Raw genomic sequence first — 64,216 nt, forward strand, 5'->3', positions numbered from 1 at the left:
TTAAAGGGATGAGAGACAGTTATTGCATGGAATTCAAAAGCGGTGATAGAGGGGTACAAGGCGATATCTCCAAGATGGAGATACTAGCAGGCCTGTGTCCCCTCCTCTGTCTGAAGACCGTGGTGTGTGTGTGAAAGAGTAGGATGAAGACAGAGCAGCAGGGGTAGCAGTGTTGGTAGGAGAAATCCAGGTCTCAGTGAGAGCTAGGAACTGAAGGGAGTTGATCTCAGTGTAGGCAGTGATGAAATCTGCTTTCTGGACCCATGACTGACAGTTCCAGAGTCCACCCACCACTGAGAGTACCTCCGAAGAGGACAGAGTGGGATGGACCAGGTTGGCCGGGTTGTGTCTGCGGTGGTTGTATTGCCTGGGAGGAGAAGAGAAGTGAACAGGGATAGGGAGAAAACACATGGGTTAGTGAGAGGTGACGATGAGGCTGCCGTACTGGCAGCCTCTGACTAGAGTTAAATACCTGCGAGTGCTAATTACCTAGTTCAAAGCAATAACGACTCACAGCTGGCTAAATTAACAAATTAACAAAAGATCAAAACTAGCTGGTTAACTAACTTGTTAGCTACAGCTAAACAACAACAACAACAACTACCTACAAGTACACTTATCCGTATCCTGGACTGATGCCGAACGCCAACTAGATGCACACTGCACCTCATACTCTTATGTTATACCCCACAAGCAAAGGCGTAGGAGAGAGTTTGATAATGGGGGGATGAATTTTATGTCTATATACATAATCCCGGTCCTTAAAGGAGCATATATATATATATATATATATATATATATATATATATATATATATGCAACAAGAATGTAGGGGTGTGGGGGTGGGTCAGTGGTGGGGGTTGATTTAAGCAATAAAGAACAAAACACTGAATGATTATTGAATTTGTCTCCGTGTCTGAACTCTCTACTGCATACTGAAAGTATATACCGCATCATACTGCATACTGATTAGAAGGCTGTCTACTATTTAATATGTAGTGTGTTTAATTAAGATTCTTTTTTTTTGGTTTGGTTTGGTTTAGTTTTCTTTTGTGTTGGCTTTTTTTCGGTTTGGATTTTGGTTATTGTTTTCGGCTGGGTTTTCCTTTCGGTTTGGGAATATTTTGGTTAAGTTTGGTTTTGTTTCGGTTGTGTTTTGGGGAGAGATCCCAGGAGGGGATCTCTTTTAATAGGTGCGGGAGTGAGGAGTGAGTGACAGCGGAGCGCTGCAGATCCGGCACCCCAGGCTGGGCAGGAGGCGAATCGGGGGAGTGCCCCTGTGCAGTAAGGAACGTGACTGGCAGTGTTGCCATTTGTGTGTGTGCCATCCTGATTGCAGTCTGCCCAGCCTAGCAGAGCGGGTGATGCATGCCGCTGTGTTCCTTTTCCCCCAGCGCGGCCATAACGCCTGCTCCGGAGCTGCGCAAGAAGGGCGAGTGGCGAACATCAGCATCAAGAGGGAGGGGTCTGGACCAAGGGCATCAGCAGCACTCCGTCTGGTTTTTTTTTTTGGTGTTGGTTTTGGGACGCAAGCGGAGCCTGGCATAGCGGCGCGGGCCGAGTTGCGTTCCACCTTTTGTGTTTATTCGCGTGTGTGTGCGCGTGTGTGTGAGGACCCACTCCTCCCTGGCGGGTGGTACCCCCCCCCCCCCTTGGGCGGCTGAGAGGGATCTCGTTTCTGCCACCAGGGCCGGCGCTGGAGACGAGTCTATGGGGTCATGGTGTGGAGTGTGTGTGCACGGGGTAGCGTGGAGTGTCTGAGATTGCTGTGCTGTGTGTGGGGGAGAGGGTAATCTCACTCTGGATGCCGGGCTGAGTGAGGAGAGAGCGGGACTAGGGAAGGACTGCCATAGAGAAGGGGGGGGGGGGGGGTTAGGAGGGGTGGGGTCAGCAGAGCGTGAGCCGTTCCTGCATGAATTGTGTTTTTTTTATTTATTTATAATAAAGCTTTTGTACCCATACCCCTGTGTCCTGGTTTTCCTTTCTTTCTCACTTCGTGTATGAAGGTACTCTTTATGTTTACATCTTGAGTGGCCTGCTAGATTTCACGAGTTCCTCAACTAGCACACAGCAGTGCGTCATACAACCACAGATTACACAGCTTTCATGTAAGCACATACGCTTGAAAATTAGGGATGGGACGCTGGATACTGACGTTTCAACGCTGTTTCGAGCTTCCGAAGTGCAGACGTATTGAAACACTGCTCCGAGATGTGGTTCAAAACGACCATGTTACGTGACCATGGCTACGCTTCGGTGCGGTTCACCCCTGTTTCGACAGGTTGCATACCCGCGGCTCCTACGTTTGATTATCATTGACAGTGTCTGAAACAAACCTGATCACACATCTGTCTCAACCGCGAACTCCCAGAATGCTTAAAAGTCACATCCCAACTTCGAGGGTTTTTGTGAGAGGAGAGAAATTTTGAGACATGTAACAATTGTCAGTGCGATTTAGAAGTGGACAGGAATAGTTTTGCGTTTGCGTTTAATTAAACCCGCCTGGAACCTGAAGCTCCTGTGGTCCGCAACAGATCGACAAAGACTGGGGTTTGATGTTCGTTGAGTCAAACCTTGCTGTGGTTGAGAAAACGATGTTGCTAGCCAAAGCATCTCCTTCAACAGACCGATGCAAACAATAATTTACTCAGCGCTCTTGCTCCTTTTGCCCCTTAACAATGTTATCTTCACTACACCTCCAGTTTGTGTGGCTCCTCATTCCTTTTAAGCGACCTGTAGCACCGTGCTTGTATTACAACACTACCGTCTACTACGTCAGACACTATATCAAAGAGAACATGCACGTAAGAAACATGAATGAACATGTGTCATGATAGTTTAATATTATGACAATGAACAATTGGATAATTTCATTACACAGCTTTATTGATGTGTATTTATAAGCTGCTAGGTGGCTTCATCTAACGTTAGCGATCTCTCCGTAGCTAGCTGACATTACCTTCATAATTAAAGATAAACTGTTCATGGAACAGTTTATATCCATGATCCAGTTTGGATCGTTTTGTTTTGCAATATATATCCACCGTTTCAGCAACCTGTGAGAGCCGGAATTTTAGCAGATTTGCCAAAGATCTGGAGAAAATCAGAGAGACACATACATCTTCATTGAAGGAAGCCATTGTTGACCGGAAGTAACTTTACCCCCTGTTGCTTTCCAATATGGCGGCGTGAAAAAGGCCCATTGAAAATGACTAAATCAACTAGCAAGCCATCCACCAGTAATACGGTCTAGTAGTACCACGAGAAAGTTCTTCTTTTCTGCGTGCGTGGGTAATGGAAGTGACATTGCTAATCGTCTCAAATTTTTTCCATTCCAGCCGTCGTCTTTGGGAGTTTTTTTTTCAATCTATGGTTCGCACCATGGCGTTTGCTTTGTATTTCTTTCAAGATAAGTCTGTGGAAGTGGGAAGAACTGATTTAGTACAGATAATAGGACTTGATGTTTCAATCCCTGTGGTAAGTCAGCACTCTTGATGTTGGCAGCGGGATTGGAGTGATGAAAAGGGAGGGTATGTCAGGAGTGACACAATGCCCAAACAGTTCGCCCTCCTAGGGATCCGCCCGCCACAAGAATGCCAGGACAAGGTGAGTAGGATAGCAACTCTTTATTTGTTTTCTAATTAAAAAAAAACACAAATTCAACAAAACAATTCATAAAATTTGAGACGCCGCTATCCCTCTCCCAGCGAAGCCCTTCCCCCTATCCTTCTGTCCACCCCTGTCTGCCCTCCCCGGCTACAAACAGGCGGGAACGCTACCCAACCGCACACACCAAAAAAAGGAAAAAAAAAAAAAAAAAAAAAAAAAGGAATCCCCACACACGCACACACTTAGCCTCACTGCAAACACCCCGTGATCTGGCGTCCCCGCCCACCTGGACACCGGGAGAGAGAGGACTACTCAATTTCACCACCGGGGGGGGAAGAGCTGCCGCTGCGGGGGAGGCTCCTCACACGCACGCACACCACACAAGACGTACATACGAAACGAAAGTATAAGGGGGGACGTAGCTCAGCCCGCGCCACACTGCCGGGCTTCGCCTACGTCCCAAAAAAACAAAAAAAAAAAATTAAATAAACTCCAGACAAGGCCCCCGCGTCACTCCTGCGGGGGCTGGCGGCTCCGGCGCCGACCCACGTCTTCTCCCCGGTAGTAACTCCGCCGGCTCCGTGGGATCACACTGAGGGAGACACAGAACAGCAGCCGGTCAGCCCTCCCTCTCCACCCCGTGCTGGTGACCCACGCACTCTCTTGAGGTTCCGCGGTGCCACCTCCCTTCCAGCTAGGGGATCCACCTCCCCAGCACACGCTTCCACAGGGTGGGGGCTCTCTTCGACCCCAGCTGCGTCCGGAACCAAGCGATGTTTTCCCCGCTCCCTCAGGGATTCACCGCTGGAGCCCCTTCGGTCGCCGCTCTTCTGAGGCCGCCTAAGACACACAAACACACTCGCACGTCCAACACACCAAAGCAAAAACAGAAAAAAAATTAAACAAAGCAAACTCAAAACCCGCTCTGGGTCGCGACTCCCAGAGCTCAAAGAAAAAAACAGCAAACCAAAATAACAAACCCTAAACTCGGCTGTGCCGGCACGTTCAAAAGGAAAAAAGAAACCAAAAAAACCTAGCTTCACGCTAAAACCCCGTGTGGCAACCTCCGTCAGCGTCTCTATCGTGCTACTCCCACTCACCTGCCTAAATAGTCCCGGCGAAATCACTTACAGACAGGCAACAGGTGCGGAGCACACACCAGGCAGCGAACACCGTCAATTGCCAATTATTCAATCCCGAGCCCCCTCGCTCTCCCAGGGAGTGCAGCGCGATCATGTCAGGAGGAACTCCTGACAGGTAGGTCCATCATTGGGGTAATCAGGTGGGCACCCTCCTTCTTTGACGTGTCGTTGATAAGCCCACGACATCTCAAGAGGGCTCAATGGTGATACCTGGCGTCCCAGGTGCACCCCCCTTGGTTCCATACCCTCCTTTCTTCATCTTGCAGCCCAGTTGTTGTCTTTCCTCTTAATCCAAAGCCAATTGCTGCTTTTTTCTGCTGGGATGAACCCCTCACCCCCATCTTCCTCAGATAGACTGGTTGTAGATATTGCAACAAATCCCCTGCATCCCACTTCTACTGGGAAAATCTTGGTCTTCCAGCCATTCTGGGCAGCTTCAGTTGCCAGTTCGGAGTACTTGGACTTTTCCCTCTCGTAAGCTTTTTCAATGCCATTTTCCCATGGTACTCTCAATTCCATGATGTATGCCAACTTGGCTGTTGTGGACCACAGGACCATGTCTAGGTGGAGTGTTGTAGCCACGACGTCTGGGGGAAACACGAGCTTTTTTCCAGGTCCACTTCCATTTTCCAATCCTGAGCAGCCTGCAGAATGCTTGCATTCTTTGATGTTATTTGGTGCTTTGGAGGTTAGCCTGCTGGTACGAATGGTGTGAAGTGGACATTACCAGCTGATGTTTGGGGGAGGGCATTTGTGGTGATCCGCCTCTGTTCCAAGATTTCTGCCAGTTGTCTGAGAACTTGGTTATGCCACCAAGTGTATCGCCCTTGGGTGAGGCTCATAGTGCATCCTGTTAATATGTGCTTCAGTGATGCAGGTGCTTTACAAAGGGAGCAAGCGGGGTCTTCTCCCAACCAGTGGGTCTGATGGCAAAAGTTAGTTGCGAACCCTCCATTTCCCAGATGTCACGCCAGCTGAGTTTCCTCTTTTCCAGGCTCTCCCAGTTAGTCCATTGGCCCTGCTTGTCCATTGAGACGGCCTTGGCGTGTCGCTCTGCCTCCTCCTGTCTTCTCACCTCCTCCACTACAAGCCGTCTCTTTTACGCTGATGTTGCTTTGAGCCACTGAGGAGCTTTTGGGATAAGCCCGAGACCAGCTCCCCACTTCTCTGAAATGAAGAGCAAACTTAGCACTCTGAACGGCTTCAGATGGGGTCCACTTCCTCCCCGCTGCCACCTGGGGGGCCGCTGTTCGTATGACGGAATCTTCATATTCAGTGACAGTAGCGGCTCCTGGGTTGAAAAATAGGTAGGGCAGATTGTCTGATGATTGCATTGAACTGGATTAAAATTTTTATATTTCTTTATATTTCTTCCACTGTGAGCGGACCGTTGAGGTTTTGTTCATGTTTAGGTTACAGGCGGAATCTAGCAAATTAGCCCCATCGTATGTTTGTACAATCAGTTGGCCTTTACCTGTTTCGCTCTCGGGTGAACAAACTATAACGAGCTGCTCCAAAAGCACTTTAGAGATCGACTCTGAATTTTTCTGTCCATCAATTGATTTAGAACAGAAAATCCTCTCTTGTAGAGTGTTGGCAGTGTCAATGTAGTGAAACACTACAACTAACTGGCAGTGCGTGGACACATCGGTAGTTTCATCTGCTTGCACAAAGAAGAACTCGGAATTTTTTAGATCATTTATGATGTGGCCCTGCATAACCTCAAACATACAGTCCAGCAGTTCATTTTGAATGGTTTTGGAGGTACCTCTGAACACGGTGGCATTTTCAAGGTGTTCCTGCATAACACCGTCTAAGGATGCAACCAGATCCACAAGACCTCTGAAAACACCCGGATTGCTTGATGATTCAGTCTCATCATGCCCCCTAAGTGCTAGCTCAAAAGCCACACAAAATCGTATGCAGTATATCAACTTGGACAGAATGTGCCTATTCCTGTCCACTTCTTTGTTGTGATTTCTTAAACTCACACTGTAGCCCTCATCGAGTTGTGCTGCAATGTTAGCATTCCCCAGCATGGCTAACTTCACAGCACAATTCAGCCTCATGTTTTTTCACCTTCTCTGAAAAATGTTTCATGTCACACACACCTACACTGCTCCAAACATCCCCTTGTCCCCCCGTAACAGAGGAACGGAAAGCAGGCACGGAAAACAGAACATTTTATTCCGTTTAGGACAACCAGAGAGCCAAGGTTTCTTGTCATACCACGAACGTGAAAACGTCCGATTGAATGACTGACCCTTGTCCTTTGTTTGTTGGACGATGTTAATGTCAGGTTTATCAGGTCCCAGTTCCTTCATAGCCAATTTAACTCCAATATCAAGTTTTTTCGAACAAGTTCTTTAAAAGAAACTCTGTTGCACGCATGCTACTCACTCGCCATCTTTGCAAACTGTCTGACCACGCGAAGTTCGTGCGGAGTAATACAGGTAATGTGTTACATTGAGCCCTGACGTTAACCATAGGGTGGGCAGTGTCATGATCTGCCCCTCCGACCCTTTATGAGCCATGCTCTTGCTGCAGTTCCACAATTTCGCCACAGATTTACATAGAAAAACAGCGGGGTGCTGTGCAATTTCGGCAGGGCAGTGAGGTCAGCTGCCCTACCTGAAATATTTAACGTTACTGTACAGCAACTACGGTGGAGGTGATCAGCGAGATCTCTGCGAGAGAAAAAAAAACTCTTTTTCAAAACTTCTTCACAAATTACAAAGAAACATGAAATATTGAGGTACTTTTCTCACTGATTACATCCACAAACAACATTTTATTTCAAATTTATATTATGGATATTATTTTTTTTAGTGGATAAATCTTTGGCAGGGCTCTGCCCCACCTGCCCAAGTGAACCAGCCGCACCTGTTCATTGAGGGTCATGACCAACCTTGCTTTCGTGCATTTGAATTCTTCCACAAGACTTGCAATTGGTAATTCCAATTTGCCATTCCCGTACAGTCCAACAGGACTTAAGCATCGTGGGAGTCCAAGCCACTGCTTCACGTGTGTGCTGATCACTCTTTCCAGTTTTTCCACCTTAATGATGGGGATTTCATACACTGTTGAAGGCCACATGAGTCTTGGGAGTATGCCATACTGGAAGCACCACAGCTTGAGTTTTCCTGGCAGCAAGGTCTTGTTGATGCAAGCTATGTACATGATGGTATCCTTTTTGAGTTGTTCAAATTGCTGGGTGTCCTTGAGCTTTACATCATACCATCGACCTAGGCTCTTCACTGGCATTTCTGAAACAGTTGGGACAGGTGTTCCGACAATATGAAATATTTGATCTGTGACTTGACCTTTGACTATGGAGATGCTTCTGCACTTGCTGGGCTTGATCTTCATCCTTGCTCATGTGATGTTTTGGTGAAGCTTTTCCAGAAGTCTCTTAGTGCAGAGGACAGTTGTCGTCAGTGTTGTTATATCGTCCATGTAGGCTCGTATCGGTGGCAACTGCTGACCAGTCTGTAGCTTTTTTCCTCCCACTACCCATTTTGAGGCTCTGATGATAAGCTCCATTGCCATAGTGAAGGCCAGTGGGGGATGGTGCACCCCGCCATGATGCCTGCTTCCAGTGGCTGCCAAACTGTCATGAAGTCTGATGTTGTGAGACAAAATTGCAGGTCTTGGAAGTAATATTTTACCAGATTTGTTATTGTTGCAGGCACTTGAAAAAATTCAAAAGCTGTCCACAGTAGGGAATGAGGAACTGATCCATAGGCATTGGCCAGGTCAAGGAACAAGACATGCAGGTACTTTCCTTCTTTCTTAGCAGTCTGGATTTGATGCCATATGACGCTGGTATGTTCAAGGCACCCTGAGAACCCTGCTATGCCGACCTTCTGGATTGACGAATCGATGAAATGGTTTTGTTTCAGATACTTTGTCAGTCGTTGTGCCAACATACTGAAAAAGATCTTGCCTTCTATGTTCAGAAGGTTTATTTGGCGAAACTGTTTGATGGTGGATGAATTCTTTTGTTTTGGGATCAGTACTCCCCCCGCTCTTCGCCAGGCTTTGGGGATAATTTGCTTTTCCCATGCAACCCTCATGTTTTTCCAAAGGAACTTCAGAACATCCGGGGCATTCTTGTAGACACAATACAGAACACCGTTAGGGCCTGGCGCAGATGCCGATCTTGCCTTCTTCACTGCCTCTTTCACCTCACTGAGCTTGGGAGGGCTGGTGTCAAATTGATGTTGTGGAGGTGAGATTGGTGGGATGTCAGCAGGGACAAGTATTGGTTTGTCTTTTAGCTCATCAGTGGAGATGGTTCTAAGATATCGTTCAACCTCCCCTTTTGACGCTTTCAGAGATCCACTTTTCTCTTTCATAAAGATGCTTTTCATAAATTTAAAGGGATCTTTGTAGAAGCCTGTTCTTGCTTTTTCATTCTTTTTGCATCGTTTTCTTAAATTCTCTGCTCTATGCAGCTTCGAGAGCCTCTGTTTTAAGTCTTCTTGAAGGAGGTTGATGCCCTCCTTTTCTTCTGCTGTTGCTTTTTACCACAACTTCCTCAGGCCTCTTCTTTCTTTGACAAGTTGTTGGATTTCCTGGAGATGACGGGATTTAGGGGGAGGAAGCATATTTTTCCTGCTGACTTGTTCCTTCACTCCAAATTTATCTTTTCCATAGCTGTATATTAGGTCGCTCATCTTCTCCAGCTTTTTTTTTCTGCTGGTCCCTTGGCGCCACCAAGGATCAGGCTCACGTCTGCATTGAAGGTTTCCCACTCCTTGCTGTTAGAATTTGGCCATTTCACCAACGGCTTATGTCCTTGTATGTTCTCCACTTTCTTCCTGCCGCTGAGTTTCATCCGACTGATTTGACCTTCCTCTTGACAGAATCTGGTCAATGCGGGGCCCTGGGTTGGAGATTTCCAAGCATTTCTTCCGTCCTAGATGAATTTTAAGACCACGAATTGATGTTACTTTAGTCCAGCCACACCTATAGGTCTGAAGAACATGTCCAGCTGCTGGTTTCTAAAGATTATTGCCACTTACTTGCTTCATTGTCGTATCCTTGCCAAGGTTCGTTACCGGGTGATCAGTCAGAGAGTCTTCTTGTGCCCTCGTTCTCGCAGACTCTGGGGGTATTTTCTTCTTTGAACTTTTTGTAGCCAATTGAGGGTGGCTCTTGTGCCCTGACGAGGTGACGGAGCCTGCTGTTATGGGTAGCTAGCTATTTAATGAATGATGAAGATCACACTGCAAAAACAGGTCTACTAGAAATAAGGCAAAAATTCTTAAAATTAAAAAAATTCTCTACTATTAAGCAAAAAATCTGCCAAGGGGTAAGAAAATTTTGCTTGGCAAGAATTCTTAAAACTAGCATAAATTTCTAGCCACTGAAAGACTGAAATTAGTCTTACAGTAAGAAAATAAGTCTAGATTTAAGCAAGTTATGCTCGTTATATTTCTACATTGAAATAAGTTGTGCTTATTACATGCCTAAATTAGGCAAATAATTATCATTACAAGACTAGATTTAAGAAAGCTTTGCTTATTACAAGGTTTGATTTTAGAAAACCTTGCTTATTAAAAGGTTAGATTTAAGCAAATTTTGCTTAAAACAAGATTAGATTCATGCAAACTTTGCTTACTGCAAGGTTATATTCAAGAGAATTGTGATTATCACAAGATGAGAATTAAGAAAACCATGCTTAATACAAGTTTTTAAAAATCACTAATTAAGGACAAAATTACTTAGACTGAGCTCAGTCTATCAAACCATATTCTAAATTTAAGAATGTATATTTTCATCTAACAGTAAAATTTTACCATAAATAACTTCAAAAAGGGACATTCTTACTTTTAGCATCATTTATTTAAACATGGAAAATGTATGAATACAACGCTGAGTCAACAATTTCTCAGAACATCATCACTTGTTACAAAGACCTAAGCAATCCTGATTGCAGACAGACAAGCGTATGTTTTAACTATTCTGGTAAAAAAATTATCCACTTATTCACAATCCACTTATTCAGGTAAACAACACAACTTCTGACAAGAAGGGTAAATTGTGAACTAACAAAAACCTATGCCAGACATTTAAACCAACAAAGCTATTTGAGTGAGTCTCTCTTGTTCTCATTTCAATGAAAGACTTCCACTCTGCAAGAGCTTTTTTGTAGATGGGGGTTGTGTCTTGGTTGTGGATGGAGTCTTGCAGAATTTCTGTTTGCAACACTGGCAGTGTGGAAATACACTTTGGGTAAGTGAGGTGCAGGACATAATAATAATAGGCCATAAGGTACAGCAGTCCCTCATGCAGTCTCCCACTGTCAAAGGTTGTCACTGGTGTGCATCCAATGGCAATCATGCAGTTCTCTTCAGTCACAAGCAAAACTGGACACAACAGAGGCCGCTGGCGTAGGTGTCCTTCAGGGTCTTTTGAAGTCTACAAAACAAAAATTTAGTGTATTAGATACATTTTGACCTAGACTGTGACACTATGTAGTACATCAAAATGTATCCAAATAATGTCCAATTTATGTTATGAGGAAATGTTTCGCAGTATGTTAAAGTAAAACTCACCAGGACATGGAAAAGGGCCTCACTGCTTGCACCCAACTTCTTAGGTGGTACAGTGCTGGATGGGAAGAGGAGTTCCGGAGGCTCCGAAGACAGCCAAGGCATGTTCCACTGGTTTGACATAAAAGAAAGAATATATTATAAATACGTATTTATCACAAAATCTCAGAATATGAACTATTATGACCTCACCTCCATTCAGAGTCTTTGGAGGCTTCATGACTTTTTTCATGACTCCATAAAACTCCTCTCCTTTGTCTCAGAGATGTACTTGGAATTGTTTGGCTGAATAATTCTGTGCAGCTCATCCAGGACCTGAAAAAAATCATGTACATTTTTTTTTTATTAAAAAAGCAAAGGTAACAGTTAAAAAGCTTCAAGTTTAATCCCACTAAATTGTCCATGTAGTAGAGTAGTAAAAAAGTAAAAAAAAAAATGTGAAAATGGAATTACATGTGATGGTGAAGGGCCACATTTACTTACATGCTCCAGGTCTTTGAAACATGGGTAAGCCTCCAGAATTTTTGTTGGTCTTTCTTGCTCCTTCAAAACATCAGAGGTAATAAACCGTCTTCTGGACTCAAACTCCAGGTTCAGTAGATGAGTCACAGCAGCTTTGTTTGGCTTCTTGGACTTGTACATTTCTTGAAGAGTCCTGTAGTGCCTTGCCTGGGCTTTTTGGCTGTCTATGAGGTCACCTGAACCAGCTGAAGTCATAAAAAATGAAGAGGTAGAATGATTAACAAGAAAGAAGAAGAACAAGAAAGACATCAGCTAGTCACACTTGTGTTCTTTAAAAGGGTTCTCTACCAAAGTTTAATAGCACGGAGAGTAATGAATGCAATACATACAAGCTTCATCACTGCTGTCCAGGATAATAGCTGATGCGCTGGAGTCTCCATCATAGTCACTAGTGGGAACATCTGTATCAACTTCCTGTCATGGTTTTTTCGAAGATGGATTCTTGGACTTCTTTGGACTTTTGACATTTGACAGTCTCTACATGAGCTTTTTAGATACATGCTCCTGCAAATTACAAACAGTTAAAGGGACATTTTGCAGTAAACATACAAATAAACAAACATAAGTGACAAAAAGCTACTTACCCAACCATTGTTGGATGAACTGTCTTTTATCATAGGGTAGTACTCCATCAATCGTTTCGCCATGGCATTGACTTCATGTTTGCTGGGGTATCTGGGGTCTTCCAAGGATCTTGCAATTGAAATCATGTTAGTCATGGTGTTTCTTATGAGTCGGCAGAAGAGCTCCTTGGATAGATCCGTGTGCTTGGTCCCCAGACGCTTCTCCTCAAAGCAGGAGTGTCATGCCTGTTCCAGCTCACTGTCTGTGTAGACTATGTACTCTGGGCTAGACATAGTCAAAAACTTTGTGGTGCAAGGCTCCTCTTCTGCAGGGCCACTGCTTACAGAGGTTGATTGCCTAGTTATTTCAACAGCATTCTCTCCCTAAAACACAAAAAATTGTATCATATGAAATCTCTATATTAAAATGTGTGTGTTATTAAATAAGCATACTTATCTTAAAACTACTTTAAATGTTGGCATAAATATTTGTAAGATGTTGCAAAATTGAAAAATGAAATTAAAATGAGTATTCAAGATTTTAGTGATACCATGGGACCAGTACTCGGTTTTGTTATGTAGGACTGACATTTTTATCATTATTCACAAGATGCCATAGAGCCCGTCACCTCAGGAAATGTTCAGGACCAGGAAACAGATCTTGGATGTCATCCCTGGAGAGTGATCGTAGCAGATCTTCTCCAATATTAGCAGCTGGAATATAGATACAGACATAAGTTACAACTAAGATACAGTTAGTGTCTAGAGAACAAGTGTTTACATTCAGCTTGTTGAAGATATTTCAATATATTATATCCTCTTGTATTATGATTACGAGTCAATTTAAATAAGCCCTTTTCATAATCCTGCTTTTGCAATTTTAAGAACTACAACCAACAGAGTCAGTCTTTGATATGTTACAAGTATAAGTTCACAGATGAATGAGAATAAACAGAATGAATCAGATATTCCTCAATCAAGAGGAGCTGTCAGAGTCCTGCACGAGTCCAATTTTGAAAACCCACGCCCGCAAAGCTCAGTACCAGACCTGACCCGACCCGTCACCCGTCATTATATCAAAGTCTGGACTGGGCAGAAGTTGATGCGCGTCCACAAGGCCAGCTTGTGCCCCAATCTCAATTAGGCCCTGTGTCAAAAAAATCCATCGCCGCACACAGTCTCAAAGGATCTAATGTCCCGGCACACAAATTTCACGGCTAAGTGTGTTATAGCCTCCTTGTCCTCCCCTTTTGGAGCCTTTGGAAAAGTACCTGTCAATTGCAGCACTGGCAACACTTGGGTTGCTGCAGATCTCAATGTGTTTCCTTAGAGAGGACGTGTTCAGCCTGCGACTATCAAACGCCAAAACATTTCTTTGCAGGTTTTACAAGCGGCAAAGCCGCTGACAATGTTATTTTCTTGGTCCCAAACTTTTTCCAAACCTCAGATAAAAATGTTTTCAACGATTTTATAAGTTCCGCTAGCCAACTTATCTTTTACTGCATGAACATTCATGTCTCCAAGTACGAGATAGCATCAAAGAAATCACTGTCGCATCGGTGACGTAAGGGTCAAAGGTTGCATCGTTGACTTTCACCATCAAACACATTGCGGCTTGATAATAGTGATTTAGACGTTGAAATACTGCACATCTTTGTCATTTCTGTTTTATTTTGGAATACTAAAATACTGTTTTTGTTCTCACCCACTACCCGCCCGCGTTTAGTTCATTTCCCGCTCGCGCCCGTACCCGTGAATTTAAATGAAAGAAAAATCCGCCCGTTTTAGCAACTTTTATGCGGGTACCCGACCCGGTGCAGGACTCTGAGCTGTATGCATTTACTGTAATTGAAAACTGAAGCTAAAATCCATCCCAATGACCCAAAGTGGCAACTTTGCAATGAACAGGTCTCACATGACTGACACATGAAAATCTAGTGTCAGTGATGTAGGATATTATATACAGGCATTCACTTCAACTCATATAGGCACACAATCCTTAAAATGCCTAGAGAGAAACTGACGAGAGAGAAATTGGCCGACACAAGGGCGTTGCCAGGCCTTGTGCCAGTGTGAGGCCTGCATATGACCAGGGTATAATAGGACCTTTTAAGCAAAAGTCACTTAAAATGTCAGAATAAATGAGATTAAATACTATACATTGTACAAACATGCACAAAATTAAACAAAATTATAATTGTAGTCATGCCCTATCCCCCTCTAATAAGCGAGGTTAGCTAGTGTTTAGCGAGGTTAGCTAGCGACATGGCTAACATCGCTAAATAAACATAATGTACCCCATATTTGTAATATACATCGGGCATATTACATACCTTTGAGTGTGGCAATAGTAACGTCATCCAGTTTATCCATAACTCAAATTTACTGTTAACTAATGCCAAAATTTGAATTAGGAAAAGCTACAGAGGGCTGACAGCAGCTGCGTCACTAACGGTAGCTAGATTGGCGCCTTACGTGGAATTGAAAAGAAGGGCGCCAAACATTGGAATGGCTGAAGATGCAATGATGGAGCCAGAATCCTCCACACCAGAACATTTTGGTGCTTTTGCAAGCAATGTCTCATTGTACTCTGGCTTCGAGCAAAGCTCATCTCCAGAGCACCATGCTCTCACAGCTGATGGATCCCTAAACACAGCTTCATATGTTGAGGACTGTCCGGTGTAGCCCACAGATAGACCCTCTGCCTCATGCCAATCCAAGGTAAGCCTATTAATGTTTGTATTTCACGTGCGTTTGCTGTTTTAACATGACTTTGACCATCTAGTATTAAATCCCTTATCACTTATAATTGCTTTTATGATACACGCTAATTAAACTTGCCACATTTACGCTTTGTAAACCTTACGGGCAGGATACAGGCATGTATTGGCCATTCCAGCTCAGTTAACCATAAAACGTCAAAGCTGTATTCTCGGCATGATGGTGTATGTTTAAACACCGGCGCTCTTTTCTGTTGCTATGGTAACGAATTGTCGCCGTTATTTGTACAGGGACTGACAAACAATCAGTAAAGCCTTCAGCCATATTCAATGGTACACTGGTACAGTGGTGTAATATTACTGCTGTAAACGTACCTGTGTAGCAATGTAAATGTCTCTGGTTCTGTATTGGAAATTGAAAGTGAATACATGTAAATCCATGAATCCAAATAAGGTAATCCTTGTTTGTTGTGCTGTTTTTCAACTCTAAGACATCTGACTTGTGTCCTTTCCTTTGTTGTCAGAAACCAAAATTGTTGAAAAGCATTGTTTATCTTTAAAGAGCAACTCTCAGGTTAAGAACCCCAGTGAATTATTTTGTAGGAAAATGAACTAGAAACATGATTATTAAAAAATATATATATCTATATATGCACTACAGCATTTAGAGTCGTTTTTGTATGGGAGTCTTATATCCACACACTTGGGTGTGATGTCACATAAGAGAGAGCAGCCAAGCTAGGTCAATGTTATCAAGTAAGCAACATGGATCCTAACAGCATTTCTGACACTGAAGAGGTCAAAAATGTAAATGCTTCGTCACATCTCCCTCTCTCTCTTTCTGTGTGTGTGTGCGTGCGTGCGTGTGTGTGTGTGTGTCTCACTCTCACTCTCACTCTGTTCCGTAGTGTTGCAATCTGGCACTGGTTTAGTTTTAATAAAACTGAGGCAGCTTTAATGTGAGGTTCTGATGTAGATTTTTTTTTCTTTTTTAAAGGATGACTCCAGCCATGATATTCTGACCAGACAAGCAACATCAGTTGTGTTGACTGCAAGAGAAAAACATCATCTTTCACAGGTTTGTCTTGTCTGCAAGCATATCAACAATACTTTGACCTCTAGCATCATGGAAATGAGTTAAAATAATTTTTACATTATGTTGTACTCTCTATTTTTCAGAGTGGTGTGAATGATGTAGTGGTAGCAATACAGCAGTACCAAGCTCTGTTGGTGACTAATCTGAGGAGTCAACTACATAAAGTATTCCAGCAACATCAAGGAGACGAACTTGAAAAGGAGGCTATGGCCATATTTGACGAGATGAGGATCCATTCGCCACTGTTACAACAACGTACAGACAGGACTGCGTGATTAAGAAGAATTTCAATTTCGTAGAGTCAGAGGACGTTATTGTTGGCTTTACTGCTTGCTTGCAAAGGAAAGGGAGAAAAAGAGTCCTCTCCAAACCCTAAGTTTTTATTATATACCTCTTATAAAAAGTTTTAGCAATGATAGATGAGCCAAAAAAAACAGAAATGGATATTTGTGTGACATTATAGATGGAGAGCTCATGAAATCACACTCTTTGTTCTCTGCCTATCCTTCTTTACAAATAATCCTTTATTCAGATGAAATTGAAATTTGCAACCCACTAGGGTCTCATAATTCCAAAAACAAGCTGATTATGTTCTACTATACACTGGGAAACATTCATCCTAACTATAGATTTAGATTAGCTTCAATTTCGGCTGCTCGCTATGGCAAAGAAAATTGCATGTGAATGTGGAGCTGAGACAAAATTTTGGAATGGTTGTGTGGCAAGTACAAAAGGGGGGGATTAAAAGTATGACCATGGAGGTACCAACTATGCCACCCTGGGACTACTACCCAGGGAAATATACACAGGGGTCAACACCAGTCCAATCAACCCTAGGAAGACATGCCAGACACACAGGTTCGCTCACTGAGAGAGGACAGAGATGTTGTTTCCAAAATGCAACACACTTATTTGTTTGTGCTACGGTACAAGTTAAAATTTTACTTTATTAAAAGAGTACATTAAAATGCCAATGTGGAGAGGGCCTCGGTCAGCCACGGGGAGGCAGACTACAGTAGTGTGTGTCCAGAAGTGAAATACTCACACAAGTGCTTCAAAGAAAAACACAGGTGTACCTTCTGTGAACTCCAGGGCAACCTATAAGCAAACCATGCAGTGACGGGACCTCACCACCGAGTGTCTAGCCTCCCCCCAGGAGAACCTCAGCACCTACTCAAAGGAAAGAAACAAAAACCAAATCAAAAACAGGTCCAACATAATACAACTCAAGCAGAAACTCCAAAAAAGACCAATCGGTTCACAGCTCCGTGCTTGCGGGAGTTGCTATTTCATAAGGTCAAGAATGTTGTTAGGGGGTACACACAAAGTCAGACCCAGCTAGCCAAAGTAATTATCGTTACCCCTTTTTTTAGGTACCGACAGTTGCGATCACCAGTACCGAAATACTAGCTGCGCCGACGAAAGTTCGCAAAGAGTTCGCAAAACTCATCAAACCCAGGATGCCAGCAACCACCTGTTGAGTGCAGTATATTGGTTACCGTGGAAGTAATGGAAGCTTGCCCACAACACCCAATCGACAAACACAATCAAGTCAGGAACCTACCTCAGATCAGGAATATTATGGCACACGGAAACCAAAGGTATGCAGAGGAGCAGTTCAGCTCCGTGCATCTTATCTAGCCTATATATATGCCTGCCCTGTGTGGCAAGTTAATTGTTTGCACGGCTAACTTCCGTAGCAGCATAGAAGGGGGCGTGACCGCAAACAAGCACTACGGTGGCTGCAATGGTCATTCCATTCTACCGGTTACAGTTGCATGAAGATTTAGTAAAGCTATATGATGGTGTTTCAATTCACATTGGGAATGGCGAACGTAAAATATTTGGAGCATTAGTTTCACTTTGTGGAGACACTTTAGCTCAACATGAGTTATGTGGATTTAAAGAGGGTGCTGGTTTTGCTTATAGTAAATGCCGCCAATGTGAATGCTCATTTGAGGATATGCAAATGTACTTTAATGAGGATTACTTTGGACAATTGAGAGACATATCAGGCAGTGTAATGACATTGAAAAGGCTAACACTGAGTTTCTTCAAAACAGCTTAAAAACTACATATGGGACAAACAGAAAGAGTAAACTGGTAGAGTTCCCAGCCTTTAACCTTATACAACAAACACCCCAAGATATGATGCACATAATTCTTGAAGGTATTGCTCCATTAGAAATCAAGTGTGTGATAAAACATTTAGTTCTTTTAGGACAAATTGATTTGGATGCTCTCAATGCTGCAATAATTGGTTTTGCTTACTCTCCACTGGATGTTAGAGATAAATCAAGCCCTGTAGTCTACAGCACATTAGCTTCAAGTGATAATAAGTTAAAGCAGTCCTCAGGTCAAATGCTTGTTCTACTAAAAATATTGCCATTTCTGTTTGATACAGCTAAAACAAATGAATACCACACTGTCATTCTCGAACTCATAGAGATTGTTCAAATTTTGTTTGCTCCTGTTATTGGTCTGCAGACTATTGACAAATTGAAAGAACTCCATGAGAACCATTTAAAACATATGAAGCACCTTTTTCCAGATAATAACTCCAGAACAGCATTATCTATGTTTAATCACAGATTAAAGCACTGGGACCAATGGTTTGTCATATGTGCATGAGATTTGAATCAAAACATTGTTTGTTAAAACAATGGGTCCCAAAAATAAATTTCAAAAATGTGTGCAAGTCTTTAATAAGGCATAATCAAATGTATGAATGTTGCCAGAATCTAAGTAGTTGTGAACACCCAATTTTTTCAAATGAGTGTGTATTGGGACCTGCATCAGAAATAAAAAGCATGTCATACTTAAAAGACAAAATGAGGGTCTTCTTTGGAAATGATGAAATAAACAGTGCACTGTCAGTAAAATGGCTTAACCAGAATGGCAACAAATATATACAGGGGAAGACACTGCTTGTAAGTGCAGTAAATTCAGATAACTTACCTGTGTTTGGACTTGTTAAAAATATATATGTCATAAATTCATCATTGTATTGTTTTGAGCTCCAGCAGCACAACACTATCTGTTATGACAGAGATTACATGCTTTATAAAATAGAGGTTCCACTCATGGCACAAGCAACTGAACTGGTCTCTGCTGAAAAGCTTTTGGATTACACCCTGTATTACAGTTTTTCACATAAAGATATGACATATATACCAATCAGATATTACCTGGAGGATGTGATTGGTTTACACAATGCCTCATCTGATGTATTGTAAGAGATAACTGAGATTATTTTTTCTTCACTTTGTATTATGCACATTATCTTACACTTGTTACTGATAGTTACACTTTAGAGTTGATAATGTATTCCTAGCAGTTCCACAGCTGTCTCTCATGTATAATGGTCACATGCAGTTCTCCTATAAGGAATGTAACTTGTGAGGCAGCACAGTCTGTTTAAAAACATAGTGGGGATTGATGCATCAACATAGGTAAACTTGTTTAAGTATTGGTCCTTGTTACATTTAAAGTATATTTTAGAGAATGTTTTGCATGTACATGAACATCTTACTCTGTGGCACCAGCTGCACATGCCTTTGTAAAGCTTCTATTAATAAAATCACATGACAGACTTACGTTTGTGTAATTCTTAAATTAAGAAATTTTGCAGGGGGTCATACTCTTAAAATAAGAAAAACAGCCTCTTCCCTTTGCTGAAATGTATTTCAAATCATTGTTGAAGCTAGTTTCGAGTTGAATGTAGCTCAATGTTAGCTGAAATATCTTATTAAGAAAATGCTAGATATGTTTTCTTAATATAAGATAAATTTTCTAATCTAAAACTTGCTTGATAAGATCATTTTTCTTTTTGGCAAAAATATAAGAAAAAAATTACTAGAAACAAGACTTTTTTACTTTCTTAAAATTCGGTTTTTGCAGTGCAGCAATGCATCTCTGGTAAAGAAATAACTTAATGTCCATATCTAGAAGGGGACGATGGGTGGGTGCAAGCAAGATGGCACAGCGCGGGCAGAACAGAAGGCAACGCGTTTATTTTTTAGCTGATGATGACGTAAAGTTGGACACAACAACTCGATCAACCAGTTCCTTTAAATTATTTTTTGACGACCTAACGGACCTATCTAGAAAGCTAGATAACGTTTGAGCTTTCTAGGTTTATATCTATCTATATAGTCTAGATATTTAGGTTTAAACTCCAGCTTTTAGTTGCTCGTAAACTCGATTTACGTTCAAACTAGGTAAAGATCGAACTTACGCTCTGCTGGTGCAACCGGCTGCAATTGACCCAGATGTTCCATAGATGTTCTAATGTTAAAACAATGCTGTCTGTATAAGTTGTCAACATAACGTTAACTACAGCTAACGCTATTGTTATAACAGTAGTCTCTGGTATAACGTTAACTTGCCAGCTAACTAATGTATATCCCCAAGTAGTAACGTTAGCTATAATGCCTGTATGTCATGCTTATGTGCGTGCCTTATTTTCAAGATGTTTTGAGTTTACCTTGTTAACTAACATTATTTTTTAACAGACAACTACAACGAGTTCTGTGAGAAACGGGATCAGTTATCAAAGGAGAAGACATTTGGACCTATGGACCCAAAAGGAAAATAAAACCCACGAAGATGTTTGATGGAGAAGAAGACTGACCAGCAAAAGTCAAAAAGGTATATTTCAATCTACCAGCAACATAATATTTGAATGTGCTAAATAAATCAGTACTAGTCTAATTCTTAGCCATTTACCAATTAATTCCAGTGGTTTTATTTGTTAAAATATTTATTTACAATAATGTAATTATTTTATTCTGTTTTTAAACAGCAAAAAGGAATGCTGCCATGAGAAGGAGGCAGCAAACAAAATGATTGAAAGCTTAAAAGAAGAGTTGATGGTTAAAAGGAAGCACACTTCTGATCAGCAAGTAAGCATTACCATGTTAATACCTTTTTGAAATTTGAATTTTAGGTAGCAAAAATGCAATTGTAAATCTGTTCAATGAGTTATATGGATAGATTGTATACTGGCTACATGATGAATAATTTAGTGGAGTTGCTTGGTGTGTGAGCTTAGTTGGAACTACTACAGTACTGTACATTTGTGTTGTAGTCTTACAGTTACTCTCAATCAGAGAAAGAGAAGACTTGAGAAGATAGTTAGGGCAGGATGTAAAAAGGCTTAGAGAGGAAAATAAAAAGGCTGAAGGAATGAGTTGTCAGTAATTATGAGGAAATCCTCAATGCCCTCAAAGGTAATTTCTCTAGGAAAGAAACATGTCATGATGTAAAACTGCAGTGTTTCCAAACATTACAGTTGTGAGCCTTCATGCCCTTATTGTTAAAATCATAAGGCTGCTTCTCATTATAAATGTGATTGTCTAGCTCATTACATGGTAAATATAATTCTTCTCTTTCTTTTTCACCTTTACTTCTTTATAAAGACTTTCCATCAATTGTGAGTTCCTTGAAAGCAATACTGGAGCGAAGTCTATCATCATGGTCCACCTCACCCTACAGTGCATCAGATAATCCTTATCCATCTCCGTCTTTGAGCATTGTGCCAGGGAATCTTAAAGACCAGGTATGTTTCTAATACACAGAATGCTGTGGTATCAACTAAAAGTTGCTATAGCAGATAAACAAACCCCCTATGAAGGATAGCACAGTAGGCTATATAAAAGCAATTTATTGTTTGTTATTACTGTCATTGAAGTTGTTGTTTAATGATGCAGTATATGTTATTTAGATTAGTCCATCACATGTTTAATGAATTAGAGACTTTAAACCTTCTCTGAGCATATCTTAAAGGACAACATCAACAGTTTGGCAAATAACACAAATATCTCACTTGTTTTGATGTGTAATAAATGCATTCATGCATCTTTATAGTGAATCATGTCATTCTGAAGACAACAATTTTAAAAACAATTGCAAACCTCCAGTGCTGCAACACATGCCTTCGGATTTTTAATGTATATCTGTGACCCAATAATTGTTTGCAGCATGTGTCGCTGCACTGGAGGTTTGCAGTTGTATTTAAAATGGGTATTTCTTACGCTTTGGAGACTGTGCCACTCAGCACCATAGCTGGCATTATGAACTGCTGTGGGGGAATTCAGTGCTCGTAAGTTCTTCAGAACGACATGATTCTGTAAAAAGGTACATAAATGCATTTATTACATACCAAAACGACTGAAATATTTGTGTTATTTGCCAAAATGTTGATGTTGCTCTTTGAATTAAAATTTTTCAGATACCTCTGATGCCAGGATCTGCAGTTTGTGTATCTGCTCACCAATTGAAGTGTATAAAGAGCCTGAATCCTTCCGTCTACATTGGAGATCTCGCTGTCCTGGTGTTTGGAAGGGAAACCTTGGCTACATCCAGTCTGACTGGCCGACAATCTGGAGCGCACAAAGACCTTGAATCCAAACCAGCCTTGGACCCTGAGAAGATTGATGCCATAATCGGTGCGTAGGATGCATTTATTAGACTTTAAATTACAAAATAAGTGAGAGTTCTGTCTGTACTCTTTTATATTATGTTAAAGGCACTGTGTGTAGAATTTATTATTAGTATTTTGTGAATTATTTCGCTGTTCGATCAGTGGTGATGGTGCGTTATGATTTCAGTAAACAAATGAGAACATGCCCTCTGCAAGAGTGCCTCTAGAATAGCTTCTATTAGCTATTTTCAGTCTGAAGGCAAAATCATTTAAATCCTCTTTTCTGATATCCTTCTGTATTCAGAGTCTGTTGTCGTCTTGTCCGACTCACTAACGTGCAAAAATCAAAACATCAATATTGTTTGTGCAATTGATAACGGTTTCGTTCGAAGCGTATTTGAAACTGGAGATATTTCATGTTTTTTGACACAGTGTTGTGGACAGCTTCAAAATCCCACAAGATACACACAGGACCTTTAAAGTGAATAGTGCTTATGGTATTTTAAGTGACAGTATGTCTTTTTTATTTTTCTAATTTACAGGGAGAAATTCAAAGAAGTAACAGTGCAAGATGTCCGGAGGATCATACGCAAGAAGTGCAACGACGAATGCTTCAAACAAGTGAAGGCAGAAAAGATGTGAGCCTGCATTTCATGTACAAATTAAAAAAAAAAAAGCGAATCATATTGTCACTTAGAATAACCATGACCCTTGTTCATTTTAACATACAACGTACAACGTACAAAATAGTACAACCAATTTTTTTAATGTACAACCAGTATTATTACTTATTTTGTAATTTAAAGTCCATCCTACACACAGATTATGGCATCAATATTTTCAGCGTTCAAAGCTCATGCTATTGTTTAGCCCCCTTTCGGACTGAAACTAGGTGGCTAGATTGCATGTCAGTTTGACAATATTGCTTTAAATTTCTTTAAAGATTAAGGGGTGTGCAACTGTTTTACTAAACAATAAATGTGTCTGAGTCACATTTTGTGTCTTGCATCTTAGATTTCTTTTGGTAATTTGAGTTTCTACCAGTAAGGGTATACAATTAAATTCATAAGTAATTCCTTTATTTTAAAGATGTTAAATACACTTGAAGAAAGTAGTATATTTCTTGTAAAGTTTAAAGTGGAATTCATACCAGACACATAACCCTTAGTGTTAAAGTATTGTTTAAGTAAACGGTTAACATCCATTTCACCTAAGTGCACTTAAGTGACTATGTCGACACACAATTAAGGTGTGTTAAAATGTATTTAAATTTACTTGTTGCTAATTGACACACTTGAAACTCATTCTAAATTCAATTAAATTATACAAAGGTACATTGAAGTAGACTTAATGTAAGTATAGTTAGTATATATATATATATATATATATATATATATATACAATGTATTATCCACACATTTTGATTGAATTATAAATACATTTCCTATATATTATAAGTGTATTAACAGTAATCTGAAAGGTGGATTCGGATATACTCCAAGCTGAAACAAAGTACATTTTTAAAAAGTACAGAAAGATGTACTTAAGTATATTTAAGTGCATCTTAATGGTGTCTCAAAATAGTACAGTCAAATACACTTAGTTGTATTTAAGTATATCTTTAGTAGCACTAATGATATATCATTACCATACTAAGTATATAACTAGTACATTTGAAAATAGCACACTTTAGTATATTAATCATGAGTGCATGGAAGTATACTAAGTATGCTTAAATTAAGTATACTTCAGTGTACTTTTTTTCCTTCTGGGGGAATTAAGAATTTAAGCACTTGGCTTTGATTGCTTCCTTCAGCTGCATGCACGTACATATACATTTCATGTTGGTCATATAACCCAGCATTCCTTTTATTATGAATACAAGGATTGTGTTACAAATACATTCTGAAATAATACCCTGTTCCTCCATCATCAAATATGTACTCATGAGATCCTGCATTAAGTATGCATTCCTTTACTTGCTGAATGCTTGTTTACTTGGATTTGAATGCAGCCTAAGAGATTAAATGCATTTGTTATTTGACAGGTTTTTCATGGTATTTCATGTGACATGTCGACATAAATATTTTTGTGTAAAAAAAGTTACACAAGATTATATTTAATGGTAGTAACTACTGTTGGCTAGACACAAGTGTCACTAACCTACCTAGCTAAGCCTCCAGCTACTTTTCTTAAATTCCGTCAGTTTTTGTCCCTCCATTGACATATTGCTTTGTCACTGTCATATTGCCACAATCTGCCCTGATACTCTTAAAACCCTTCATCTGCCTTTAGGCATTCATGCACTGAAGGAGGACAGGCAGAGTTTTATTTTACTTTTAAAACTAGTCAAAGTATTTCCTTCCCAGAAGAAAGGTGTGGGAGCCAACAAACTCAAATCTGATCATTTTAACAACAGGACATGCCTATTATTTTCACTGCCCACTGAGTCTGTTCAGAGTTTTTAATAAACTAATGTTTTTGGCAATATTTTAGGGGGTGTAAATCCAATGAATTTGCTTGATGTGAAGCCTCTTTAAGTTTTTGACCAGCTATTTTGTTTGTTTGCTTTCTTTTGTCTTAATTTTGAAAAAGGAGAAACTGTCAGGTAATTCATTTTTACATATTACAGAATGGACATTAATCACAAATTAAAGGTAACTCCATGTATACCATCTACATATTGCCAGTCACAGTAACGTCAACTGTGCTTATAACGTTAGCCAGGTCATTATCCTGTTTGACCACGTAAATCTTACATTTTCAACTAATATATTTTACATGTATTTTCTATCCTTATGTCAGATAAAAATAGTCAGATTTTGTTCTAACAGGTTTGTAACTTTATTAAGACTACCAGGTACAGAATATTTTCTACTCCCTGATGCTAACAAAGTATAAAGACTGCTTCAGATTTGCTGTGCAAATAGAGTGTGAATTGTCCTCTGTGCATTGTGGAGTGATGTTGAAGGCTGGGAGTTTTTCTGAGAGTAGAACAGGATGTTCTCAATGAGGTCGCATGGAGTCTCTCTGCAAATGCAGCAGTGCACTTCTCATCCTAGTGTCAGCTGGATATTTGGCATGTCCCTGTTCAGGGCTCTGTTTTCTTGGCAGGAAGTCCAGGTGCATTTGTGACTGCTTCTGTAAGGTGCTCAAAGCTGCCTCTAGAGCACCCTCACCTCCACTGTACTGCCCACGGCCATGTACACACCCTTCTCTGTTAGAGGGAGACAAGGGGGTTAGTTCCTACTCTAGGAGGTGTGGGGAAAGGGACAATTGTTGGTCCCTTAGTTTTGAAGGAAAACAATTTTTGAACTAAAAGTTCCATAAAGCTGAACCAGTTTTTTAAGCTGTGTTGCTGCTTGTAATGTATTCTTTTAAAGAACACAGTGCTGTGAAGTTAACCCACAAATCAAATGGGCATAAAATTCCTGATCTGTCCTGCGTGACCTCCGGGCCGCCTATACTCCTGCTTCGAATAGCCAGGGTCTTTTCCTGGCCTGCCTTCTTTCCCCAACAACCTGCCTGTCTGTTTTATTTTACCTGTAAAAGAGTGGACTCAGAACAGATAGAACGGTAAACATTTTACAGAACTATAGCACTACTTGCACACCGATGTACAGCAAAAATAAGGAGTACCAGTGTCTTGACAGTTAAATAGCTACTTATTTAAAAGAAGTAACAAGGAAATGACGGAAAATACAAATTGAACTGCTTATGCTTCTGAGTATTTAAAAATGAAACCAAGAAGATTTCATAAACTGTCAATAATACCATAATAAGTTAATGCTCTAATACATACATGAAGAGTATCAAACTATCAACTACTGTTACTAGTATGCTCCAAAGGGTGAAAATACCTTTTCTTATATAGTGTATTATCTCTATTGCATTTCATTGAATAATTTAATATTTAAACATAATTCTATAAACATATCATTAATAACAAAAAATGCAAATTTACAAAAACAGGTTAGAAGTATCTTGATGCCTTACTAATGATGTGGGCTGTTTTGTAATTCCAGTTTGCAATCTTTTGACATGGAGGCATTTGGAATGATAAACAATCCTGTTAGCAGACACTCTGATATTGAATGTCAGGAACTCTAGCATCACCAAAACATTTATTCCTTATTTATTCCTTGTTATGGTCTTCATTTACAATGACCGTAAAATGGCAAGCTGTCGTCAAAATTTTCAGAGCAGGACATACCCTCGACTGGTGTTCTGAATCTCTGGTGACACCTAAATAGGATCACAAACACCAGGGCCTCCATGACTTGGAATAGTATGAAGATGAGTGGGAACAGGAACAGAGGTCCAATGACCTCTGGGGGAAATGCCACTTTCAGGATGGTAGCGCACAATTGCACATTCTGGCAACCAGTTTCCATGGCAATAGTCCTCCTGCATCTGAAAGGTTTGAAACATAGAGTGAAAATTAAAACAAATGTCTTTTGCCTCACTAACAGCAGATGCTCTTATCCAGAGCTACTTACAATATTATCAGTGCATATTTACTGAGACAATTGTGGGTTAAGTGTCCAAGGATACAACAGTAGTGCCCCAGCAGGGAATCAAACCAGCAACCTTTCAGTTACAGGCCCTGCTCCTTACCACTACTATATACTATATACTATATACTATATACTATATACTATATACTATATAATACTATACTGTACATGTACAGTACTCTACCAGAAATTTTCCCATTTCCAGTATTTCATTCAGCTGCATGTGTGTGATATTTGGTCAAGCAGAAAACAACATACTGTTGAAGACATGATGATTGATGTAACTTAGAGATATTAACACTTTTCTGAAGAATAACACTTGATAGTAAAATTTTCAGTACTGTGTACAAAATATTTGTTTCATTACAGAAAACATTGCCTTCCTTCTTTTCTTTTAAATGGCATTTGATGCCGTGCGTTTGATTTACATTGTCGTTGACTAAGTGTAGAACTGATGGTAGTAGCATTTACTCTGTAATGTCTTCCCTGAATCTGGTGCTCATGTTCTAGCAAGTAGTTCTGTTTGCTTACTGTCCATTCAGGCTGAAGATGCTGGATAAAAGGTACCCAAACAGGTAGCCACTCAGTGGCAGTAGTGACGCAGTGGCCATGATCTGGGGTGACAGGATTGTCAGTATTGTGCCTCCAATTGTGATGCCAGACAAGATGACCAACGTCACAGATCCAATGAGTAAAATACACATCCCGACCTGTGGATTACATCAAAGCAGAGCCGGCTGTAGGTGGCTGTGTGTAAAACCCTCTATAGAACTGGCTCTCAGTGAGACTGACATCTATGTTGAAGGAACTTCACCTTGGTAATACCTTTATTACCTGAATGACAGCTAGATGTAAGACCTAGACATTAACACAACAGCATTCCCACACATATAAAAAGAGGGTATTTTTAGCATGCATGGTGTGCTGAGTCCAAACTCCTGAGCAGCCTCAAAGCCTGGAGACACTAGAGGTATAATGTCTGCTTCACTTGTTGTCTTTCAGAAATCCTAACACTATATTTGCATTCAGAAGATGAGAGCTGTATAAAAATTGATCATGTAACTGTCCTATACATTGCAGGTGACTTCTGACCCTAAAATAGTGCCACATTAGGTGAATTAAATTAATGGACTGTTTATTCCTTGGGAGACTATGCCAGAGACTGTTTAACCACTGGGTAGATTAAGGTTTACAGTGTATGTTCTGTCTTGTTGCAACAGAGAACTTCCTGCACTGTTTGAATAAATAAGGAGCACATGTTTAACAATAACATGCAACTGCAGAATAATTCATTGACTTTTTCCTCCTATTCAGATGCATTTAGAAAATCATTTGTTTCCTTGAACTAGTCTCTTTAATCAGGGTGCTTTGGTCATAAAATGTTAGGTGAACTAATGCAGAGTGGAAACTTTCTTTAAAGCACAGCAAGTCTGAGGGACGGTTTCATACAATGTCTTTAAGACGCTGTGCCTATGTGGGAAACCTGGCAGATGCAGTTAGGTAGTGAGCATGTCACCTTGGTGATGATGGGAGAATAGCGTGGTGCACGGTGATTGATAGCAATGCCAATGGCACAGGGTACCAGGGTCATGACCAGGGCCAGGATGATGCCAGTGTAGGGCACACTGCTCTTCAGGTTGGGTATGCTCTGGCAGTACAGGTAGAGCAGTAATGGCATCATGCCCAGAGCCAGAATGGTGGAGCAGGTGGTCATCACAATGCTGCCAGAGAGAAAAAGGCCATCAACCTAAGCCTAAACCACACAAATTGTTCATATGTGTGAGATGTAAGCAAGGTCAAACATGTTGTTAAATGTTAGAGACTTCTCTATGAGTATTACGTTTACTTTATTATTACTTCTAATAGGTGCATGCCAAGGTACTTTTTTCATTGTTGTGTGTTTTTGTAAAACAGAAAATCAATAACTTGGAATGGCTGTAAAAAAAATCTAATCACTGAAAGCACCGAAAGAACATCACTGAGCATCAAGGGAACATCACTGGTAAGAGCCCTAAATAGAAAACAAAAACAAATGCAAGCTCTAAGGACATATTAGGTATAGTATGTTTATTTGTATTTTTGTGTACAAACTAATTTAACAGATTTATAGCATTCAAGTCTGACTGTGGCAAAAGCAATGTTCATTAATAAATTAGATAAGATTATTTTCAAGATAAATGTAATATGATTGGTTTAAAATGTCATGAAATAAGACCACTATATGTCGCATGATATGGAGTCAAAGGGTTTATTAACCTGTAGGTTGTGTTCAGAACATGCTGATCTGTATTGTATTAATCATAATCGATTTTTACAATCGGGTCAGTGTAATGTAGTTCAGTCAACTCATCAGCATTTACATTACATTTATTCATTTGGCATACGCTTTTATCCAAAGCCACTTACATATGAGGTACAACACAACACAAGCGAAAAACCTTATAGAGTCAACAATACTGGAAGCACTGCATGACCAGGTTTCAAAGGTTGGCCAGGCAAGGTGCAAACCAGCAGGTAAAGCTAACAAGTGTGTTAAACCATTAGATTACTTTTTTATAATCTTATTTTATAGTTTAGTAGCAGACAGTTTGAGACATGAGAAGTTCCTTTAGGGGGTAGTGTTTCAGGTGCTCAGGTGAGAGCAGAAAAGCTGTGTCTTGAGATGTTTCTTGAAGACAAAGAGGGACTCAGCAGAACAGATGAAATGTGGAAGTTCATTCCACCATCAAGGGACAACAGCAGAGAAAGTCCTGGATAGTGATTTTACTCCACGATGCGACGGGACCACTCGGTAGCAGAGCATAGTGGTCGGGAGGGAGCATAGGGTTACAGCAGTGAGTTCAGGTAGATAGGTGCACTTCCATTGGTTACCCTGTATGCAAGCATCAAGGCCTTGAACATAATGCGGGCAGCTACAAGGAGCCAGTGGAGCGAGACCAAGAGAGGTGTAACGTGAGCCCTTTTTGGTTGATTGAAAACCAGACATGCAGCCACATCCTGTATCAACTGCAGAGGCTTAATAGTGTATGCAGGTAGGCCAGCCAAGAGAGCATTGCAGTAGTCCAGCCGGGAGATAACCAGTGCCTGGACAAGGAGCTGCTCAGCATATTCAGATAAGTAGGGCCTGATTTTCCTGATGTTGTACAGCGTGAATCTGCATAATATTTTAGTCATAGCAATGTGGTTGGTAAATTTAAGCTTGTCATCAAGAATCCTCAAAATACTATTGTTCTTCTCCAGATAGTATCTACAACCTCCATTGTGCAACCCCTGGGGAAATACATAATTTCCATATTGAAAGTCAAGTTGATATATTCCAAAATATGAAATCACATATGCAAGGAATGTATTTATAATATAAGTGAAAATCTGCAGTATTTTAGAAGTGTATCAGTTACTGTCACTCACCTTCATCAATGTAAATAGCTCACATGCTTTACCAAAATCCCTCTTGGACAAGATACACATATCTATGATTAATGAGCCACACTGAGTTTGAGATCAGCAAACTTCTCAAACTCAGTCTGTCCAACACTGAACTTCTCTACATGCCATTGCAGTCACCACCGCTTAATGACCTCTCTTTCTCCCTCAACAATATGACTGTGTCATCATTCTAGAGCTCCAAGAACCTGGGCTTGAGCTAAACACTAACCTGTCCTTCTTCAACAAAACAGCAGCAGTGACACAGAGCTGCAGATTCATGTTCTTCAACATCTATAAAATCTGTCTTCTTAAAACCAACTTGGTGAAATTCTTGATTCAAACCTTGGTGCTTTTCACACTGGACAACTGGAAATCTTCTGGTTGGCCTCCCTGCAAGTGCCATCAGACCTCTCCAGATAAGCCAGAATGTAGCAGCTCCTCTCATCTATTGCCAAATGCTCTCATGTCACACCTCTCCTTATCTGTCTGCAATTGCAACCTGTATGACTTAGGTAAACTCTGGTGCTAGCCTATGGAGCTGTAACAGAAACTGCACCCCAATACTTGCAGTCCCCCATCACATTCTACTTTCTGGCCAGGCCGCTTTGTTCCACCACCTCTGGACACCTAGTCATCCTCTCCTGGAAGAATTGCATGTCACATTCACATCCCTTATTTGCCTTGAATGGAACAAGCTCTCCACTGCTGTCTGAACTGCAAGATCACTGTCCATTTTCTATTGGATTACAAACCCACCTATTCAAAATACACCTGGGCCCCCGTACCTCTAACACTGATAATGAGTTAGTATGTGGTGTCACCGTAAGGTGTTGCCGTGGCATTATTAAAAGACAGCTCAGTTGTAAACAACTCAATTGTAAACTTGTGGCATTGGAGGGTGTATGGTATAAGTTTAAGGTTGAGCAGTAATAATTTAAAGTGGTATGCCCTTAATCCCACTTTGACAATATTTGCCATAATGGAACTATATGTCAAGGATGGCGGTAATGTTTTAGTATCTGTGAAGCTAATTGCATTATCCTGTTGATTGCACTTTCATAAGTTGCATTAGGTAAGAGTTTCTGCCAAAGAACTAAATGTGAATGTAGTTTTGTTGATAGTCGAATCTCAATGGAGATATACTTTATTTTATTTTGTAATGCCTTATTTGGGTTGGATTCAGGGTCAATTTAAGATACCTTAAACTGGACCATAAGAATTTGGTTCAAGTTAGACTTGGGTCAAAATATGACTGATTTAGAATGATTAAATATAGTCTATCCATTGCCTGCAAAAAAATGAGCATATGTTATTCATGTTGTTGAATCTGTGTGTATGCTATTCATCCTTACCTTTAGGAAAGAGAGGAACAGTAATAGTGACGGACGCTGCAGTGTTACCTGAGATTCATGTCACCTTGGGCAGCCAGTGCTAAGATGTTGGACAGGTTCCCTCCTGGAGAGCAGCCACAGATTAGCACAGTCACAGACTCAATGGGGCCTAGCTGGAACAGCTTGGCCAGGGAGAAGGCAGCAAGGGGCATAATGCCATACTGGGCCACCAGAGCGATGGCAACCCCTTTGGGCCGGACGATGTGGGCCTTGATCTTGAGGATCTCCATAGTGCAGCCCAGGGATACCATGGTGAAGAGGAGAATGATGATGGTGATAGCACTCAGGATCTTATCCATCATAGGAGAGAGCGAAGGCTGGAAAGATGCTGTACTGTTGTGGAGTGTAGTGTTATAGGAGGCACTGTGGCTCCCAAGGGTTGGATAATCATACAATGTCTGGTTCATGATGCCCTCCATCCCAGATCTGTTCTTCTGTCCTCACCAGACCCAGAACTGTGAGAGACACAGAGCAATACAAGGACATCAAACTCAAACACGGAATGTGTTGGAGTGTTTTGATTAACTGTCTAGGTCCTTGCCTTGTCACTGCCTTACTTGCACAGTCTTTTGTCCTGATTCCACTTCAGCTCATACTCATGTCAACAGGATATTTAAATAACATGATTGAATAAACTGTTAACCCATCTTTTATGAAGTAAAACCCATTCAGTTTGCCATCAAAACCAGCTGGTTCATCCATCAAAACAATCTGGTTAGCTATCAGACCCTTCTAAATTGCCTTGAAACCCAGCTGCTCTGCTGTCAAACAAATACAAACAGTCTTGGAAGCAGTTTGGCAGTGTCATTGGTGGGATCTTTACCACTACTGATGGACACATTATCATTCAAGAAAATGTAATCCTCTGTTTATCTTGCAGTGGCTTTGAACATAGGGCAGCATATCAGTAAGACAACTGAAATAATGAAATCATTTGAATTATAATGAAATAAGATGAAGGACACCCAAATCTGCATCACTGACTAGCATGTGTCTTTCCAAAAGTGTTACAAAAGCATTCAGCATTTCATGCTAGATTTTCTTCCTTCATAAAAGTACATTTCAGTTCTCACACCTACAGATCTGAGACAAGTCTCTTTTTTCTCCCAGAAGAAACCAAACACATTTATGTGACCAGAACAATATCAGGAGCAACATCATAAGTATTTCAGCTCCTGTCTTTATGATAAAGGAGAACCTTTGCCTGCCTTTGCAAGGTGTGATCTCTCAGTGGTTGTATGTGGTTGTATGCCCCATATGTGTGCTCTAACCCTGGTGTACTGTCTCAGTCAACCGCATATTGGCTGCCACATAACACCTCCAGAGGGGGGGCATTCTCCTGGGCAGCACACTGCACCCTCACCCCCCTGGCTTTTATTGGGAACTCGAATGGGATCTCCATGGGCAGTGAGGTGTCTACACACACCTACCTGTAAATTAATCCTCTCTTTCAAGGATTTCAGGTGTAAAGCACCTGGTCAAAACCAGGACACAAAAACTGTGGCTAGACTGGAGGTGAGTGGAGGTAGGGAAAAATATTTTACCATTCCTATTGTTGGTGAAAGAGTACAGCACTGACCTCCAAAGGGTGTTGATCAGTCATAGCTGATACTTACATGAACCCTGAAAATGGACTATTGTGTTTTACTCTCTTTTAATATGTGGCTTGTGTAATTGCTGATTGGGGGTGGCAGTGGATTTGTTGTTTGTGGTTCTCAAATAGATCAGCTCTTACACAACTTCTGGATCGAATGGCTCTTCTTGTTATCATCATGGACTGTCTCTCTGTCATCTCCCTCTATTCAGATCTACAATGCCAGGGAAGTGACATTCCAGTCAGTACACAAGCAGTGTATAGAATGAAAGGAGTCAAAAAATTCAGATTGTGATACCATGAAAGCTGTAACTACATTCACTAGGAGATTGTAGCAGCTTTTTTTAATCTTAGTACCATGTGATGACTATGAAGCTCAGAGGCCATTTTACCCTGTCTTCATTCTAGTGCTGCTTGTTTGTCACCTGCCTGGAACCACATCCTTCAGAACATTTTTCTATTGTGTGTGAACTGTGTCACATCATGCATCTTTGGGCATGTATGTGTCTTCTCCAGTGAAATAAGACTGGTCTCATTTCAGTGGAGAGTGAAAGTATGACTGCAGAAGAAGCTATTTTTCCTCATCACTCATAGTGTCACCAGAACAGTATACAATAACTGAATTTAGAACTTAAGAACTGGTACCATTCAATCGCTCCAATATAAATTGTGTCATACACAGAATATGCTACATTAACTAATCAAATGAAATCAAATTATGCTGCATACCATGTAGTTGTGTTACTTAATACTGACAATAATAATAGCTGTTATTACTGCACTGTGATAAAAACTTTAATGGAAACAATAACAAACATTTTTGTAAGTGCTGAGCCTTATATGGTAAAGCATTCTTTTCCAAGGGTATTTCTGAAATCCAATCAAAAGTAAAAGAAAATGCTACTTCATTGATTGAAAATCTAAACAAAGATTTTTCATTTTTACCTTGACAGTGGATCCCACTTTATCCTCTTGCTGAGAATGCATGGAGTGATAGTCTGTAGGACTGTGTACTCTTTAAGAAGCCTTGTTAAGCAACAGGGTGATTATTTATCTGTGTCATAAATATTTGTAAGATATTCGAACAGTGAGTTCTTAGTCCTGGGCTACAATCACATGGGCTGTTTCTGTTATCATTCACAGCCTTTGGACACAAGTGTATTAACATTTCAGAGATATCTAGGAATTGGTATGCCCTATTTTCATGGAACTTGAACACCAAAAATTAAACCATAAAGCTGACACACTAAATGTTGCATTCTAAAGAGATATGAGCAAGATAAATATTGTGAAGTGCTGAAATAATTCACAAAATGAATAATGAATACATTCAGCATTATATGAGAAAGCTGACTTTTCTGCTTCTGTCAACAAGTTATATAAAGAGGTCTCACCAGGATATGTCCAAGGTGTAGAATAGTGAACCAGGTATTATTAACAGGGGAATGGCATGATTTTAGTTAATCTGGGTTTGGCAAACCTCTTAAAAACTAGCACATTATAAGACTTGGATCATGTTGTTTGGTTTCTGCATTGCAGCTAATAGGATCTGCATGCTTTGGTTTAATAACATCATATTCATTGCTTTCACAGATACTCTGAGGCAAGAGACACTCTTAAAATACATATTCTAACCCAGGTAAATTTTCATGTAGTGCATCTTTCCTATGGACTATGGCAACAAAAATGGGGGTTCCATGTCAGTTTGAAAATATTTTAGCATTCTTAGCTAATGTTCTGCAGCTCAGTGTCCCCCCTGCACTGAGGATGCTAATGAGGATTGGGGGGGGCAGCACACAAATTATGGGCAGCAGTGTAGCATAATGATTAAGGAGCAGGACTCGTAACCGGAAGGTTGCCGGTTTGATCCCCTGCTGGTACACTGCTGCTGTACCCCTGGGCAAGGTACTTAACCCACAATTACCTCAGTAAATAACCAGCTGTTTAAATGGATGACATTGTAGAAAAAACTGTAACTGATGTAGGTTACTCTGGATAAGAGCATCTGCTAAATGCCAGTAATGTAATGGGGATTCTTTTGCCAATCTTAAAGGGCGCTTGGCTGAAACTGGACAGTTAAGGGTTTTAAAGTGGGGGCATCTAATTACAGTTTTTTACAATCATTTTCACACGTCTCAATACCATATCCAATTTTTCAAAACACTTAACACATTTACCATATCAGTAGACTATGTGAACTAAACTGTGTGTACTTTTGCATTGCTTTGAAACAAAATGCATTCAATCACCACTTCTTCCGAAATTCATGAATACCTCTCTCAGTCAATGTTCACCACCAGCAAAATTCTGTACAACTACAGCAAATTTTGCGGACATTTAGATACTCTATAACTTTCACTTTAAAACCTAACAAAATTTAGATCACTATAGATGGAAATATGCTGCATTTTGAGAGACAAATGAAACTATACACTTGAAATAAGGGAGATTATTTTGATTTTTGCAGAAAGTTTATTCAGTTTTTTGTTTGCAGCCTTGTTACCATCCATACAAAAGTGGTCATATTTGCATTGAAATGTGCATGTATGTAGGCAAAATATAGATGTAGTTGTCACTGAAAAGATTTTTCCACTATTACTGCTGGATATGTAAGTCATGGGCTATCAGTGAGAGAAAGTGACCCAAGAATGCAACTACAATGAATTTACTACACTCAATAATGGTATCTACAGTATTGTGACGGGCAAACAGATCAAAAAGTTTGTTCTTGGTGTCATGATAGCTGCTTGGCTTCAAATATTTATGTGGTGTGGGGGAATGTAGGGGTGGATAAGATATGCTAAAGATTTCTTTCTGTTGCAGTAAATGTGAAATTCATAAAAATTTGATCCAAAATACAGAGGACACCATGGATCAGCATTATGGATACAGCTGACTTCTAGTGGTAGTATCATGTGTTGTTTCACTTACTGTACTAGAAATAAAAAGCTTCTGCAGACTTGTTGTACTATAGTATACCCCAAAAATTGTAGCACAGATCTGTCATGTAACATGTTGCAGCATTTCAGATTTATTTGTTTGGTATTACAATATGTATTGTAAACTTTACTTCACTTTTTTTTAACAATGCAGCACTAATCTATGCAAAAACAGAGGATACGGCAACACATAATATATGCATTTTGCAATGCTTTGAGTTGTTTCTGTTTTTTGAGTGACAAATTAGTCTTGCTGAGAGAGAGCATTTGCTATAGTTATGGCAGCACGAGTCACTTTTGGGTGAATTATGAAGTGTTTTGGTGGTTGTTGTGCATTTTGCATGAAATATTAACTGATGTGCTCATAGGCATGGTTCTTCAGCACACTGTGTTAAGAGTTTTGAAAAAGTGGGCATGGTATTGACCTAAGTGTGAAAAGTTGTAAAAAACTGTAAAGTGTTGTAGCATTTCAATATTGCATTAGTTGGTTGGTGCCATGTGTTGTATGAGTGCAGCTTCCCTAACCCATTCAATGAGCAGCTCTGTTTTCCTTTTGCTCTAATAAGCTATCATTGTTAAGAAACCATAAGCAACTTTATTGTTTTCGGCAACCCGCACAACCCAACAGCCTGTAACAACAGGGAATAAATGTTCACCAACAGCAATCCCCTGTCCCTGACTCTTTCTTACATTTCCGGGTCAAAGCAAAGCTGCATTTCAGTGACTTCTAGTTAAAGTAACAAGGCTAACAAGGCTAACAAGTTTGTTAATAAAACCACAAAGACTAGAGAAAAAAACTTTTATTTGAGATAAAATCAATGTAAATTACATACAACACAAATATAACACAAAATTACATAATTACATTCATTGTAGAAAACAAGCAGTTGTGGCAATTTCATGCACTTCTGTCACTTGGACTTTGGTTCAATGCTCTTGGGGTGGATTTCTCCATCTCTTGAATCATTCATTCCTTCCTTCAGCATATCTGAATGAACTGGATAGATGAAAGCACTAAGACCAATCTGAATTTCACTCTCACTATAAAAATGTCTAAGAAGGGCAAGAGGCCATATGTATTCCTTTTTCATTTTGTATCTATTTGTGAATGTGTATCAACTTTGGGCTGTTTTCCTAGTTATGCTCCTGCTAATAGCAACATGGTATCTCTGAGGTACAGACTGTTCTCAGCAGCAAGTAATGGACTATGGAGATGATGTCTTCTCCTCCCTACTCCTTGGTGTCTTAGGATAACAGCACAGGGGAGAGAGGGGAGTGGGGGAGGTAAGGGGATAGATGCTTTCCCATTATTCTAGGTGTGTCCTCACATGAGCTGAAGTCTCCATACACAAATATATATGTCAATTAGTTGCTTGTCCCATTGCACATGTGTCTGTGGAGTATTTTGCTAACCACAGACTAATTTCTGACTCATTTCCTGCAAGCTGAAATTGGGTGAGGGGAAAGTGAGATATCCAAATATGTAACTGGCTGATTCACAGTTTACATAGTTTAGCTTTATTGGTCAGTCAGAGGTGCAGCCAGCCATGGCTTTGTAGCCTCTCTTGCTACTATGTTTTGCCCAGAGGTTTTGAATGTTCCTGTCCAGTGCTCTGTGTGCTTGAAGGGAAGTCAAGGGTGTTCACAAGTTTCTGTGAGGCTTCTGGTGTTTCTCCTGAAGCCTCCTCAATTCCTCCACTTTGCTGTCCACGGCCAGGTGCATATACTTCTCTGTGGGGGTGAGAGGTATAGCCAAGAGGGTTAGCAGGAAAGGCATATGAAACGTAGGTACACAAGCATCACTAAAACATTCATTCCTCACTGTCTAGGGGTTGTGTTTGTCCACACATTTCCTGAACAATGACCTCTAAAACATCCAGTCATTATCAAAATTTCCAGAGCAGGATGTACATTTAGCTGGTGCTCTGAATCTCTGGCAACACCTGCATGGGATCACAAACACCAGGGCCTCCATGACCTGGAATAGGATGAGTGGGAACAGGAGCAGGGGTCCAAACAGTCCAATGACCTCTGGGGAAATTCCACTTTCAGGATGGTGGTGAACAGTTGCACATTCTGGCCACCAGTTTCTATGGTGATAGTCCTCCTGCATCTGAAAGGTGGAAAAAGTGGAAAATTCAAAACAAATGTCAGTCACTTCATTATTTCACTATTTTAGAGTTAATTATATATGATATACATTTGTTTAATTCTGGCATAAGGACCACATATATGCCTTTATTACATTTAATTGATATATTGGTCAGATGAATACAATGCAACATTTTACATTAATCAAATACTGTCTAAATCAAATAGGGTGAACTCAGCAGACATCAACATGGTCCTGTATTTCTGTCCTATACTTTCTGTCCTAACAGCTGCATGCATTTGAGAGGGATATTTTAAAGACCATAAATTACTGAACTAAATATCTTTAATTAAACAACTTTTTGATGAATAACATTATGTTAAATTACATTCAAATGCATACAATATATGTATGCTTCATATTAGATGGCACCTCAAACATTAAGCATTAATATATTTAGTGTTTTTGCATGTATATCTTACATAATAGATAAAAAGGAGTAATGCTGTCTTTCTTCTGAAAAACCATTTTCTGCATTTATACACATTGTTCAACATTCTGACTGGTGCTCACACTCCACATCACAGTGCTCTCCTTACGGCATGGGGAAAGCTATGGCGTCAGACTTATGTCAAAAGTGAGCGCAGAAAACATTCTCGCGCACAAAGCAGCCACCACGCGCAAGAGGATTTCTGCTTGGTGAGCGCTGGAGGGCATACGCTCTCGCGCGGGTTAACTGCTTGCATGAATCGACCTGAGTTTTGACAATTTGGGGGTGGAAACCAAGGGAGGCACTGGCCCTCTTATGATTGGTCACTTTCAACGCAATCACACCCACACGACTTCCTTGAACCTTGATTGACAGCTTCCGTTACCTGAATGACAGGCAGACTGTTTAGGCAGAGGCTTGTTATTTCAAACAACTGAGTCCTGACAACAAGTTCGAAGTTGAAGACACAGTGGATGGAACAATGGCGGCAACACCTGAAGATTTATATGCAAGTAATATTGATAGATGGCTTCGTCTGACAACCCAGTAATTTACTTACTCTGAAATTTAGTTGGAACATGTAAATAGCTAACGTTAGCTATGCTTCCCCTATCATTCAGCCGACTGCATGCAATCCGCTGGTTGCACAATCACTTCTGCGTTCTACTTATTACTGCTTGGTTGTTTCCGGTTCAACAATGGCGTCGTTCTGAACCCGCTATCTACAAAGAGCTACCAAAGTTGAACATAACCGATGTTCATCGGATTTGCGGGATGACTAAAGACCCAACCAGCAAATTAGACAAAGGATTTAAATAATATGCTGCGTCATATATACACAGCTGCAAAGATAAGAAAACAACTATTAACTAATACTAGCTACAAATGCTAGCTTTCGTTGTACAAGTTCGCTAACATTAACTATGTTAGCAGTGTACCTATGTAAGCAGAAGGACATAGGGACTGTATAGCTAATATGCACACTTCAGTATTTGTTTATTTATCGCAAGCCATATCGGCATCGCAATATTGAACAATGTTATCGCACATCACAGATTCCTCATATCGTGCAGGCCTATTCATAAAGGCCCACCAACTCGGATGTTTTCCGTGTGTCCCTGCTTTATCACACCTAATTTGATTGGTCACATAATTTGATCAAGTTAATAAGGATAAGATGGAAATGTGTGTGTTTGGGTGATTGTAAAGGAATGGATGAGAGGGCGCCACTGAGGGCTCCTGGGTCAGGCCAAAAACTCAGAGTGTGAGTGAATAAGATGGACAAAAAGTATTTTTATTTTTGGCTTAATGTTAAAACTAAGCAATGAGTCCACATTCAAAGTTCAAATAACACAAAAATAGTTTTAAAGAAAAGAAAAAAAAGCAAACAAAAAATAGCAATCTCTGAATGCAAACAAACTACAAAACAAAGTACAAAATCTGCTAGGTCTCTTTTGAAAAGCAGAGAACAATACTACAGCAGCAGTACTCACAGTCCAACATCCAACACTAGACTCCCCTCCATGAGACTAGACAGACAGACATATCCCAGGTGACCAGCACCATTCACATAAAGGGAGGGAACATAAAACAATCAATCAACACAAACAACATGACAAACCCTGATGCAGCATCATAACACCCTACAACATTTAAACAGCAGATTTTAGCAAAAATACAATTCATCCAAATGACACCTGAGGATTAAAACGGAAGCGGCTTGATCAGGGCCGTCTCTGTCACCCCCCATGACCACAAGCAGGTTAAACTGGGCCAATCGTGGCCGGAACGAAATAAACGCTATGCTGTTTCCCCCTGGCACCCCTTTGCCATCAGAGAGACATTTGCCAACACCGAGGAGCAGCATTCAACACGGTATGACTATGCTACGTTGTTCTTTTTTTTATGCACTCAAGTTTGCACGCCTACTTAAGCACAATAAAGATGTTTAGAGCATAATCACAAGATTGTCTAGCGTTTTCATTTACCATTGTAAAACGTCGATTTCGTGGGCAACAACATTAAGTACCCCAATTGCGGCATCACGTTTACTTAAGCTTGATGGCTCTTATCGGCATCTGTCAGCGTGTGTGTGTTTGCGAGTGTAGCGGAGTTCACACAAAGGCAACTTGTGCCCAAGGAAGGCAGCGGACATGTGCGGTCTCTCCATGACCGTCACAGTGATCAGAAACAAATTTACATTAACACTGCTAGTATACACCATCTAAGGCATTATAGTTATCAAGGAAGGTTAATCAAGTTTGTTTTAGTAAGTAACGCTAAGCATTCAGGAGGGTAGGCTTCTTCTAGGTCTAGGAGCATGGTTCAATAACACACTGTTCTCATAATAACCTACTAGTTCTTTTCCATGAAGCAGAGGTTATATTTCTGATTTCGACCATCAAGGGTTGTTGGCTCTATGAGCTGATCAAGTGTCTGCTGCAGACCTTAGTGTGAGAGGAGATGGTGAAATTATCCCTGCGTATGTTTACCAGCCATTGTCTTCTCAGGTCAGGATGGGTCGGAAAGCCATGGAAATTTAGTATGCCGTTAAAGTTGGATGATGCCAAACAAAGTGGGACACAGCTAGGGGTGCAATGGATCACAAAACTCACGGTTCAGATCGTGTCACGGTTTCTGTCACGGATCGGATTATTTTTCATATCATCAAAAAAGGGGAGACAAATATCACTATACTTTCCATTTATTAGTTAAAGAACTCAATATATACATTTTACACTTGATCGTTGGACTTAACTTGACAGACTTGGTGGCTGCCAGTCAGTTGCTACCTCCGCGTCTCTCCATAAACAACAGCGGCTGCGACAGCAGGGATCCTGAGATTCTATGCGTGGGTGACTCCATCGCCAGATTCGTCAGTCTCCCCGGTGCCATCACCTACAGTCTTTCTGGTGGTAAAGTACGGAATTTTATCAAACTGATTCCATTGCTTGTTGATCTTCACCCCTCTGTCCACACCGTGATTGTACATGTAGGAACAAAAGACGTCATGTCCAGACAATCAATGAAACTGCACGCTGAGTTCGAGTGTTTAACCTCAACTATAGAGAACCTGGGCAAAAGTTGTGTTCTATCTGGCCTTATTCCAATTCTGAGAAATGGCATTGAACGCTTCAGTCGCCTCTTCAGCTTGCATCATTGGCTTCAAAACGTCTGTACTGCCACTGATCATAGCTACATCAGCCACTTTGGCTCTTTCTGGTCTAAACGTGAATTATTTGGACTAGACGGTCTCCATCGTAATAGGAAAGGGACCAAGCAGTTGATCTCTAACCTTATCCAGTTTATTGCTTCTTTTACACCGTCAAAGTCCGATTGACTAGCGTGCAATTTCGACAGTGTTAGTTTACATACTTGTAACACTTTTACTATTCCTGTTTTAATCTCTAACAGACCTTCATTTTGTAATAGAAATGTTTCAGATAAGATCCATGCTCCTTTACAGGCTGCCTCCCATAATCTCAATCTTATTACTATCCCATGTGTTTCTTCCTCCCCTCTGATTGGTCATCAGATTGAGTCGACTTCAATTTCTTTTAAGGACAGAAAAGGCTTGGGGCTTCACCACCTGAACATCAGAAGCTTGCTGCAGCCTCAGAAGCTAGATCATTTGAATATTTTGGTTTCACAGGCGAATCCTGATATATTGGTTTTGACTGAAACCTGGCTAAAAAAAGCATTGATGACTCTGAAGTTGCCATTAAAGATTACAATCTATATAGAATGGACAGAATTGGGAGGGGAGGTGGTGTAGCCATATATATTAGATCTTCCTTTCCTGTCACTATTTTAAATGCTGTTACTATGCCAAAATGCTTTGAATTCATTGCTCTGAAGGTAGAATTGTGCTCTAATAATTCCATCATAATGGTGGGGGTCTATAGGCCCCCCTCAGCTCCTACCATCGCTCTTGATAAGGTGGCAGAGTTGCTTTCTTTATATGTTAACTCTGAACTGGTGATCTTGGGTGATTTTAACCTGGAGTGGTTAACGAATGTTTCTGATTATTTTAAGGAGATCTGTAGCAATCTTAATTTAACTCAGTTGATTACTGCCTCAACCAGACCAAATCTAAAAAACTTATCTAAGTCTACTCTAATAGACTTAATTTTTTCTAATAGATCAGATAAAATTGTTGCTTCTGGTGTTTTTGATCTTGGAATAAGTGATCATTGTCCCATAGCCTGTGTTAGAGATACGCATTTGAAAACAACCCAATCTCGAGTTGTCGTTAAAAGAAATTTTAGAAATTTTAATGAACAAGCTTTTTTAAATGACCTATATAGTGATATTCATGACACATCTAAAATATTGGATATAGAACTGGCATTGGGCCATTTCACAAACTCATTCCTTTCAGTTGTCAATAAACATGCCCCACTCAAGAAGCTTAGAGTAAAAGATGGATCCAGTCCATGGTTTGCAATTGAACTATCACATATTTTTAAATCAAAGAACAAAGCCTGGGCTCTCGCTAGATGTACTGAGGACCCATCTCACTGGCTCAGTTTTAAGCAACTTAGAAATAAGTGCACTTCCTCTGTGAGGAAAGCAAAATCTGATTATTATTTAAATTTAATTTCTAGTTCTTATACAAATCCAGCTAAATTTTGTAAGGCAGTGAATATTGCTACAAACAAAAATACTAGTTCCCTACCTATGCATGTTAAATCAGATGACTGTCTGCTATCTGGGAATAAGGAGATTTGCTCAGTTTTCAACAAACATTTTGCTGCAGCTGGCCATCTTTTCGAGAACAAGCATAAAGAGCCTGCTCATATTAATGATGGCCATATGCATTCTGAGTTTCATGCTCCTCAGTTTACCCTACATCTCTTTTCTTCTGGTGTAGTCTCTGACGCACTCCAAAAAATTGATCCCAGGAAGTCATCTGGAGAGGACAAATTAGACCCCTTCTTTCTTTGACTGTCCTCTCCATTAATCACAGAGCAATTAACATATATTTTTAACCTTTCTGTTTCTTCTGGTATAGTTCCTAGTGTATGGAAATCTGCTCATGTTTTTCCATTGTATAAGGGAGAAGATGGAAGTAATGTCAACAATTATTGACCTACTTCCAAACTGAGTTGTCTGGCCAAAATCCTAGAATCTTTGGTAAATAATCGGAGGAATTTCTTTTATAATAATATAATAATTAATAATTATAATAATAATATAATTAAGGAATTTCTTTCTACGTATGCAGTCCTAAACCTGTACCAATCTGGTTTCAGGGCTGTGCATAGTACCATCACAGCTACTACTTTGGTTGTGAATGATATTGTGTCTGGTATAGATAGGAAAAAACACTGTGCTGCTCTTTTAGTTGATCTGTCGAAGGCATTCGACACAGTCGATCACTCACTATTATTAGAAAGATTGCTTAGCATTGCTTTTGACTCTAAAGCTTGTGGATGGTTTCAGAATTACTTATCGGGGAGGCATCAATGTGTAAAAATGGGGAATGTCCAATCTGAGTTTTTGCCAATAACGAAAGGTGTGCCACAAGGCTCCATATTGGGTCCAATTTTATTCTTTATCTTTATTAATGACATTACTTCATCCTTAACTGACTGTCATGTCCACCTTTATGCGGATGACGCTATTGTTTATTGTCTTGCTGACTCTGTTCAAGCAGCTGTTACAAACCTCCAAAAGTCCTTTAATGCCCTGCAAGAAGTGCTTATGGATCTAAAATTAGTTTTGAATGCACATAAAACAAAGTTTATGTTGTTTTCTAGAACCAGTAATATAGACAATGGTAACCTACATATTTCCACTGTAGATGGTTCCAGAATTGAGAGAGTCACATAATATAAATATCTTGGCATCTGGCTAGACGAAAAGCTTACATTTAAATATCATCTAGACAATCTTGTGAATAAACTACGACAGAAGATTGGGTTCTTTCATTGAAACAGAGCCAGTTTCCCTCTGTTTTGTAGAAAAAGGATTATTGAAGCAGTATTCATGTCAGTTTTGGATTATGGGGATGTGATTTATAGGCATGCATCTTCTTCTGTCCTCAAACCTCTGAACTCAGTTTATCATTCTGCCCTTCGTTTTATTACTGGTGATGTTTATGGCACCCATCATTGCATTCTGTATGAGAAGGTTGGTTGGTCCTCTCTTTCGGAGAGACGTGATAGGCACTGGTATTTATTTATTTACAAAGCCCTTATTGGCAAATTACCGTCCTATATTACATCTCTTCTGGACAGATCAGTGGGGACTTACCAAACTCGGACACATGACTGGCTCACACTCCATGTACCTAAAGTGAATTCTGAATTTGGAAAGACCGCATTTAGATTTTACACTCCATTCACATGGAATAAGCTACAGAGCACTTTAAAAATGAATAGTCTCATGAGTTATCAACAATTTAGAAGCAAGATTTTAAATTATCTCAATGGGATTTACCTGAAGAAATAAAGGTTAATATATAAAGGTTAATATAACTGCCAGCTAGCTAGCTAACGTTAGTTTCAACTAATTTGAACAGAATAAGCTGGGTGCTAGTTCTTTCATTAAATTAGCTAGTGATCACCCCCGATCACAGATCACCGATCAACTACGGTTCGTTACACCACTAGACACAACAATGCTCGGAGTATTTCTTCTCCTGTTTTTGAAAATGTACCCTCTTGAACATTTTCTAGTGTACACTCATTGTGAAATAGCCTAAACATTAACGCCATCAAGAGCTCTCTAGCTAGCTACCTCCAAGTAAACAAATAGACATAACCGAAATAACCGAGCAGTATTATTTTGAATCGGAAGTACGTCACAAAGCCTAGTGCATGTAGCAAATTGACCAAACGTTAAGTAATGTTAAAGTAAGTAAGTTACTGGGTTGTTAGACGAAGCCATCTATCAGTATCACTTACATGTAAATATTCAGGTGTCGCCGCCATTGTTCCGTCTACTGTCTCTTCAACTCCGAACTTGTTGACAGGACTCATTTGTTTGAAATAACAAGCCTCTGCCCAAACAGTCTGCCTGTCGTTCAGTTAACGGAAGCTGCTTGGTGGCTGCTTTGTACACAAGAATGTTTTCTGCGCTCGCGAGCATGTTTTTTGCGCTCGTGAGAATGTTTTCTGCGCTCGCGAGCATGTTTTCTACGCTTGCGACTTTTGACATAAATCTGATGCCATAGAAAGCCAGTTTCCCCTCATTACAGCATTGCTCCCTGTGTTGGTCAGGCTGGTGTCGCCTGTTCTAGGTCACTGGTGTACTCTCTGCTGCATCACCACTGGCCACTTCTCCAGTCTTCCCACTGGTGCCACTCCCAATGCGCTTGTCAAGCTCACCAGTTGCAGCAGACTTGTCAAACACAGAGCACCACAAAACAAACAAGGGTCTATCTTCTCACACAGCCTCTGTGTAACAAAGATAGGCCATAAAGGGGTTCAGGTTGCCCCGAAAACACAAAACTGGCTCCGCCGCAAATAGCACTTTAGTGCAAGATGTTTTATTTACAGTGCCAAAAGTCCACAATCCCAACCAAAGTGCCAAAAATAGTACAAAAAAATGCTGTCAAATTGTAATGTATATACAGTGCGATAAGTATTTACACAAAAAGTACAAAACAAAAATCCCAACATCAACCCAAAAAAAAATGAACAAAGAAAAGAACCAACCACAACTACTCATAAATCTCACAGCTACACTCTGTTGATACAGTACACTCACTCACTCACTCACTCACTCACTCACAACTGACCCCCCTCCCCTTTTCAACCATAAGCCTCTCCCCCTGGAACATACCAGCTGCTCCCTGGAAATCTACCTCATTACTAAGATTCACAGTAACTTATATTGACAGACACAATCACAAATACATATTCCTTCTGCACATTTATGCACTCATTACTGGGCATTTCCCCCGTAGTTTCCACACATCATCATCATGACATTTTCGTTTGAAACCTGTTTGCCGGTGGGTTAGCCCGTTCCCATGCCGCACCACACATGGGTAACTCGGGTCGGCACAGATAAACTAGCCCAAGTTACTGCGCCTCTGTTTGGACCTCCCTCCCCTGCTCTGGAAGTGTTACTTCCTTGCGACACCTTCAAACAAACAAACAAACAAACAAACAAACATCGAAGATGGAGAGAGACGGCGACAACTAACAAGACGGAACATTGCAAAACCAAAAAGAGTGCTCTAACCTACGATAAGTACTATAAAGACGATAACAAACATTTATATGTAGTGGAGTGTGTTTGTGATGCTAGCTAGTGTTTAAAACTGTAGGGTAGTGAATTCGGATTGGAGATGTTTGCGTGTATGTAACCAGGTAGCCTGCTGCTTGCTCTGGGTGTGCATCCCCGAAGTTAACGCAGTATTTTACTGACATGGGTGCGGTAGTGGAGTGTATGTGAAATGTATACTCACGGAGCACAAATGAACAAGCACTGTATTCCTGTTCAGTAAGGGTGGTGTGGGGGTCTGAGTGCTGCTTGCAGCCTGGGACAGAGCCCTCTGTCACACTCTGCTAAATACTAAATCTTGTCTACCATGATAGCTATGTGAAAAATACTAATGCCAAGTCCATAAAATGCCGCACATGCCCTGTTTGTTCTCACTCATCTGTCTCATCTTAATCCCAGTTGCCTCCCTGACAAGGCATAGGTGCACCTGGTAAGATCTAGGACTCAGTTCCCAGGTTCCATTATTAAGTAAGGCTACCCAATTAAGACCCCAAATGCTGATAGTAGTCATCATGTCTGATCTCTGGTTTTCCAGGGCCACAGTAGACACTGTGTCTGGGTGTTGCTGAGGGTGGGAATATTCACCCAAGGGTTCCGAGTTGCTTGAAAAACACCTTGAATTAACTTTTTCTGTCTGGTAACCAACAGTCTGGCCCATAATGTCTGCCTCTTGGTTTGCATTTGTAAAATGTGGTTGATGGGGACAATGGGTAATCCATTCTGGTCCCTTATGTTTTCACTCTTGTTGTTCCTTTTCTCTAGGGGCCTTTAGTAGAGGAGGGCCTCACTGCGAGTAACCTTGTCAACCTGCCCGTTGGTCAGTAGGTATGGACTGGAGCACACATCACCACCAGAACCAGTCAGAAATGCTGTTTGGAAGCAGGGTTGGAGAAGCCCATGGGACCATCTCAGAGGAGAGGCTCCAGCCAGTTTAGAACTGAGTTAACACACACAAGAGCAAGGTGTTACTTCAGCTGACAAGCCATGCATATTAATGATACATCAGAACAAATTCAGTGCAGCCCTGGGGCTATGTGCATGCGGTTACTGTTGGCATGGCACGTTTTACTACTGCAAACAGTTCTGACAGTGAATGGGGTGGGAGCTCGGTAGTGAAGAATATGAGTTTCTGCAAACATTACAGTATGGTGTGTTTCAACACATCAGACTTTACTTTACATTGGTTAAAAAATACACCAGTTCCTCCTTAAAAGAAACAAAAAGTCCATCTTACATTTTTTATCTTACACTGTATTTATTTTTACAGAAGAACATTTTAGCATAGAGCATATCTGAGACAGCTAACACAATCTAAATAGCATAAGAATAAGCATGAAAAACAAAAGCAAACTTAGTATCAGTATGGACTGGATGTTCACCTTGTTTGTAGGGTATGAGCAGAGTCTGTCATGTGCAAGCATTTTATAGCTTCTTGACCCCTCCTCTAGTTTGCAGTGTTGTTAATGTTACAAATTAATATCACTCAAGGACACTGGCTCAGACACAAGCAGTATTTAACAGCAGATTAGGTGCACTATTGTCAAGATAAATATGAAAGGCTTGATTTAAATGCAATAAAATAAGGGTACTGCATATATTGCACAATAAGGAGAGGAGTGAAAGGGGTTATTGACCTGTAGGTCATATTTAGAAAATGTCTCTATATAACTTGACTCTATTAATCATAGTTTTCTTATCAGCTAAATATGAAAGGCTTGGTTTAAATGCAATAAAATAAGGCTACTGTATATATTGCACAATAAGGAGAGGAGTGAAAGGGGTTATTGACCTGTAGGTCATATTTAGAAAATGTTTATATACAGGGTTGGGAGGGTTACTTTTAATATGTATTCCACTACATTACAGAATACTTGCTCTAAAATGTAATTTGTAAAGTATTCTGTTAGGTTACTCAAGGTAAGTAACGTAATCTACACTTGTAATCTACTCTCTGCTCCAGCGACGCTACACCCTGCCGAAGTCCCGCACAAACAAAAACATGTGACCGAAACGAAAGAAAAAAAAAGCCCCAAAGAACTAATACAAAAAAAGAAAAAAAACTCCAAAAGCAACTCAATACACACCGAAACAGAGCGCCTCCCCACACACTCCTGCTGCTTTTCTCCAGGCGGCTGACTGACTTTTCCACCCCAACCGCTGCCTTTTAAAAGGCTGTGAAGCTCCCCTATACGCTCAGCTCACAGGTGCCTGGCATAACTTGGCATAACAATTAATCCATTTTTCAATTATCGCTGTGCCACACCCACATGCAACTCCCCAGGCTGCCCAAACCACTGCCCCACATCTGGCAATTTTGTTCTGAGAAAAGGTGCAAGCACTGTAGTTTGTATTCAAGAGCACAGAGACAGATAATTACAATTCCTACAAACTAATAACAAAACCACTTTTTCATAGGTAACCTTTATGAATAAGAAAAATACACCACTCCAAGCTCTCTCTCTTAAGGTAACTGTATATGACCACTGTATTAAATGACTGCCCCCTACTCCTCCCAGTCTGATACAACTTGCAGTACATAGTTCTTGCAGTACATACTTCTACTGATGTTGTAATCAATTTGGTGCAGTCTTCTGAGTCAAGGAATGCAGAGCAACCAAAGACAGAATAAGGCGGACACAAAAAGGGGATTCTATTACCTCATTAGAATAATGACTTGACAGTGCACTCAGATGCACCACCACTAGTGGAGCACGTGGAGTAGCTGAGGCAAGCTACAGCCAATTGACTTCTGACAAGACCAAAAATAAAAGAGGTGCAACACAGACATACAAACACTACAGACAGCAGAATAGATAAGGAAATAAGATGTGGATTAATCCTTAATTTCTTAATTAAGAAATTAACAAGACAGCTAGCTACCTCCTGTTACACAATTACAAACAGATGTTGAACAGTGAACCACAGAATAACTCCTAATAACAGAACCACTATTTTGTTCAGCATAAGACTAAGGCGACTAGCAAGGCTAGTCCCTGTTCTTAGTCTTCCAGAGACCAAAGCAAGGCTATTATCTAGCTGATCTCAGCTACAGAAAGGTGAAGCACACAATCAACTTGGTACAATATAAGCAAGAACAGCAGAGGACTGCAAGCACAGTCTCTCCCTTTTCTCTCAGTTTGGTAATAACTGGGACAAACTAATAACTTGCAAACCAGCAAGTCCAGTACAGCAAAAGTTTTATGCCCCAGATGTGTTATGGCGTCCAGGGGTATGGGTGAGGGACACAACACAAATAAAAACCCACCACCAGTGCTGGCTTGGACGGTGCAGAGATGAAAAAACAGACACATGAGATATTTACAAGGGTGTTATATATTTACAAAGCTATTTACAATATTTACCAGGCTATTTACAATAACAAATATACACGGGAAAAGGGGAGAGGACAAGAGATGGTGCCAACGAAAAGAACTTAACAAAACAGAAGGAACCCTAAATACCTTCACCCAAAACATGCAACTGAATACAAAACCAAAAGGGTGGTAGAGCCAAACAAAAACTTAACTACAATAACTACCTTAAAACAAAATGTACAAGAGTGGCACCCGCCTCTAACCTAACCCTATACAAAAAGAAAAACTAACACGGGGATCCCCCACCTTACCTGCCCCTCTCCCACAACAACTGAATGCATTAAATCCGAGACACAATCCAGAATCAAAGTCAGAGGACGATGCAAAATCAAACACAGTACAGGCAAGTTTGTAAGTAGCATGAAAAAACGAAGGATCAAAACAGCGAGATATCTACTCTAAGAATCCGGTATCTTTAAATTGGGGCGCTCTATCTCTGGTTGGCCGGGTCGGAACGAGGAGCCGGGATGCAACACCAGGCTGGATGGAAATCGACAGCGTCGCTTCGCAGCAGGGTACCTGCATCAGGAGAGAAGTGAGAGAGGAGTGATGGAGGAAAACAAGATGCAGGCAGCCCAGACCCCACAAACGCACAGTGCACCACACGTAACACCCCCACCCATAAGAACAAACTTGCCCTGCAAAACAACAGAGAACACCAAGTCAGGGTACGAGACACAAAAAAAAAGAAGTTCAGGTTCAGGTACGAGGTAAGGCGTCCGCCAACACATTCTCACAACCTTTATTGTAGCGGATCTCGAGATTGTAGTTCTGCACGATCAGCGACCAGCGCATAAGGGGTTGGTTTTGGTTCTGCATGCGAGCTAAGAACACAATTGGGCTATGGTCGGTGTCAGGGTTGGGAGGGTTACTTTAAAAATGTATTCCGATACAATTAATAATTGCCTGTTAAAAAATGTAATCAGTAACCTAATCCAAGTATCACAATATTGAAGTAACGTAACCTGATTACTTTCTGTTACTTTTGAATTGGATTGGATGTGCTAGTGAAATTGTTTAGCCTAATATAATGTTTTATGTTCCGTTAGGTTTATTAATTGTTTGTATTTTGTATTGTTTGTAATTGCTTTGTTATGCGCGTTTAGATTAATAGCGGTAACCAGGGTGCGAAATACGGGGGTCTCGGGGGTCCCCCTGAAAGCCTCAACAGCAAAATTTGTCACTAAAAATGTCTTTTAACCCTTAAAGCCCGACAGACGCAGCCTGCGTCCAAATTCACATCCCTTCTCAGTTGAATTGCTCAGGACGTATTCATCGCTAACGATGCTAGTTGCTTGTCTACTCTACTCTATACGATGAAGTGTTGGCTAGAAAAATAATTTTGAATTTACATCAAATTTAATCATAGTTACAATCTGTATACAGCTCTGCATCCATCTCCACACCCATTAGCCTACTCTTGTTTGAATTAGCCTACTCATGAACTCGTCATTGCATAGATATGGAAAACATATCACAAGAAAGGGCGGAACCGGAGCTTTTAATGATGCTAGTCACATATTTGTACATACCTAGGTAATCTAGTTTTGAAGACAGATAAAACTTCTGCAAAGTAATATCTTTACTAATTTCTTCACCCATTTTCACACTCCTGCTTCTCGGCTAAATAAGGCGCGAAGTCCCTACGTACCACATATCAAAATAAACAGCAGAACTTACCATTTGATACTAGTTGATGATACAAGCTATTTCTCTGTGTGAGGAAGCCTTGTCGAGTAATCCGGTTTTGAAATCACATCAGATTTCTGCATTGTTCCCAACATAGGGCTGATATTATTTTTCGTACAAAGTGGGATGTAAACACAAAATAATGTATTTGCTTTTCCTTACAATGAGTCAAAAGCCATCTCCGAGCGCCCTCCCGTTTTGTTGTTTCTCCCGGGAAACTCCCGTGATTTCCTTGGCAAACTTTATTATAATTAATCGTCATACACGGATCCATACGTTTTGCATGTTTGTCTGACGTTACCCAAGTTGCCAGATTGTCTATGAAACACAATCTACACACTACATACAATTATTTAGCCTACGCACTTTCCTCATCTGTCATATTACTAATAGCTATATGGCTAGCTATCAAACTAAAACAGTCTCATCACGTCTCTCCTGACCAAGTACTGTTAACTACCTAGCTACCAAATTAACATTATAGTTAGTAAATTCGCAGTTACCGCCAGTGTGCGAAATACCCGGTGGGGGGGGGGGGGGGGGGTTTGGGGGGTCCCACCTGCCAACATTTAGGTTTCAAAATACGGGAAGTTTTTTCGGCGGGAGGCGTTGGATAGCTTTCTACGTTTTTTTTTTTTTTGTAGCTAGCTATGTGTTTGTTTGCAAGGTGATATTTGTATTCGTCAGCGGAATGTGATAGTAGCTAGCTAGTTACGCGTATTGTTTTGTTTGTATTGTAGCTAGCTAGATTTGTCTTTGTAAAGTGGTATTTGTACATTTCAGTTGAATGTGCAAGTAGCTAACTAATTTAGCTTTCAAGCACTTTACTATAAAACGTTAACTTTAGCTAACTGGATTTCTTTGTAGTTAATATTAGCTGTTGGTCTTACCTATATTTGTTTCTTAAAATTATATGTCGCGTACTTGTTCCCCTTTTCTGCTTTAAAGACAGACTAATGAAATTTCCACCCAGTGGGAGCATTTTTTTTTTCACTAGAGGCCATGATAATGAATTGGCAACTGTAAGATTGCCTATGGTTTCACTCGAGACCAGAGTGGTGTTGTGAGACTCGTTAAGTGTTGTAAGGTATGCGTATGTGCATGGTAGTATATCGTTCTTTATTTTAAAATGTATTTTAAAATTGTAATCCTGCTAGTAATCCCCATTTTACTAAATGTATCGGTAGTCTGATTACGTCTTTTTTTCTGTAACTGTAGCGGAATACAGTTACCTTTATTGTATCCTGATTACGTGTGTTCCGTTACTCCCCAAGCCTGGTCGGTGTACACCACAACCTGGAGGGAGCTAGATCCTGCATAAACCTCAAAATGCTTCAAAGCTAACAAGAGGGTCAGACATTCCTGCTCAATGGTGGCATAGCTACACTGATGTTTATCGAATTTCCTGGAGAAATAGCTAATGGGATGATCAATGCCATCGTCATCCTCCTGTAACAACACTGCTCCAGCACCAGTGGCACTGGCATCCAAACGTCTGCTGTAATTGTGGTGACTATGAGTTCAGTACACACAGTATAACATGAGTTTAATGTGCCCAGTATAACCTGTTTAAAAGGGGAGATTAAAATGCATAAGGGTGAACTGTTTTGAACATTTCGACTGTTTTGGATGTCTTTTATTTGGTAACCAGTAGATGGCGCTACCTGTTTGGAGAATGCGCTGCTACGTAAGGGAGGAACTGGCTGCTCTTTCACATTATTACAGGTACCGACGTGACGAAAGCAGCACGGTGTTTTGTCATTCTTTAAAACACTTTATTTCTCCACTCTTCAGGTATGTATTTTGTTGAAACTTTGAGTAACTTGTCACTAGATAGTAACGAATGTAATAGAGAGATTTTGCTGTTACGTTTGCATTCACTGAGATATATTTTGTTCGAAGTACAGAAATATTGCTAGTCACGATTAACTATCGCTTGCTAGCATGGAAAAGCGCGGTTCATTGCTGCTCTGCATTACGTATTGTATGTAGTTATAGCTCTGATAATATGACTATTTTTGATGTAATTTCTTTCCTTTTGAAATGTAAAGATTGAATATTAATGAGATACACTGGTTGAGCGTCGAACATGACACTTGTTCAATGTACGAAAAGCAGCACGGTGTTTTTTCATTCTTTAAAACACTTTATTTCTCCACTCTTCAGTAGTGTAACATAATCAGGAGCAATGAGAACAGGTGCGTGGCACAAAAGCATCTAAACGCACTCAAAAGACTCCTGGCACTCTGGCGTCCAGACAAACGCACACGAAGGACTCAAAAGACTGATGAGAGTGGCAACCACGGTGGAAAAATTCCGGCAAATAAAACGAAAGGAATGCCGGTGTCTCATTCTTTCTCATGTTCTGTGCGGTAAGCACGCAGCATGGACTGGGTCTGATGAAAACGCTCTAAAGTACCCTGTGACTCTGGGTGACAGCTAGACAGAGCTCAGTTGTCAGGTTAGAACAGATGGCATGTCTATGGGACACAAGATGCTGCATTTACCACACAGTGAGATATGTCAACAGGTAGTAACAACAGTAAAACAAGTTTATTAAGGACAGCAAAAGACAGGGGCACCAAAGGCCAACCCAGGAAGCAGCTAAAAGCAATCCACCATACCATTCAGCATCAGGTTTGTGATACGGCTGTGCACATGTGAGTGAATTTATGAGTTAGATTACCGTGAAACTTCCAATAAACACCGAGGCGTTTATTTGCTGTAATTAGTTAACTTTACCGGTGTTTATTGGAGACTCGGCGATAATAAGTGACCTGCGTTTATTTCACCTAAAGCCCTCAGGCTTCTGCAAGTTATTAGTAGCTGAACTGACCAAGAAAATTCACCATGTTTTTTTCTCAAATAGCGTACTTAGCGAACATTATACAGCACTCTTTGGTAGCAACTCAAACAGGAATCACTAATAAAGTAAGTTAAACATTGTCATGGCAACCTATGATGGGAGAGTACAGTCTGTAAGAACAGCAGTATCACTATGAATTTAGACTACCATGATCCGACAGCTTGTTTTGTTCGTTTATGTTTAATCTAATTCGTGAACAGATGAACACGCATAAGGCAAATTGAATTCACTAAAACAACCTCATTTACCCTAATGTAAAAAATTATTTGTTTGTGTTTTGTTTTTTAGCCACAAAAATAAATATAATTTTCCCCGGCATTTATTTGAGGCAGGCGGGTATTTCACTGAAAGCGTCACGCATACCGGCGATTATAAGAGGCCTGCGTTTATTGGAGACTCGGCTATTATTGGAAGTTTTACAGTATTTGATTGGAGAAAAAGAATGAACATTGTCAATCTTAATCAGACATAAGAGGTAAAACCAGATGTTGCTGGTACAAAATGAGCTTATACTGTTATGGTGTTAAAGCAAAAGCTTATCTCTTGGAGTGATACAGTATGTTGACTGAAGTGAACATGGTTCAAGACAGCAAGGATGTTGATTTCTTTAAGGAGATTAATGGACAACAATCTCACCTGAGGTTCATTCACTCTGATTGGTAACATGAGTGTCTTTGAACATATCCAATAAAATGAAACACAAATGAAGGTTTACAACTCTGAGTGGGTTTGCATACTTTGTTGTACCTCTGTTGATAGTCATGTCTTATGAAACATGAGGCTCTAACTCTCATCACCAGTATTGTCTAAAATAAACATACACTGGGAAAATGTAGGGTCCCTTGTTAAATAAATAAATGGTCAAATTTGAGGGTTGTATATTTTTTTAATCTTACTGGAGACAGCTATGTGTTTGATAAGCAGATAAGCCTACCACCAGCTCACTTAATATCTCAGCCCTCTTAATATCACATGTTAAAACCACCCGCAATTTATCATTGGTTTCAATGTGAAATGAGCTCTTTTAATAGCACTGGGAAACCTATTTAGTCATGAGATAATCAGTTCCATGCATGCTAATTCTGGACACACACTACACTATTAGGGATCAGATTAAGGACCAAGTCACTGAAATTAATAAAGGTCGAGGCCCTTTTCCAAGCCCCATGATGTCACCCTCCCCCTTAAGTGGGTGAGACAAAGAGTTGTCTTTGCACATACTGAAACTGAAAATGAATACAGGTAAATAAAGCCTATCATTCTGTCAGATCTCTGCCCCTCTCTCACAACATCTGTTGTGAACCTGAAGAAAATGAGACCATCTAACATGCTAACCATTGTAATGTTAACCCATTAACACAGATGCCAATAACTTCTAAAAACAGCCCATACATTCCCCAGACTAACCCGACAGTGAATGGCAAAGGCTCTTGATATTGGAATAACTTTTGTGTGTGTTTCACATACATAGCATATTGAAACACATGGGGGCAATTGCTTTGTCAGCTAGCTTAGCTGCGCTTTAGAACTGTACTACTTAAACTGGATGTATCATGAGTTTAATGCACAGATAAGTGTTAAGCTAAACATGATTGCTGTGTAAAAACACACACCGGTTCAGCTGATTCACAGTTAAACTGTCTGGAAACCAGAAGTTGGAGATCTACCCAGAACCCGAGCCCGTCTATATAGATGTTCTCTGCCAGAACATAGTTAACAAGAATGCCACTTAATGACATAATTTAGGATTCTTTGCAAGTTGGATCCTGGATGTAATATAAATATTACAGGCTATTGTAATTGTTATTAGGCTTATATATTTATTATAGAATTGACTTCACATCTGCCAAAAATAAAGTTTATTTCCCTGCAATAAATATATAATAAGACCCTTCCTGGATCCTGTCGTCATTGAAGTGTCTGAAAGGGAACTAAAGTTACAACTTTATTGTAACCCCTGATTTCTAAGCATTTTGGTCTGGATCGTGTTTGAATTATTATCATTACTCAAGGACGTGCATACACATTTGTTTTGGATAAGAGTGGCTGTGAAATAAATAAATATGTTCAATCGCTAAATTGTTTGTTGTAAATCTATAATACACTAAATAGTGTTGAAGAAACACTTGGACTTTCCATATTGGCCTGAATGTAGGACGGGGGGGGGGGGGGGTGGGGTTCTACTTCAGAAATTACATCTATACATTAAGAACAGCAGATGGCAATTCATCTGAGATTGTTCAGTGGTATTAGAAATCCCAGTAAACTAGTTTATTTTTATTTAAATAACATTCATTTGAAAATGTGATTACATTTTATTTTTATTTAAATGTGGCAATTTCATCTAAAAGATGTAGAATATATATCACTGTACCGTGTTTTATTCAGTGTATCTTATTAAATTGATATCAAATGAAATGATTTCTTTAAAAAATAAGATTTGATCTTCAAAAAGTCTTTTACCAAAAAAGGTGCTGAAAAATGGGGGGTCCTTTTCTAATCAGGGACATTCAGCTGATATGGCATGTTCTCTGCCATTTTTCCCAAATGGATTTTTTCAAATACCCAAAAATTGCACTCCTCCAACAGTATTGGCACTTCTTATTGCAATGTCCCAAGAAGGCACACTGCATGTTATGGCACTGCTTATGTTTAAGCCTGACATATATGTAGCGGGAGCAGTACAGTGGTGCAAATGGGTAGCACTACTGCCTAACAATATGGAGGTTTCACGTTCGGGGTGCGTCTGTGTTCAGTTTGTTCCTTGTCCCTGTGTTCAAGTGGGTTTCCTCTGGGTATTCTGGTTTTCTACCACAGTCCAAAAATATTCAGGTAATGTCAATTGGACATGTTATATTGCCCATAGCTATTAGTGTAAGAGTGGGTGTCAATGTGTCTTCACCCTGTGATGGACTGGTGTCTTATTCAGGGGTTGTTCTGATTAGTTGTCTACCTGGTGGCCCTGTGGTGCTTGGCCCCGTCATTGCTGCTTGCAGCTATATTGTTTATTTTAATTGTTTCAAGCTAAATTTTACATAATTTAATTTTTTAGCTTATATGCTAGTACAACCACGGGCTAAAAACTACACGTCCCATGAAACCACGGAGCTTTCTCATTCCCGCTCGCCGGCCTTGCTAGCTAGAGTGTGGGTAATCATTGCTATCAGCTATCGCTATAACAGCTATCTTGCAAGCTTATCTTTAGCAGTCATCGCTATCAGCAATAGCAAGCTCATCGCTGGCAGCAATGGTGTCGTTTAGCCATATTCTCCTCTTCTTTGAGGATGAGACCTGAAGTTTTCAGCGGGTGAAAACCATTATAAATCAGGGCATGTGGAGGAATTTAGTTGTTTTGTGGGCCATATCACCGGGTTGGTCAGGGCGAGCATGAGGGATAAGACCTACAGGTTGTCAGTGAGTGTAGGCCAGTGTAACGTTAGGTAGCATAGCTAACCAGCTAGCTAGCTAGCAAAGTCAGTTTACCACATCACCACCCATCGAGTGGACTGATTGTTAGCCCACGATTTTGAATGATGAAAAATGCCTGAAGCCTTTGAGACATATCTACAGAGTCAGAAACACCTTGATTTTTAAGCAAAAAGATAATACTGCTTACACGTATAGATTTGGGCACTCCACTTGAGTGAAAATGCATATTCAGTTAGCTACATCTGATAGACGTCTCACTGATGGTGTGCTTACAGAGATAACCTTCACAGTTTCCATAATGTAAAACTATGCTGTGGGGCATTTGGGAAATCTGAAAAATTTGCAGTCATTCACATATGTATGCTGGCTGCAGTCCGGGACAAAACACTGAACCATTTTATAATGATTACGGTTGTTTGTTAGCTAGCTGACTACCAACTGTCATCGTCTTTGCTACTGTGCCTTCCACTTAGCAAACCTAGCTGGGTTTTCTCAGAGCCAACTGTTTTCTAAACCGAAGATCCCAGAATGGCTCGATGAGATGGTGGTATCTGATTTGTCAGGATGTTCCCCCTGCACTGCTCTGTTGGATATGTTGTTCGAAAAGTGGACTACAAAAGGAACTACAAATCTTAAATCTTAACATTTTCAGAAAATATCGAAACATTTGATGAGTCCAAATATATCCTCACACTGAACAGTTTAATTCAGTAAATTCCCAGCTCCTGAAACGAATCCGAACTTGAGTAAAGATGAATAGTGTGCGAAGTCCATTGTAATTTTCCATAGAGAATTTACTTCCGACACCAGCAAAGAACCAGTGATGACGTACCCACCTCTGTGCCCTATACCCCAACTTTGGACACCAACTCCATTACAACGTATCTGCTTTGAGTGCTGGAAATGCACTCCTAACAGCATCATCAATTTTCTCCATGGTCATGTGTCACCTGAGCCATAGAGACATTAGGCATCCTTTTTATTAAAAAAATATTAATAATCAAAACCCATAATTATTACAGTTTCGTCACCAAATGCAAAGAAAACTTCACTTTGTTTAGCAGAAAGAACAGGCAGGATAACCAGGCACAACACTTTAGCACATCACTACATCTTATCCAAATCTACACACACAGAGTAGCTCAGTGTTTCTCAGTCCTACTCCTGGAGGCCCACTGTCCTACATATCTTCTGTCTAGCCTTGCTGCTTGATTAAATCAGGTGTGCTCAGCTAATCAAAAGTGCCACTGATGAGTTTAGTCAGGTAGATGGAGCAAGGATAGATAGAAGAAATGCAGGACAGTGGGCCTCCAGGAGTAAGACTGAGAAACACTGGAGTAGCTAATGATAACTGAAACTGAGGGGGCAGTTTCACCCATGAACTAGGTCCAGGAGAAGATTGCTGTCACAGTGGTGTGTTGGTCAGAACACAGGAGTCAGGTTTCCAGTTCAGAGCTTTATTGAGGGGTTTCTGTGCTTGACAGTGTGTGTGGTGTCACTGATGTGTGTGTGTATGTGTGTGTGTGTGTGTGTGTGTGCATTTGTTGGTGTGTGAGCCCACCTTACACAGTGTTTGTTTGTATGTATATCTGTTTAATAAATGAGAGTACTTACACAAAAAGCAAAAACACGACTTGACTAAAACAGTATGTGTGCTGCTATGCGTTCACTCATTTCCCTTGCACGCTACTCTTGGTTAAGCAGCGCAGCGCTTCTCTCACAACCGCGGTACGCACAATTCGGCTGTGATCTAGTAGCGGCTAGGTTTCTTTACAAATGTTTTATATCTTATGCAATTCAGCAGGAACTCAGCTTCTCACACCTTCTGTCAGCCTGCCTTAAAGAAATAAACTTAAACTTACCTTTACCCCCTAAAGCAAAAGAGCTTCTCTTCAAAGTATTTAACAATATATATCCTTCAGTGGAACTCCTTAGACAAAGGTTCAACTTTGATCACAATAACTGTATATTCTGTCTTTACAGCAATACTTTCTGGCATGATACAATATGTATGATTGGCTAGAATCAAAAATCTTTTCTCTCTCCCATTTTACCAGAAATTATATTACATTTGGAGTCATACTGGAGGATAAGAAAACTGAATTTCTGTTTAATACTTTGTTTATTTTAGGTCATTTTTTATCCATAAATGTAAATGTATTAAGACTAGGGCTGTCAACGTTAACGCGTTAACGCTCGTTCGCGATTAATTGCGAAACTTTAACGCGTTAATGTTTTAACGCAAATTAATCATATTATCAAGTTTGACCGTAACTTCCTTCCGTAATTCCAGCGCGGATATTTAGGCTACCTGGCTGAATTACTGAAAGGCGTGGCAAACGCAGATGTGCTGAACGGCAAATTTCGTTTTAACCCTTTCACATGTAACTTATTTGTTATGGTAGGCCTATGTAGCGCGCGCGTTAGCCTACCTTATGTGGTTCGTTATGTTTTCATCTGCGTTAAGTTTCTTATAGATTTCAGTTAGCATTTGCTATATTTATAGAGTTAAATAGCTGTTTCCTCAAAGCTAAAATTAGCTAGAATTTCTCCAATCTAGTGTTCTAATCGCACCAGTTGTAGCATATGCGCTAAACGGCTAATCACACCGGTGTGACCGTACGGTCTTATCCCGAATGTTTTATGAATAGCCCCGGGTCTCTTTTTGTTTTTTAAAACAAAAATAAGAATGATAATTAAAAAAAAATAGCCCCGGATCTATTCATCTGCCATTCCAATCATGCATTAAAGCCCTCAAAAATAACATGATATCGTTGATCAAAAATGCAAGTATGTTTTGGGGCCTCTGTGTGTCATTCAAGCAGTGGATCTGCTTCACACTACTTGGCACGCGCGCATTTTGTGTGAGCACGAGAGAGCGCACACCGGTTACAGGGCTTGTCATTGTTGGCATCTGGTGGTAGCTAGCTAGCTAATTCATTAAGGCAAGACTTGAAGGCTATGGATATAAGAAGCTTTTTCAAAAAGAAAAAGGATGAAAGCAACGAGGCGCAGGCGAGGCTAGAGGAGGTGGAGGAAGAATTATCTCCTGTTGCTGTAGCAGCAGATGAGTCAGGACGTGAGTACCGCTGCCTCATCTACACACAACAGAAGCAGAAGCTATGAGACCAGGCTTGGTCAATTTTCAAAATTAAACAAAACATTGGCAACATACAATCTCCCATATGACTGCTTCATCAACGTCAAGGCTCTTATTTTTTCTTAGGGTTTTACTCCTGCTGCTGAAAATAAAAATAATAACGAAGTTGAATGAAAACTCAGATCGCTCTCGTTTTGTTTATTTTGATTTCATGTTGAGAAAGCCAGCCTATGCACCTGACCGGAACCCTTTGGTAGAGCACAGTGTCTCACATCATATATTCATTTTACTCTTAAATAAATAAAAACTGTGCAATTATCCGGTGAAAATCTAAAGATTTCTGGGCAATGTTTCAGGATTCTTACAATGCTTCTGCTGATTGCACTGCACTGCAGGTAGAGGAATCGATGACGCTAGCTAGCGGGATTTACGGAAGAATAATCGTTTCGTCTGCTATTTGCTCCACAGCAGTGTAGTCTACTGTAAAAACAATGCACGATGCTAACGCGTTGTCTTACACAAACATTTAACAAGGATGTATATCAACCTCCTCTCTCTACAGACAATTATAACATAACCAGTTTTACAGAAGGCAAGACACTTCCGTTGGCATAGATGCACACAACAATCTGTCCCCAGTTCTTCAACCCACAGGAATTGATGCAGCACTGATGTGGGGGAGTAACCACTACTTTATATTGTTCAAAATCTTTGGCCCTGTTGGGGTTCCTATTGGTGGCCAAAGAATACGGACAGGTCAGAGGGCAAATGGTGACCTGGGGGCTGTCCTTGGGGATACGCCTGTGCCTCAGGTTACCTGTGGGACCCGCAGGACCCGTTTGGGCAGGTTTCAAGTGGTTTTAAAAGGGTCTGTGAGAGGTGGGAGTGGTGTGAACAAACAGCGGCAAAACAATGTGGCCGTTTTTAATGCTAAACTTTGAATAATTAGGTCAATCACATTGGTTGAACTGGAATTTACTTTCTACAGGTGAGATGTCAATGTTCTTTGCCCTGACAAACATCCCCAGTAAGTGAAACATTATCTGTGTTATTGTTATGTGCAAGTAAAATTGTCTGGGAGCATTAAAGAAGTGTAGACACAATTTCTTCTTTTTTCAGTCCTACTACCAATATTAGAATGTGTGTGATTATTGTGTGACAACCCCCTGCCTGTTAAGATCCGTGGGAAACCTGGGCCTCAGTTATACAGCAGAGAGAGACAACAACAGTAATCACCATTTAAAGAGTAGCCTCCTTTGGACCTGGTGGCTATTTCAGCATGGTGAGCCTGTAGGTAAGGGTGAGAAGAGTGATTAAGCAGCACAGTTTTGCCTGTACCACAGGACAATTGCTGCCCCCCCCCCCCCCCCCCCCCCAATCAGTGCTGTCGTAAATTGCTGTGCTTTTTAAATTGTGCTTTTTAAATCGTTTCTTGTTGCCGCCTTAACCCTGACGCTCATTGCGCCGTTTGAAGTTGTTGAAGTTTGCCGTTTGAAGGTGTATCGTATTAGTTGCCCTATAGGCTGTAATTGTACAAATCTGAAGCATCTGCTAAATAAATAAATGTAAATGTAAATGTAAATGAAGCCACGGTAACTGGGAAATATTTCTGATGTTGTTTACTGGAAGCATTTACATTTACATTTACACTTATTTAGCAGACGCTTTTATCCAAAGCAACGTACAAAAGTGCATACAGTAAGTATAGCAACAGCACAGGGACAGGATGTATATAGTTCCACAATGAGACAGTAGTTCTCAGCTGAGAGCGAAGTCTGTTTGAGGACGCAGTACTAGCTAATTTATACAACTACAGGGTATAGGGCAACTAACAAGATTCGAATTCAAAACAGCGCAATGAGTGCCAGAGTAAAGGCGGTAACAAAAAACAAAAAAAACACAGCAATTTTTAACAGCACTGATCCAGATGGGGAGCTGAAAGATGACAGCAGACAGGAGTTGGGAAGTGACTGGTCGGGGGGGCAATTGTGTGATAGGTCAGTCAGCGTCCAAATAAAGTGTTGTGTCTTCTTTCCACATTCTGCACAGGTTGGAAAACCATGTTAAACACTTCAAAAAAAAAAAGAAACATTGTGCCAAGAGTAAAGATGTACAGGAACAAATGTAGTGAGTTCTATGAAGTCTGGAGTTAGGTTAGAGGGGTAGCATAGTGAAATTACAATGATTGATTTTTACCGTGAACGGCTAGTCAAGGATGTTCAATTACAATAAGTCATTTTCTCTAAAATATGCTATAGGAAAGCATTCGCATTTAAGAGTGCTTTAGGGTGGGTCACTCACCTGGTTGGTTAGTTTAGCATGAAGAGCATGAAAGGGAAATTTCTGCTAGTCTCTTAGGATTGTGAAATGGCTGCATACACGAGGTGTTAGTGTCAGCAGATTAGCAATGTTTCTGTGCTTTTGAAAAGCTAAAG

At 40.4% G+C, this 64,216-nt stretch overlaps 1 protein-coding gene and 1 long non-coding RNA gene across 2 annotated transcripts; both read right to left on the bottom strand.

Moving 5' to 3' along the window:
- Positions 1-10,908: 10,908 nt before the first annotated feature.
- On the bottom strand, positions 10,909-11,861 carry LOC118792644. The gene is made up of 4 exons (XR_005005611.1): positions 11,795-11,861; positions 11,504-11,626; positions 11,315-11,422; positions 10,909-11,177 (listed from the first exon to the last, which is right to left on the bottom strand). It is a non-coding gene; the product is annotated as an uncharacterized LOC118792644 (long non-coding RNA).
- A 13,939-nt stretch (positions 11,862-25,800) lies between these two features.
- Positions 25,801-34,544, bottom strand: LOC118791865 (sodium/bile acid cotransporter-like). The gene is made up of 6 exons (XM_036549346.1): positions 34,510-34,544; positions 31,980-32,425; positions 28,670-28,874; positions 27,685-27,863; positions 26,850-27,049; positions 25,801-25,853 (listed from the first exon to the last, which is right to left on the bottom strand). Exons 2-6 carry the CDS (start codon positions 32,387-32,389, stop codon positions 25,801-25,803), a joined length of 1,047 nt encoding a protein of 348 aa, XP_036405239.1. The 5' UTR covers positions 32,390-32,425; positions 34,510-34,544.
- Positions 34,545-64,216: the final 29,672 nt, after the last annotated feature.

The sequence above is a fragment of the Megalops cyprinoides genome, chromosome 17 (genome assembly GCF_013368585.1).
Source record: "Megalops cyprinoides isolate fMegCyp1 chromosome 17, fMegCyp1.pri, whole genome shotgun sequence".
Classification (NCBI taxonomy): Eukaryota; Metazoa; Chordata; class Actinopteri; order Elopiformes; family Megalopidae; genus Megalops; species Megalops cyprinoides.

What these genes read in the sequence shown, in the direction of transcription:
- LOC118791865 (XM_036549346.1), bottom strand. Translation starts at nt 32,389, where the DNA reads ATGGAGGGCATCATGAACCAGACATTGTATGATTATCCAACCCTTGGG. An exon ending in ATTCTCCCATCATCACCAAG is followed by an intron (nt 27,864 to 28,669) that starts GTGACATGCTCA and finishes TGTAATCCACAG; the next exon opens with GTCGGGATGTGTATTTTACT. An exon ending in ATTCAGAACACCAGTCGAGG is followed by an intron (nt 25,854 to 26,849) that starts GTATGTCCTGCT and finishes TCCCTCTAACAG; the next exon opens with AGAAGGGTGTGTACATGGCC.